Source organism: Quercus robur, chromosome 3, assembly GCF_932294415.1.
Source record: "Quercus robur chromosome 3, dhQueRobu3.1, whole genome shotgun sequence".
Classification (NCBI taxonomy): domain Eukaryota; kingdom Viridiplantae; phylum Streptophyta; class Magnoliopsida; order Fagales; family Fagaceae; genus Quercus; species Quercus robur.
This window is the reverse complement of record NC_065536.1, coordinates 39,336,000-39,408,088: the sequence shown is the minus strand read 5'-3', so window position 1 is coordinate 39,408,088 and position 72,089 is coordinate 39,336,000. Positions and strand designations below refer to the sequence as shown.

At 37.2% G+C, this 72,089-nt stretch overlaps 1 protein-coding gene and 1 long non-coding RNA gene across 2 annotated transcripts; one reads left to right on the top strand and one right to left on the bottom strand.

Annotated features, from left to right (window-relative positions):
- Window positions 1-27,539: 27,539 nt before the first annotated feature.
- LOC126717986 (uncharacterized) lies at window positions 27,540-29,050 on the bottom strand. Its single transcript, XR_007652797.1, has 2 exons — window positions 28,711-29,050; window positions 27,540-27,926 (listed from the first exon to the last, which is right to left on the bottom strand). It is a non-coding gene; the product is annotated as an uncharacterized LOC126717986 (long non-coding RNA).
- Window positions 29,051-31,039: 1,989 nt separating this feature from the next.
- Window positions 31,040-65,381, top strand: LOC126717985 (choline/ethanolaminephosphotransferase 1). The gene is made up of 20 exons (XM_050420006.1): window positions 31,040-31,298; window positions 32,089-32,280; window positions 33,123-33,132; window positions 33,239-33,289; window positions 41,985-42,062; window positions 44,532-44,607; window positions 44,707-44,729; window positions 44,809-44,909; window positions 45,339-45,433; window positions 45,701-45,769; window positions 46,739-46,808; window positions 50,607-50,670; window positions 50,754-50,794; window positions 50,884-50,968; window positions 59,653-59,715; window positions 63,769-63,827; window positions 63,934-63,986; window positions 64,253-64,325; window positions 64,863-64,918; window positions 65,070-65,381. The coding sequence occupies exons 2-19, from the start codon at window positions 32,144-32,146 to the stop codon at window positions 64,882-64,884; spliced, it is 1,170 nt and encodes a 389-aa protein (XP_050275963.1). The 5' UTR covers window positions 31,040-31,298; window positions 32,089-32,143; the 3' UTR covers window positions 64,885-64,918; window positions 65,070-65,381.
- The last annotated feature ends 6,708 nt before the right edge of the window (window positions 65,382-72,089 follow it).

Here is a 72,089-nt window from a genome sequence, read left to right as displayed (position 1 = left end):
TTGGGTATTAGTTAGAATTGTTTTCAAATTATTGTACCAATAAAAGTGAATGTGTATAAATTTTGTTTAACTATCTCGTGCATCGCACGGGTTAGCGACTAGTTTCAGATATAATTCTATGACATACTTTTATGTTATATTTTCTAGTGACATGAAACTTAAGCTATAAATTAGGAGTAAATTTAGATTTGTTTGCTCTAACGAAAACTTTAGCTTTAAATTGGAATAAATATAGGTTATTTTGCACTTTAGGGAACCTTTAGATGAGTTTGCCTCCAAAAGATAAGTGTAACCCCACCTTCCTATCTAGAGATAAATATAACGTCTTGATAGATGTAACCTCATAGGGACTACTAAATAAATTTCACCATACATAATCTAGTTTCATGTTATTTATTTATTTATTTATAAAAGGTCAGAAGTTAGAACACTCTTGTCATTTTAACTTTTTTATGGGGGGAGGGAGGAACTAGCAGGACTTTTTGTAAGCTAATAAATTAAGTATCGAGTATAGTTTTTACAACGTATCTCGAACGTATAAGTTACTTTTACTCAATTCACATCTTGGTTTCCAATTCCCATTTCCCATACTAGCAAAAAAGAGATAGAGAGACAAGTATAACATGAGAACATAAAAACTAATTGAATAATACAATGCTTTTAATTTTTTACAATAATTGAAATTCAATTTTTTTTTCATATCACAACAGTTCAAAGTTTAAATAAAATTCCTCCCTCATTAGAATTCAACTCAAAGTAGTGGATCACACCTTTTAAACTTAAAATAATTATTAAAAACAAAACAAAACAAAACACTAATCGATAATAATGCCTTAATCCCTCTACTAATATTTTCCCCCTCAATCCTTCGACCCTTTCAAAGTTTTAAAATCTAGGTTTTTTCACCCCCTAAACTCAAATTTTAAATATTAGAAAAAATATGGAAAAAAAAAAAAAAAAAAAAAAGGAATTTTATGTAATTTTTCTAAAAGCAATCAAGGTAGTGAAGTGGTATATAGAACTTTCAAGATGTATTGCTATTGTCTAGTCTTTAACACTTTTTACATAGATTAATTTTTTCAATTAATTTTGGTAATTAAAGTACATGTTTAAACTTAATGTACTTATATTAATCTCTCTTGAATTATTGCTTTCAATTTTATCATTTGATCTCCCCCCCCCCCCAACCAAACTCAAATCTTAACTTCGCCATTACTTGTGAAACCTTGATTTTGAATAATATTAGTTGAAAATTATTTAATTTTAATTAGCAATTTGATTTCTCAAATTTTTTTTTTTTAACTGATTTAAACTATTTATTTGACCTTGCGGTTTGATCAATGACCCAATGGCTTGGCCCTTTTTTTTTTATGACTTGGAATCTCACCAAAGTAGGGCCCTTAAACCCAATCATAGGGAGCAAACCACATATACATGACCCTAGCTGCTAAAATCATATATCAGGTAATTTAGGGAAACTCTTAGTAGGGGATTAAACTTGGGATATCTAGGACCTCTTCCCAAACTGTACAAGCTTCTTCCAAAGCATATGACTTTCTTTTTGTACCATTACGATCTACAAATATGAAAATAATGCAAAAAAAATTGGATTCAATTGTCAACCATTACCGCTTATTCCAAGTCTCCAACCGCTAAACTACACCCTAACAAGTGACCCAATGACCAAACTCTTAGTCCGAGTTAATTAATGTTCAATCGAAATTTAATATCTAAGGTTCTAATTACAAGTTCGCCCACAAGTCATATAACTCACTACTTTAATACCTGTATTCACATCATACTTTAAAATTTGTATTCCACTACAAAAAACGCGAGCTATAGCCGCATTTCAAAAACGCAGCTACAGACCCTAAAAACACAGCTATAGGCCATAGTTGCGTTTTCTATAGCTGTGTTTACAAACGCGGCTTATATTGCGCGACAATAGCCCCCTACAGGTCTATAGCCACGTTTTTTTAACCGCAACTACAGGTCTGAGCCTATAGCTACGTTTTTCCACCTTCAACTATAGGCTTAAACCTATAGCTGCGTTTTTTGAAACGCGGCTATAGACCATCTTTGGGCTGCATTTAGAAATGCGACTAAAGCCCCCTACATTAGGTTTGTCTATAGCTGTGTTTTTAAAAAACGCGGCTATAGGTGCTTTGCTTTTTTCTTTTTTTTTTCTTGCTAAATACAATTCCTGCCCAAATAAAACACTATGTTCCCAACCAATAATTTTGCAAGCACTCAACAAAAACCCAACAAGTTCCCAACCAATTGCCAACAAACAAAACAAAACAAGTTCATTGCCAAAAGATTTCATTGCCCAAATAATTTACATAAACAGATAATTTCATTGCCAAAACCAAACAAGTTCCCAGCAAAAGATTTTTACATCACAAAATGCATATCCCTCAAGGAATTTTTACTTCACAAAAAATGGTCAGCAAGCATCATGGTACTTGATCAACCAGTTTCCAACAAGCATCATGGCACTTGATCAATCAATCCAATGCCCATAGCTACAGCCAATTACCTGTGAGAATGAGAACACCGGAAATTGGGTTGAATTGGGCTCGCACAAATCCCTAAGGTTTGACTAGGACAAAAAGCAAGATTAAATATATTCATTCTTCATTATGTGGACCAAGCCTACACAACTGAGAATGAGTCAGCAAAGGAAAAATAGGAGCAGTAGATTGGAGTGCAAAGGGCCATATTTTGCATCAACTTGAGCCCACCCAAAACCGCACAAATAAGCTTGGAACATTTTTAAGACCATGTTTAATGTTAGGAATGTATACATACAGTGCAAACACTTGAAAACACTCATGCATCGTGGAGCTACACTCATTAGTAACAACTATTTAAATTTGTTTCCCCATGGAATCACCATTTAAAATTTGGTCATGTTTCATTTATAACTGAAGTTCTAAGATTTTTATGTATATATATATAATAAGTTCCGCTAACGAGTGTCTTAAGGGCACATGTTAAAGATTAATAAATAATCAATTGTGAACTATAATGCACACTTTTAAAAAAACACAATACACACTTTAAAAAGAATGTAATGCACATGTTAATGATTCCTTGGCTTACTTGCACAAATTTATTGTGGTTATTGTGATTTTTTGTATATATTTGTATAATTTTACTTTATTTTTTTTATAAAAAAAAATGTATTAAGATATTAAAATCTTAACCGCTACCTTTAGGGCATTAACAAAATCCACAAATTATAAATGAAGTTATAAAATTCTTATGTATATAATATTTGGTAATTTGGTCAAACTGCACCAAGAAGCCCTGTTAATTTTTCCGAGTCCGCATGATCAAAGTCTTTTCAAGTAGTTGTTATTCAGCAAAAAAAAAAGGGGGGGTGGTTGTTAGTCAAAGTCTTAGTTCTTAAGTAGTTGTTAGTCTAATGGTTCTAGTCATTGTCAACCTAAAAAATCTAGGACCACATGCTATTTTAGTATTTTTGTAATTTGGTACAACGTGAATGATGAAAATAATAATAATAATAATAATAATAATAATAATAGGTTTTTATATATTAGCGGAAAGAAAATTAAAGTTTTTTTTTTCTTTTTTGAGGAGAATTTTATATATCTATTTGTAAGTGATAAATAATTTATAGTTTATTATGTTAGAATTGTGAAAAAAAAATTCAAAAAAAAAAAACTGTGAAAGTGAAAAAAAAAAAAATTTTGAATCCATTTATAAGTGATGAAGCCAGTTTGATAAATCAGATAATAAAAAATAAAATATAAAAATTGCTTTGTAGTTTAATTATAACCACACATGTCAACGACAACGAGCACGAGATTCAATGGGTGAGTCACCTCACCTGAGATAAGAAGTAAGAACTAACAGTGATGAATTTAATAACACAGAGCATGTTACATGGTCAAGGCTGGCTTTTTTTAGGACCACTCACGAAAATAAATAGTAATTGGCAATGCTACTTCTCTCCGATTACTATTTTCATATGTGTTCTAATAAGTATTACTGTTTATTCAAAAAAATGGATGTTTATCCTACATTGGTTGCATGTGTCTAGCGTTCACTATTTATAACCTCAGTATACAACTACAAAGGTTAGACCTTTTTTGTAATTATAATCTAGGCTCTGATTATATAACCATACCTTGGTTATATAACCGTACCTATAGTTTCCTTTAGGGGCAAGACATTGAGAAAGTCCCCCCCCCCCCCCCCCCAACAAAAAACCAACTCATTAAAAAATTCCACCCAAAAACTCATTAAATTTTAGTATATTTTTGGACAAAATAGATACTTCATCAAATTAATACTGCACCCTTTTAAATAAGGGTAGGTTATTACACAAAAATTGATAATTTATGTGCAAATAACAAAATATATTTTTAGGGTTGCAACCAAACACAAGAACTAAATATATTATTTTAGAAAATGAATCATTTTGGAAAAGGAAAACAAAAAAGTTTTCCTCCAAAATAAATATTGTGTGCAACTTTCTATGGGAAAATTTTGTTTGTCATATTTCTTCCATTAAAAAAATTGTAACCATTCAAATAATTAACAATTTGCTCTTACTTAAAAATTTCATTGCCAAAAATTTTAAAAAGTTTGAAATACTGTTTACTCCATTAAATTTTTTACTTGTAATTAGTGCAAATTGATATTTATTTTTACTCTCTTTACAAAAGGTGTTATACATATGTGTGTATATATATATATATATATATTTTTTTTTTTTAATTAAAAAAATGACAATTAAGTAAAAGTGAAAAAAAAAAAAAAAAAAGTCAGCACCTCTTTATTACATTTACAGGGGAAAAATTCGAAGCAGGCATAAATCACCAACCAACTCTTTTGTCCTAAAGCATTCGTTTACCTATTCCACAAGAAGAATCATTTTTGGGATATACGCAGCTATTGTTGAGAAAAGATGCCATAGATTTGCCCACTTTTTTTTTTTTTTTTTATAAAGTCCAATACTTATTGAATGTAAATTGAAAGGTGATCGTAGGTTTTGTCTTCTTTAAAAAATCTGAATGCGGGATGCCTTGTGCTACAAGTGGTGCAAAAAGCAGAGAGCGAAGCCATGTAAAAAGTGCCCCTTTCTTAAAAAGTAGAGGACGAGAATCTAACACACGAATCTGTTACGCAATACAAGAGTTGAAATGCAAAATTTTTAAGAATGAAATTGCAGTCTTCATCAATTGTTTAGAGATTACAAAATTATAAAACAAAACATTGAGGTAAGGTTTGCACTTTGGAGCTTGGGTAGTTTAGAGTTTTTATTGGTAGTAACGTCACGTCTGAGTGTAGTAGCAAGTTGCAAAATGCAAAGTTTGCAAACAGAAAAGGTTAAAATGCAAAGCAATATAATATACCTAGAATGTGTGATGTATTTCGAAACTCAAAGAAATCAAGAAACCAATATCGTCACAAATCACCATCACCCCGCCGGTTCTCTTGCTCAGTCTGCACTGCAGCAGCATTGTTTAATACTGACGAAAGGCATGTCATTCTTTACCCCCCTCATTTCAGGAAATATCTTATGAGACAGTTTTATAAGACATTCCTCCTAATATATATATATATATATATATATATATATATTGATGAGCCGAAAATAACACAGGATCGTCATTCCGTATCTATGACGATCCAAACAAGCATTACGCATTTATTGCGTGCGTTGATGACAAAAAGTAACGGACGGAGCAACGATAACAAGTGAGTAGTGTACTTCAGAGCTTCTATTCATGACACACTAGTCGTTGCCGATAAATACCAGAATTCATTATCCATAAAGATAGGAAAACAACTATAAGAGAAGGGGACAACATAATCCAAAAGTACACACAAATACTCACCCAAAAACCACTTTGAGTCATTTTTTTCTCTAAACCATTTTTCTTCATTTCTAACTTAAGCATTGGAGTGTTTTTGGCAAAAACCACACCGGTGTATTACACTTCTTTCTCAAGTTTTCTTGCAGGCTTGGACCATAGACACGACGCACCGCGGGATCGTCCATCTGGTGAGACGGGGTCCTCAAATCGGTAAGTTTTTGCATCATTAGTTTGGTGCCGTCTGTGGGGAATGTTGATCATTCAAAGTTGTCTTCCCCAAGTGACAAAGAAAACCTCGTAGCATGAGATGGATGCTGAACAAGCTGCATAACAAATCTAAGCCCTGACAACCACCTTGGAAGAAGTGACTCACCAGAATGAAGAATTGAGGAGAGCCGCTGAATCCCAGAATGAGGAACGACAACGGATCCTGGAGAACCAGAATAAAGAAGAGCTTCAGAAGATTGAAGGAAACCACAATGAGGAAGGATTGGCTAGCCAAGCGAACAGAAGGACAAGAACGCCAAAAGAAAACTCGTTAAGGATGGAAAGCGAGCTTCACAACATGAGGTGGGAGATGGAAGAACTCTGGAATGCGGTAAAAGATAGAGCCATGGAGAACTTGGACAGAGTGAACCGGAGGACGAACTCACCATTCACCACAGAAGTGTTGAACCGTCCACTCCCACCAAAGTTTCATCTTCCCCAATTGGAGTCCTTTGATAGCTCAAGAGATCCCTTGGATCATATTGAGTTGTTCAAGACTCTGATGCTCTTACGGATGACCCCAGATGAAGTAATGTGAAGGGCCTTCCCAACAACACTAAAGGGCGTAGCTAGGGTATGGTTTGGCAAACTGTCTTCAAGCACCATTGCGAACTTCGATTAGCTCAGCAAGGGTTTTGTTCGTCACTTCATTGGTGAACAACGACATAAGAAGCCGGGGCATCTTCTCAACATACGCCAAGCAGAGGGAGAATTACTAAGATAATCTGTGACGTGCTTAAACAAAGAGTTACTATAGGTGGACGAAGCGGAAAACCAAGTAATCCTAAAAACCTTCCAAGCAGGATTGCTACCAGGAGATTTCTTCTTCTCAATCATCAAGAGTCCGCCAAAAACAATAGCAGAATTACTTCATAAGGCCTAGAAATATATGAATGGAGAAGATGCAGTAATAGCCAAAGGAGTGACGACTAAAAGGAAAAGAGACGAAGGAACGAGTCACAACCTTGATAGGAAGAAGGAAACACGGGGTACTGGGCATGCATTGGATAAAAAGAAGAACTTCCCTGATCGAAGACCTAAATTTACTAGTTTCACTCCTCTGGTGATGCCTATCGAGCAAGTATTGATGTAGATAAAGGACAAACCAGCTTTGCAATGGCCTAGACCCATTCATGCCCCAGTAGAAGTATGAAACAAAAGAAAGTACTGCAGATTCCACTAGGACCACGAGCATTGCACTGATGAATGCAGGCACCTAAAGGACCAAGTAGAAACATTAATCCGTCAGGGAAAATTGCAGAAGTTCGTACGAAGAATAGAGCTGTATAGAAGACAACAAAGGGATGAGAAGGAAAAGAAGCTAGAGACGGGCGACAATAAAGCCCCCATAGGAGAAATAAGGATGATCTTAGAAGGATTGGTTGTAGGAGGATCCTCCCGATCACTAAAGAAGGTGTATGCCAGAGAGGTAAATAGCGTACATTCACGGTTCCCACCTTAAAAAACGCCTAGATATAGCGAACCAGACATTGTCTTTTTTTAGAAGGACGCTTGTGGCGTTAGATAGCCCCATGACGATCCGCTAGTTATAATGCTCAAGATGGAAAAGTTCAACATGCATCAAGTACTGAGAGATAATGGAAGCTCAAATGACATCATCTATCTACCAATCTTCCAACAAATGAAGTTGAACAAGGAAAGGTTACGACCATTCACTTCCCCACTAGTGAGTTTCACCGAGGACAGGGTTATTCCTAAAGGTGTTGTTAAGCTAACCATAATTGCAAGCACTTATCCAGCACAAGTCTCCAAGGAGATTAACTTCCTCATGGTAGATTACCCATCGATATACAACGTCATCCTTAAATGACCAACGCTCAACAAGTTGAAAGCGGCAACATCAACCTACTACCTGAAGGTTAAATTCCCTACAACCCATGGCATAGGGGAAATCAAAGGAAACCAAGTCCTTGCAAGAGAATGCTATCAAGTTGCCCTAGCATCAGGGGAAAACCACACATGGATGATAGACGAACTTGAACCAGTACCCGAACCATCAAAAGTATCACAGGAAATTGAGGTCGTCTCTAGAGATCCATCCAAAGTCTTGAAAATAAGTTCAGCATTCTCAGCCTCAGAGAAGACGAAGATAACAAACTTCCTGTGAGAGAACCAAGACATTTTTGCTTGAAAGCATGAAGATGTGCCAGGAATCAATAGAGGAGTCATCCAACATTGTCTCAATGTTAATCCGAAGTGTAGACCAGTGCAGCAAAAACGAAGAATATTCACACCTGAACGCAATAAGGCTGTAGTTAAGGAGATTGAAAAACTCTTGGAGGCAGGCTTCATAAGGGAAGTGTTTTACCCTGAATGGCTAGCCAACGTAGTGATGGTAAAAAAGAACAAGGCAAGTGGAGAATGTATGTCGACTTCATAGATCTCAACAAAGCATGCCCAGAGGATAGCTTCTCCCTACCCAGGATCAACCAACTGGTGGACTCAATTGCTAGACACAAGCTTTTAAGCTTCATGGACGCCTTCTCCAGCTACAACCCGATCATGATGGACAAGGAAGATCAAGAGAAGACCTCATTCATCACTAGCCAAGGGTTATACTGCTACAAGGTGATGCCTTTCAGACTGAAGAATGGCGGGGCCACATACCAGAGGTGGGTGAATCGCATGTTCTCTCATCAAATAGGAAGAAATGCGGAAGTGTACGTATATGATATGTTGGTGAAGAGCAATGATGAAGTGGACCACCTAGATGACCTGAAGGAAACCTCTGACACATTGCATAAGTATAAGATGAAACGAAACCCTACAAAGTGCGTCTTTGTCGTCTCATCATGGAAATTTTTGGGATTCATGGTATCTCAACAAGGCATAGAGGCTAATTCAAACAAAATAAAAGCCGTAACGGAGGTAAAGTCCCCTAGAATAGTGAAGGAAGTACAGAGCTTAACAGGAAAAGTTGCAGCATTGAACAGATTCGTCTTTCAAGCGACAGACAAGTGCCTACTCTTCTTCAAGTTCTTGAAAAAGGCCTTTTAGTGGACAAACTAGTGTGAGGAAGCTTTGACGAAGCTAAAAGAATTCCTAACACAGCCACCATTGTTAAGCCCTTTAATAATAAGAGAGAAGCTGCAACTCTATTTGGCAATATCCAACTGTTGATACCGTATTTTGTTCGCCCTCGATTTGCATGCCGGACCCCGAAAAATCCAAAAAAATCATTTTCTCTTCATGGGGTCATGAGAACATATATAATGATGTAGCGTGACCCATTCAAACACTTGAGCGCTCAAAGTACCTTTTTCAACCAAAATGAACAAAATGCCCTTAGTCAACCTAGGGTTGACCAAAGGTCAAACAATGTTAAAATCCACACAAAATAACATCTTTCATAGTTTTTCATCAAACCTGAGCTTCTCGGAGATTTTTAGCCACTTTAACCAAGTTTGACCCAAAGTTGACTTCGAGTGGGCCCAAAAACCCTAATTTTGATCCATCCATCGGAATAGGTTGAAACTAATGTCATTGCGAAGATTATCAAATTCTCATTCCAATGACTATTCATGGGTCAAAATCAGAGTTAGAACGGCCGAGATGTCACAAAAACTGGGTTAACGCATCGATTACTGCACCGCAAACTTTCGAGAGTCATAACTTTTGATCTGACCGTTGGATTTTTGAGTTCCATACCTTTTTAGAAACTAAAAATGAAGATCTATTCAAAGGTGTCAAGATCATCCCGATTAGTGGGTTTTTGAGGTTGGCGGCCCTTGAATGGCTGTCGGCAGCCCTACAATGGCTGCTGCCTCGAAAAACGTGCCTAGGGCTATAAATAGCCCTAGGCACCCATTAGACTAGGGGGGACACACATTTTTCTGAAATTTGCTCTCTGCCTAGTTTCTCTCTACGTTTTTTCTCTATTCCAAACACCAAAAAAAGCCCAAAAACACACCAAAAAAACACATCAAAGTCTCTTGATTCTTCCCTCTTCACCAAGAACACAAGGTATTGCTTTTGCACCCAATCTTCTTTTCCTTGGTTCTACACTTAGGATTTGGGGTTTAGGGGTGTGGATATAGCCTTTTTAGCTATCATCCACACCCCTTAACCTTCTATAAGTGATGAAGCCAGTTTGATACATCAGATAATAAAAAATAAATTATAAAAATTGCTTTGTAGTTTAATTATAACCACACACGTCAACAACAGCGAGAACGAGATTCAATGGGTGAGTCACCTCACCTAAGCTAAGAAGTAAGAACTAGCAGTGATGAATTTAATAACACGGAGCGTGTTACACAGTCAAGGCTGGCTTTTTTTAGGACCACTCACGAAAATAAATAGTAATTGGCAGTGCTACTTCTCTCCGATTACTATTTTCTTATGTGTTCTAATAAGTATTACTATTTATTCAAAAAAATATATATGGATGTTTATCCTACATTGGTTGTATGTGTCTAGCGTTCGCTATTTATAACCTCAATGTACAACTACAAAGGTTAGATCCTATTGTAGTTTTACTCTAGGCTATGATTATGTAACCATACCTTGGTTATATAACCGTACCTATAGTTTCCTTTGGGGGCAAGACATTGAGAAAGTTCCCCCCCCCCCCCTCCCAACAAAAAACCAACTCATTAAAAAATTTCACCAAAAAACTCATTAAATTTTAGTAAATTTTTGGACAAAATAGAGACTTCATCAAATTAATACTGCACCCTTTTAAATAAGGGTAAGTTATTACACAAAAATTAATAATTTATGTGCAAATAACAAAATATATTTTTAGGGTTGCAACCAAACACAAGAACTAAATATATTATTTTAGAAAATGAATCATTTTGGAAAAGGAAAACAAAAAAGTTTTCCTCCAAAATAAATATTGTGTGCAACTTTCTATGGGAAAATTTTGTTTGTCATATTTCTTCCATTAAAAAAATTGTAACCATTCAAATAATTAACAATTTGCTCTTACTTAAAAATTTCATTGCCAAAAATTTTAAAAAGTTTGAAATACTGTTTACTCCATTAAATTTTTTACTTGTAATTAGTGCAAATTGATATTTATTTTTACTCTCTTTACAAAAGGTGTTATATATATGTGTGTATATATATATATATATATATATTATTTTTTTTTAATTAAAAAAATGACAATTAAGTAAAAGTGAAAAAAAAAAAAAAAAAGTCAGCACCTCTTTATTACATTTACAGGGGAAAAATTCGAAGCAGGCATAAATCACCAACCAACTCTTTTGTCCTAAAGCATTCGTTTACCTATTCCACAAGAAGAATCATTTTTGGGATATACGCAGCTATTGTTGAGAAAAGATGCCATAGATTTGCCCACTTTTTTTTTTTTTTTTATAAAGTCCAATACTTATTGAATGTAAATTGAAAGGTGATCGTAGGTTTTGTCTTCTTTAAAAAATCTGAATGCGGGATGCCTTGTGCTACAAGTGGTGCAAAAAGCAGAGAGCGAAGCCATGTAAAAAGTGCCCCTTTCTTAAAAAGTAGAGGACGAGAATCTAACACACGAATCTGTTACGCAATACAAGAGTTGAAATGCAAAATTTTTAAGAATGAAATTGCAGTCTTCATCAATTGTTTAGAGATTACAAAATTATAAAACAAAACATTGAGGTAAGGTTTGCACTTTGGAGCTTGGGTAGTATAGAGTTTTTATTGGTAGTAACATCACGTCTGAGTGTAGTAGCAAGTTGCAAAATGCAAAGTTTGCAAACAGAAAAGGTTAAAATGCAAAGCAATATAATATACCTAGCATGTGTGATGTATTTCGAAATTCGAAGAAATCAAGATACCAATATCGTCACAAATCACCATCACACGCCGGTTCTCTTGCTCAGTCTGCACTGCAGCAGCATTGTTTAATACTGACGAAAGGCATGTCATTCTTTACCCCTCATTTCAGGAAATTATCTTAGGAGATGGTTTTATAAGACATCCCTCCTAATATATATATATTGATGAGCCGAAAATAACACAGGATTGTCATAGATACAAAATGACAATCCAAACAAGCATTACACATTTATTGCATGCGTTGATGACAAAAAGTAACAAATGGAGCAACAATAACGAGTGAGCGATGTACTTCAGAGCTCCCATTCATGACACACTAGCCGTTGCCCATAAATGCCAAAATTCATTATCCATAAAGACAAGAAAACAACTATAAAAGAAGGGGACAACATAATCCAAAAGTACACACAAATACTCACCCAAAACCATTCTGAGTCATTTTTTTCTCTAAACCATTTTTCTTCCTTTCTGACTTAAGCATCGGAGTGTTTTTGGCAAAAACCACACCGGTGTATTACATTTCTTTCTCAAGTTTTCTTGCAGGCTTGGACCATAGACACGACACACCGCGGGATCGTCCATCTGGTGAGACGAGGTCCTCAACTCAATAAGTTTTTGCATCATCAGTTTGGCGCCATCTGTGGGGAACGCTGATCATTCAAAGTCGTCTTCCCTAAGTGACAAAGAGAACCTCGTAGCATGAGATGGATGCTGAACAAGCTGCGCAACAAATCTAAGCCCTGACAGCCACCTTAGAAGAAGTGACTCACCAGAATGAAGAATTGAGGAGAGCCGTTGAATCTTAGAATGAGGAACGACAGCAGATCCTGGAGAACCAGAATAAAGAAAAGCTTCGGAAGATTGAAGGAAACCACAATGAGGAAGGATTGGATAGCCAGGTGAACAGAAGGACAAGAACGCCAAAAGAAAACTCGTTAAGGATGGAAAGCGAGCTTCGCAACATGAGGTGGGAGATGGACGAACTCAAGAATGCAATAAAAGATTGAGCCGTGGAGAACTTGGCGGAGTGATCCGGAGGACGAACTCACCATTCACCACAGAAGTGTTGAACCATCCATTCCCACCAAAGTTTCATCTTCCCCAATTGGAGTCCTTTGATGGCTCAAAAGATCCCTTGGATCACATTGAGTCGTTCAAGACTTTGATGCTCTTACGGATGACCCAAATGAAGTAATGTGCAGGGCCTTCCCAACAACACTGAAGGGCGTAGCCAGGGTATGGTTTGGCAAACTACCTTCAAGCACTATTGCGAACTTCGATTAGCTCAGCATGGGTTTTGTTCATCACTTCATGGGCAAAAAACGACACAAGAAGCCAATTGGGCATCTTCTCAACATACGCCAAGCAGAGAGAGAATCACTGAGATAATATGTGACATGCTTAAACGAAAAGTTACTACAGGTGGATGAAGCGGAAGACCAAGTAATCTGAAAAACCTTCCAAGCGGGATTACTACCAGGAGATTTCTTCTTCTAATCATCAAGAGCCCGCTGAAAACAATAGCATAATTACTTCACAAGGCCTAGAAATTCATGAATGCAGAAAACGCAATAATAGCCAAAGGAGTGACGACTAAAAGGAAAAGAGACAAAGGAACTAGTCATAACCTTGATAGGAAGAAGGAAACACGGGGTACTGGGCATGCATTGGATAAAAAGAAGAACTTCCCTGATCGAAGACCTAAGTTTACTAGTTTCACTCCTCTGCTGATTCCTATCGAGCAAGTATTGATGCAAATAAAGGACGAACCAGCTTTGTAATGGCCTAGACCCATTCACACCCCAGCAGAAGTATAAGACAAAAGAAAATACTACAGATTCCACTAGGACCACGAGCATTGCACTGACGAATGCAGGCACCTAAAGGACCAAGTAGAAACATTAATCTGTCAGGGAAAATTGCAGAAGTTCGTACGAAGAACGGAGCTGTATAGAAGACAACAAAGGGACGAGAAGGACAAGGAGCCAAAGACGAGGGGTAATAAAGCCCCCATAGGAGAAATAAGGATGATCTCAGGAGTATTGGTTGTAGGAGGATCCTCCCGATCACTGAAGAAGGCGTATGCTAGAGAGGTAAATAGCATACACTCACGGTTCCCCCCTTAAAAAATGCCTAGATACTGCGAACCAGACATCGTCTTTTCTAAGAAGGACGCTTGTGGCATTAGACAGCCCCATGACGATTCACTAGCTATAATGCTCAAGATGGAGAAGTTCAACATGCATCGGGTATTGATAGATAATGGAAGCTCAAATGACATCATCTATCTACCAATCTTCCAACAAATGAAGCTGAACAAGGAAAGGTTACGACCATTCACTTCCCCACTGGTGAGTTTCACCGAGGACAGGGTTATTCCCAAAGGTGTTGTTAAGCTAACCATAATTGCAGGCACTTATCCAACACAAGTCTCCAAGGAGATTGACTTCCTCGTGGTAGATTGCCCATCGATATACAACGTCATCCTTAGATGACCAACGCTTAACAAGTTGAAAGCGACAACATCAACCTACTACCTGAAGGTTAAATTCCCTACAACCCATGGCATAGGGGAAATCAAAGGAGACCAAGTCCTAGCAAGAGAATGCTATTAAGTTGCCCTAGCATCAGGGGAAAACCACACATGGATGATAGACGAACCTGAGCCAATACTCGAACCATCAAAAGTACCATAGGAAATTGAGGTCGTCCTTAGAGATCCATCCAAAGTCTTGAAAATAAGTTCAACACTCTCAGCCTTAGAGAAGATGAAGATAACAAACTTCCTGAGAGAGAACCAAGACATTTTTGCTTGAAAGCACAAAGATGTGCCAGGAATCGACAGAGGAGTCATCCAGCATCGTCTCAATGTTAATCTAGAGTGTAGACCGGTGCAGCAAAAATGAAGAATATTCACCCCTGAACGCAATAAGGCAGTAGTAGAGGAGGTTGAAAAACTCTTGGAGGCAGGCTTCATAAGGGAAGTGTTTTACCCTGAATGGCTAGCCAACATAGTGATGGTAAAGAAAAACAACGGCAAGTGGAGAATGTATGTCGACTTCACAGATCTCAACAAAGCATGCCCAAAGAATAACTTCTCCCTACCTAGGATCAACTAACTGGTGGACTCAACTATTGGACACAAGCTTCTAAGCTTCATGGACGCCTTCTCCAGCTACAACCAGATCATGATGGACAAGGAAGATCAAGAGAAGACCTTATTCATCACTAGCCAAGCTTTATACTGCTACAAGGTCATGTCTTTCGGACTGAAGAATGCGGGGGCCACATACCAGAGGTGGGTTAATCACATATTCTCTCATCAGATAGGAAGAAATGCGGAAGTGTACGTAGATGATATGTTGGTGAAAAGCAATGATGAAGCAGACCACCTGGATGACCTGAAGGAAACCTTTGACACACTGCTTAAGTATAAGATGAAATGAAACCCTACAAAATGCGTCTTTATCGTGTCATCATGGAAATTTTTGGGATTCACGGTATCTCAACAGGGCATAGAGGCTAATCCAGACAAAATAAAGGTCGTAACGGAGGTAAAGTCCCTTGGAACAATGAAGGAAGTACAGAGCTTAACAGGAAAAGTTACAGCATTGAACAGATTTGTCTCTCAAGCGACAGACAAGTGCCTACTCTTCTTCAAGGTCTTGAAAAAGGCCTTTTAATGGACAAACGAGTGTGAGGAAGCTTTGAAAAAGCTAAAAGAATACCTAACACAGCCACCATTGTTAAGCCCTTTAATAACAGGAAAGAAGTTGCAACTCTATTTGGCAATATCCAACTGTTGATATCGTATTTTGTTCGCCCTCGATTTGCATGCCGGACCACGAAAAATCCAAAAAAATCATTTTCTCTCCATGGGGTCACAAGAACATATATAATGACGTGGTGTAACCCGTTTAGACACTAGAGCGCTCAAAGTACCTTTTTTAGCCAAAATGAACAAAATGCCCTTAGTCAACCTAGGTTGACCAAAGGTCAAACAATGTTAAAATCCACACAAAATAACACATTTCATAGTTTTTCATCAAACCTAAGCTTCTCGGAGATTTTAGCCACTTTAACCAAGTTTAACCCAAAGTTGACTTCTAATGGGCCCAAAAACTCTAATTTTGATCCGGCTGTCGGAACAGGTTGAAACTAATTTCATTGCGAAGATTATCAAATTCTCATTCCAACAACTATTCATGGGTCGAAATCGGAGTTAGAACGGCCGAAATATCATGAAAACTGGGTTAACGCACCAATTGCTGCACCGCAAACTTCCAGGAGTCATAACTTTTGATCCGACCATTGGATTTTTGAGTTCCATACCATTTTAGAACTAAAAATGAAGATCTATTCAATGGTGTCAAGATCATCCCGATTAGAGGTTTTTTGAGGTTGGCGGCCCTTAAATGGCTGTTGCCAGCCCTACAATGGCTGCTGCCTCGCAAAACGCACCTGGGGCTATAAATAGCCCTAGGCATCCATCAGATTAGGGGGGACACACATTTTTCTGAAATTTGCTCTCTGCCTAGTTTCTCTCTACGTTTTTTCTCTATTCCAAACACCAAAAACACTCCAAAAAACACATCAAAGTCTCTTGATTCTTCCCTCTTCACCAAGAACACAAGATATTGTTTTTACACCCAATCTTCTTTTCCTTGGTTCTACACTTGGGATTTGGGGTTTAGGGGTGTGGATGTAACCTTTTTAGCTATCATCCACACCTCTTAACCTTCTAGATCTCTTTTCTAGCATTTATCTTTCTTTTTACTAGAATAATATGTTTTATTGCTTTCTTTGACATGTTTCTTTCTTTATCTTGTTTCTAGCATGTTTTTAGCTTAGATTCGTGTTCTTTTATGCTTGTTCACATGTTTATTTGTCCCGATCTACATGTGTAGGGTTTTTATGCCATATTTTATGCTTAGATCTACATCCGTACATGGCTATATGCTTAGATCCATATTCTACCATGTCTACGTACTAGCTTTCTACATGTTTGCTCACATGTTGTTATGCTTATATGTCTAGATCTATGTTTCCACATGCTTATATGCTTGGATCTATGCTCTACTTGCTTTATGCCATCTTCCATGTACTTGTGCACTCCATGCCATGTTTGTGTGCTTAGACCTAGGTTATGTTTGTCTTGCCATGTGCTATTGTAGCCCTTTTGTCGCTTTACCTTTCTTTCTTGTGTTTTGGCCTATTGGTTCGAATTCGATCTAGACCCTATGGTCTTTATCATCGTCCATACACCTTGGCCCATATCAAAGGGTTTGGATCACCCCTATTTGCATGTCTGTGCTTGCTTGCTTCTATGCTTCATGCTTGTGTTAGCCTCTCTTGTTCTAGGCTTTGCCACGTTTGATGCCCTTAGTGGGTATGCGGTTGTGTGGTTGTATCCGACGCACAAGAGGCCATGTCTAGATGTAACCACTTGGGAGGCATCTCCAGATGTTGGGTTGTTCTGTGTCAACCCTTTCCTTTTCTGCTCTGCGTAATGATATGCTTGCCATGCTTGTTTGCGCCACCCGTTAGCTTTCTACGCATCTTTACATGCTTGCTTACATGTCCATGCATAAGTCTTGCTTCCTACTGTGTCGTCCATGCTTCAACATAATGAAGCTATGGACATCTGATCCAAACCTACATTTGTCCCTCGCGGACACCACCCTTGTTTATTTGCTATCTTGCTTTGTTTCCCTTTTTGCTCGTATCCTGGTTTCTATGTTTGCCATGTCTATCTATCATGTTTATCTGCTTTATGCCTTTTTATTGTGCCCTATGCATCTTTTCCTTCCATGGCTTATCTGATGGTTTCTTGTCTTTGCCTTTGCATGTACACACATGGAGCGAGGACGCATGGAGCTAGGGCACGATCTCCCGGGTGCAAGCATAAGGGGCGAGAATGTGAGCACGCAGATATGAGCCAAGTGGCTGCAGTCAGTAGGTTTAGGAGTTTAGCTTTTCCCTTCAGTTATGTACTCTTTTAAACCCCCTCATTCCTCCTCCCTTTCTCCCTTAGATGGTTTGTATTAGGTATATCATGTCTTGTACCATTCATCCTCATCTTTAGAGTATGGCTACCCCTGTTTATTTTCCTGCACTTGTATTTTGGGCCATGCTCTAAGGATGTCGGCATTTACTTTCCTGCTCTATGTGCTTGCATTGTGCATGATGTATATATATATACCTGCTCCCCCCTTCCGGTGTGATTGTCATAGTCCATGTCACCTAAGGCAAAGCAATGCCAAATTTCTACTATGAAAGTAAGGTGATGTGTTGCTGGATTTTTGTTGTGGAAATCTGGTACTTGGCTCGAATGCCATAGGAAAGCATAGATTGGGACCACACCCTTTCAAAAGCCAAACCTCAAAGCCCCCATGTATGCAAAGCCCCGAAAGCCAATGCCAAAATCATGTTTTTACTGCCAATCTCCAAAAATTAAGGTTTTATCAAGACAAAGGACTGTCCGTGTTGTAGGATGCCTAACACCTTCTCCACACGTAACCAAACTTCCGAACCTAAGAATTAAGAATTTTTTTGCCATCCATATTAGATTAGGAAAAATGACCTTTTTCTTAGCCTAGGATTGGTAATAAAATCAACTAGATACGGGTGACCAATCACACCTCAGAAAAACCCAATGATTGGTAGTGACTCCAATTACCTTTGGTAATCCCTTAACATTTGGCCCCAATTCCTGCTATAACGCCAAAGGTAGACCTATCTTCCTCCACCGAGAGAGAGAGCACCCGAAGCTCCACATGAAACACACATGCATACACATCGAGAGGGGCCCTCCAATGAGGGCCCGAGCGTGGGAGTTGTCACCATGGCAGGTCAAATGAAGGTGCAGCAGCGGCGGTTTTTCCGCTTGACTGGTCAAGGCCAAGCATCGACACCAACACAGCAATAAGCTCGACACTGATCAGAGAAGAGGAAGACATGCAAAGGCCAGTATACTACCCCAGCCAAGCATTTTAGGGAGCTGAAGCAAATTACCCAAGGTTAGAAAAGATCTCTTTCGCCTTAGTGGTCACTTCTAGAAAACTATGCCATTACTTTTAAGCACATCCCATCGTCATTATGACAAACCAACCGATAAGGAAGACGATGAACAAGATAGATGCAACAGGGTGCCTCGTCCAATGGGCTATAGAGCTTGGCCAGTTCGACATAGAATATCGGCCTCGAGTAACAATCAAAGCCCAGGTCTTTGCTAATTTTATTGTAGAATTCACTTATCCTCAAGAAGAAGAACAGCCCCAAAAGAAGACATGGATGGTCTAGACTGATGGGTCTGCCACCAAGAAAGCCAAAGGAGTAGGTGAGGTCCTCTTATCACCTGAAGGAGAAATTCTAAAGTACGCAGTCAAATTACAGTTCCCAACAACCAACAATGAAGCCGAGTATGAAGCACTCCTAACAAGATTAAGTCTTGCAAGAGTCCTCGAAGCCAAGACCCTCATCGTCCAAGCCGATTCTCAGCTTGTAGTTGGCCAAGTAAAAGGAGATTATGAAGCGAAGGAGGAAAGAATGCAGAAGTATCTGAAGATCATCAAATAACTCCTACAATACTTAGACAGTGTCGAGTTCTAACAAATCCCTCGTGCAAAAAATATTGAAGCTGATTTCTTAGCACGTCTAGCCTTATCAGACGAACATGGCATATCTCCAGAGTTGTGCATGGAAACAAAGGGGTAGCCCAACACAGAGGGAGAGCAGGTGATGAAGTCATGAAGATACAAGAATAGGATGAATGGATGACTCCCATTATTCATTACTTAAAAGGAAGGTCAACTCCCAGAAGACAGGAACGAAGCACGAAAGGTACAGATCAGCGCTGCTCACTTTGTCCTTATTAACAATGCCCTTTACAGAAGAGGATACTCTCTTCCCTATCTTTGTTGTGTCAACAAAGAAGAAGTCAACTACCTACCTTGAGAGATACACGAAGGCGTCTATGGTAGCCACACAAGAGCAAGATCTTTAGCAGGAAAAGCACTTAGAGTAGGGTATTACTAGCCAACGCTACAAAAGAATGCATATGATCTCATCAAAGCATGTGGCCAATGCCAACGCTTCACGAATGTCCAAACGAGACCAGGTGAGCCAATGATGCCGTAACCGTTCCATGGCCCTTCGCTCAATAGGGGATCAACATAATGGGACAACTCCCCATAGGAAAGAAGCAATACAATTTTCTCATCGTCACAATTGATTACTTCACGAAGTAGGTGGAAGCCGAGCCAACAACGACGATCACAGAAGCCAAGATCACCAACTTTGTATGGAAAAACATAGTCTATAGATTCGGCATTCCAAACATAATCATATCAGACAATGGAAAGCAGTTTGACAACCCTAAGTTTCAAAATTTTTGCCAAGAATAAAGCATAAAAAAACCATTACTCTTCTCCAAGACACCCTCAAGCTAATGATCAAACAAAAGTGACGAACAGAAACTTGCTCAAAATTATCAAAACTTGGCTTGAAGGGGCAAAGGGTGCATGCCCAGAAGAGCTGCCTAACATTCTATGGGCATACAGGACTACCATAAGAGTACCAACGAGAGAAACACCATTCAGACTAACATTTGGAACTAAAGCTGTCATACTAGTGGAAGTAGGACTGACGAACATCCGGGTCAAAGCGTACAAAGAGTAAAGGAACCACCAGGAACTCAACAATAATTTGGATCTGATTGATAAGGTGAGAGGCGAAGCTTCAAAGTGGATGGAAAAATACAGGGGAGCAATGGCCAAATACTACAACAAGAAGGTGAAGGTGAGAAGATTCAACATAGGTGATCTCATCCTTAGGAAAGTCTCATAGGCAACAAAGGACTCGTTCCAAGGGAAGCTAGGCCCAGCATAGGAAGGACCCTACCAAGTCATTCGCTACTCCAAAGAAGGATCATACTACTTGAAGACCTTGGACACAAGAACTACCTCGTCCATGGAACAAAGAACACTTAAAGAGATACTACTAGTAAGAACAATCCCCAAGTATTCCAAAATATTTACAATGTTTACTTTTATTTTCCTCTTTTTTATTATTATTTGCTTTACATAGACAAAGGAATGTTTTGCCTCCCTATCAATAAAACAAACTCAGAAGTACTATTCAAGAATTATGCGTAGTTGATTCTCCCATTACGAACTATTGGCCAAATCATCATTGATACATGACTTAAGAAAAAGTATTAATAAGTACAAAACACCATTCATGCAAGAGAAAAGTTATTGATACATAACTAAGTCGTCATTCATATATGACTTAAGAAAAGTTATTAATACATAATAAGATCGTCATGCATACATGACTTAAAATAAAGTTATTAATACATAGCGAAACCATCATTCATACATGACTTAATAAAAATTATTGATACATAACTAAGTCGTCATTCATACATGACTCAAGAAAAGTTATTAATACATAACAAGATCGTCATTCATACATGACTTAAAATAAAGTTATTAATGCATAACAAAACTGCCATTCATACATGACTTAAAATAATGTTATTAATACATAACAGAATCGTCATTCATACTTAACTTAAAGTAAAGTTATTAATACATAACAAGATTTTCATTCATACATGACTTAAAATAATGTTATTAATACATAACAAAATCATCATTCATACTTAACTTAAAGTAAAGTTATTAATACATAACAAGATCGTCATTCATACATGACTTAAAATAATGTTATTAATACATAACAAGATCATCATTCATCTGTGGCCAAAAATAATTTTATCAATACATAATAAAAAGCGTCATTCATACATGACCTACAAACAATATTGTTAAAACGTCATTCATACATGACTTAGAAGAATGTTGTTAGAACATAACAACATCATCACTCATACGTGACCTAAAAGAGAAGATGAAAATATATAACCTCTTCATGCGATTTGGAAATGGCTTCAGGAACATTCGACAAAATCGTCGCAAAAACAATTGCGAAACAAATTCATAAATTTATAAATTATGAGCTCAAAATAAACAAGCTCAAGAGGTTGTTCAAAAGAATGAAAAAGGCAAGTAGATGTGCTCAAAACAATGAGCGCCAAGAGAAGGGGGATATAATGTCTTTGCCTTGCAAAAATAAGGAAAATCCTTAAGGAAGACTAGGGAAGGAAGGATCTATAGGGATGCAACTACATCTGGTATAACCTCACCCTCCGTCGCCACTCCAAAAGGACGATCCTCTAGAAGTTCTTCCGTGGTAGCCTCAGAAGGACGATCCTCCAAAACTTCCTTCTCTATCTCTTCCATGTTGAGTTGAGATAAGTCCATCTCAAGATGATGCTTTGCCAGATACTTATGAAAGAGCTCAAAACCATCCACATAGTAGTCACAGAGCTTATCTGAAAACTCATCAGAAGCTTTAAACTTCTCCACTGCTTCAAAACCTGCCTTGTCGACCTTCATGAGGGCCTCGTCAATTTGTTTATCCTTCAATTTTGAAGATGCCTTCTCAGTGTCGATGTTCTCCTCCAAAGTCTTTAGATGATCCTTGCCCTTCTTGACCACGTCAGTAAGAGTGGATATTTGGATCGTCAGCGACTCGTGAAAGAGAAGCAATCCTAGATTGAGCCTCATTTAACTTCTTATCATAGTCCAAGTACTTTCCAGAGATGTGCAAGGACTCTCCTAACACTTGCAACGACAAACAGGTGACAGATGAAAAAAAAAATGCGCGTAAGAAGAACACATACATGCATGATCTTATGAACGTGTGATGACATCAACTCAAAAGAAGGCTTTCCCATCAAAGGCTCCAGATCCTCCATAGAGATCGCGTCATAAGCCTTTTACGTAGCAGTCCCTGCGTCTTCCCAAAAAGAAGTAATCGAGACCTTACTCATGGCTTTGGTCTTAAAGCCCCCCCCTAGGTGAGACGATTAGCTCCAAGGAAGAAGTAGGCGAGGCAGGGCGGCGATCTTGAAACTTAGCCATAGGGGAAGTCACCATAACATCGTCCTTGGATGGTTCGCTCTCTTTCTGGTGTTTCCTTGATAGAAGGCCACTAGACAAATCAGTCCTGGCCTTTTTCTCCTAAACCTCGATGAGTTTTGCTTTGCTGAATATGGTTGTCATTCCTACTTGAAAAATGGAAGAGATGTGTAAAAAATTAAAAATTAAAATAAAAATAAAGAAGAAGAAAAAGAAAAAAATTGGCGCACTTACTTTTCCAGACAGTCTCGATATCCTTTCGAACCTTGCTGAAGGGTTTCGAACCAAGGAAATGAAAAGATAAAGATTGGGGGGAGATAAGCTCGTCAAAATTCTTAACAGTCTCCAAATACTCCCTAACATTCTCTAGACGAGCGTGATATTGCCTCTTTAGCTTAGGATGAACTTTACCTACAAAAAGACACAGCGAATTCAGATAACAACACAAGCATAGAAACACACAAGCATGAGAATGAATAAAGGATACACCAGACACAAGGGTCCCCCAACTACAAAGCAGCTTGGGAGCTTCACTCAAATCCTCACCAGTAACAGTCTCCCAACCTTCACTAGAGACGAAGAAAAAGTTCGTCTTCTAATTTCGGAGGGAAGACGGGGATTCAAGAATCAGCCTTGAACTCTTATCTTAAGGTTTGAACTCCTAGTAACCAAGATACCTAAAGCGTCTCAGGCAATACAGGTTCAAAAATTCATCCATTCTAATGGTGTCTCTGTCATTAGCTGACATCCATACCACCATGCAGCAAATAACTATCCTCCACGAGTTGGGGACTAGTTGGGCGAGAGCAAGCGACAAATGGCTAAATAGCTCCCTAAGAAAGGGATGGATGGAAAAACGAAAACCACTGATGAAGTTAGCCTCATAGAAGCACACCTGGTCAGCATAAGAACGACAAGCCCTATCATCGCCACTAAGAATCCTAACCCTAACTGATGAAGGGAATTGAAACCTGCACCTAATCCTACCCTCATCTTTCCCCCTCAAAACACAATGGATGTCCTAAGCCTTATAGAAAGTCGAGAGAGAAGTGACCTTAAGAGCCTTACGATCCTCGAACGAGGACAAACCTGTTTCAAGTCCACTAGACCTAACCTCACCTTCCCCAAACATCATCAAAGTTCGGGCAATCCCCACGGAACAATGAACCAAAGGAAGGAGGAAACACAAGGCAAACCTAAAAGAACAATCCCTACCCACAAAAAGCTTGGCCTTGGGGCCTTGCTTACCTACAACCTTAAGCAAGCCGCACAAACGAGCAAAGAGAAAAGAGATTGAGGGACAATCCACAGAATAGTCTACCATTAAAAAATGAAAACAGAGAGAGGAACATGAAAGACTTACCAGAAGATGGGGAGGAAACGAAGGAGGCTCAATGAGAAAGAAGGCTCCAAGAGCAGCTGAAACGTCATAAAAAATTTAAAAAAAAAAAACGAAGCAAAAAATGGAAAAAGAGAAAAGGAGGGAAAAAGGCGAAATAAATGGACGAATGTGCGCGGGAAGGCTAAGATTCGCTAACATGCAAGAGACATCTTGACCGAACATGTGGCGTGTAGCAAATAAGACGTTGATTTGCAATAAATATGGAACACAAAGCAACGGATGAATATGGTCTTGCCTCGTCTCAAAGATGTAGAACATGAACAGGGGGGCAACTGATGAGTTGAAAATAATACGAGATCGTCATTCCATGTCTATGATGATCCAAACAAGCATTATGCATTTATTGCTTGCGTTGATGACAAAAAGTAACTAACAGGACAACGGTAACGAGTGAGCTGTGTACTTCAGAGCTCCTATTCATGACGCACTAGCCATTGCCCATAAATGCCAAAATTCATTATCCATAAAGACGGGAAAACAACTATAAAAGAAGGGGACAACATAATCCAAAGGTATACACAAATACTCACCCAAAAAACCACTCTGGGTCATTTTTTTCTCTAAACCATTTTTCTTCCTTTCTAACTTAAGCATCGAAGTGTTTTTGACAAACACCACACTGGTGTATTACACTTCTTTCTCAAGTTTTCTTGCAAGCTTGGACCATAGACATGACACACTGTGGGATTGTCCATCCGGTGAGACAAGGTCCTCAACTTGGTGATTTTTTGCATCATATATATATATATAGGGGTAATTACACTTTACTCACCTGTGATTTTATTTTTGACACTTTACCCACCCGTGGTTCAATTCATTACTACTCCATAACTCACCTTCCTATCTGTTGTTACTCTAACACGTTTTCTTTCAAAATTAAAACACAAAACAGATCAAACACTCCTCTACCCCAAAACACACTCTCATCCATGTTTGCTCACCCACCTGAGAGCTTAGATGCTACAATGCTACCCACCTGATCTATTAGACCGAAAATCATCTGGGTTTTGATCATGCAATTCCACCAAGGAAGAATGAGACCCACAGATTTTGGGTTTTAAGCGTTACAACCCGTTATTGTTGAGTTAGCAAATTGGGTATTGATCTGTTCATATTTCTCCCTATTGGGTGAGTTCCTGACTTTTTGAGCTTGAAATTTTGTTTTTCTTTTACTTTCATTTGCTCTTTTCCTCTTATTCTAGGTAGATTTAAATATTTGCATAAAGTGTTTCTAGGTAGATTTAATTTTTTTTTTCTTGAAGTTGGGTTTCTACAAAAGGGGTGTTTTGTTTGAAGTATTATGGATTTGATAGATCTATATGCAAAGTTTTTATGCTATCTGTAAGCTTTTGGATTGAAGTGTCATGGGCTTTTCTTTCATATGCTATTTGTAGGCTTAGGGGATTGTTTTATCTATAATTTGACATGCATATCTGAAAGCTGATATGCATGAGTAAATGAAAAGAAAGCATGATTAGTTATACACTTTATGCAGATTTTTGAAAGGCTTAGGGGTTTGTTTTAGGGGATTGAGTCATATCTTTTAAGACTAATTTTCAGCCCATTGTTAAGGAATATAGTAGATTACTTCAGCAGATAAAAAGAAAGCATGAATGGTGTAGAAACCCCACATGCTAATGTTAAATCTTCTGTACTTGAAAATTTATGACTTTTTCTCCCCTTATTTGTGATTGGTATTCTTATTAACATTTTTACAATTTTTTTGTTGTTACAATTTATGATTTTCTCATGAAAGTAGAGTTTGATAAGGTGCAGTACTTATTGCATCTTATCAAACTTTAATTTCTTGTTTTTTCTTTTTTTCTTTTTTTTTTCTCTTACTTGATATTGTTGGAGCATCATGCTAACTATTGCATTTCATTATGTAGCCAACAAGTCCCTCTGGGAGCACTACTGGTGATCCTAGTCAAAGAAGTGGTGGTGGTGTTACTATGGGGTTCAAAGGCAGAAAGTTTGGTATATCAAGGCCACCAAAGTTTCAATTACTTGGTGGAAAGGGCAAGAAGGCCAGCAAGGGCACCAAAAGCAGTAAATGAAGTTGGACATCAATTTTTTATTTTTTATTTTTTTGTCCTGGTTCCCACACTTAATGTAACTAGTCAAGTGCCAAAAACAATATTGGTTGTTTTAGTTGGAAGATGTGTATATTTGATGTGTAGTGGACTAGTAGAGAGGTTTTGGTTATAAACCTATATGCATATGGCTTAAAGACAAAATGACTTGTGCTTGTATTTGCTTTTGGTGGATATTGTTGTTTAATTAACGTGTATTGGCAGATTTTGTATGACTGAGTTTTGCTGTCAAAGTAGCAAGAGAAAATATGCTTGACCCAAAAGATGACTGCCTTTTCACTATTTTTTTTTTATAGAAACTTTCATTCTTTGATACTTGTGTTAATTAGGGAAAATAGCAGGTTTTCATTTGGACAAATACTACTTGTTGTTTAATTAATGTATATTGGCAAATTTTATATTACTCAGTTTTGTTGTCAAAGCAGCAAGAGAAAGTATGTAAACTAGTACTAAGTGAGCTACTCCAAAAATTTGGTGCTTGACCCAACATATTTTGTGTTCTTATTAAATTTTGTATTCTAATGTTTGGTAGACCAGTAGTTAGATTTTGTATGCTTGACCTAACATGCTCCTTTTTTCATTTGGTGCTTGACCCAACAGATTTTGTTTTCTTACCTATTGTTTCAAAAATTGAAATTTGTAGATTTACTATTCTTCTAATTTAGTAATATTACCTTGTAGATTTACAAGGCTTGGTAATATTGTTCCTACCTTGTTAAGGAGTGACTTGTTGCATTTAATCAAACTTTTACGATTGTAAGAAAGAGGGAAGTTTAAAGTGTTTTGCTGAATTTCATTCCTTCTTCCCTCATTTTTCTGATATTTGATTTAGCATATTCTGTCATGAATGATTTCTCTGCATTAAGCTTTTCTACTGGGTTCTCATGCTTATTTTGTTTCACAAATACAAGCAAAGTAACTAACAGAAGCTAAACATAAACTTCAGTAAAATATGGTAGTTTTGACCATCAGTTCCATGTTATATTGAGGACTTATAAATGACACATGTTCATGGTTTGGTAAATAATGCAATGATTTCATCTTTGAATTGTTTTCAAGAGCCACTAACAACAGTAAGGAAAATTGGTTTTCAAACATAAGTTTGGAGCATAAATTTGCAAGAAGATTCCAAGAATTCAAAACTTGGCAACTTTTCTAGCATTCTTTGTATTATTCTTTTATGCAAAGGTTCACAGCATTCCTTGAGGCAAAACACAACAACAACATTGAGGCAAAAATGAAAAATAACCATGACACAATTAGTGCCAGCTTGTACAATTTCTCACTCTCTCTAACCTATATAACTTTCTCCCTAATTTCACAATTCACAAATAATCACAACTAATAATTTGATCTTCTCAGATGGTGGACCATAGCCTGAATTGGAAAGCTCATTGATCCACAAAAACAACATTTGTTGTTAAGCAAAGGTAGTTTTTTTCTATTTGGCAAGCTGCAGAGACACCAACTACAGACTTTCCAGCACCACAAGGTAGCAGTATAATGCCAGATCTTGCTCTACCTACAATTATATAATTTCTTAATGTCAACTGAAATTATATACCATTATTCAAAAAGTTAAAACAAGAATAATATATTTGTTCTTGCCAAAGCCATCAGAGAGCTTGAGAAAATCTAACAACGAAAAAATTGTAAAAATGTTAATAAGAATACCAGTCACAAATAAGGAGAGAAAAAATCATAAATTTTCAAGTACAAAAGATTTAAGATTAGCATGTGGGTTTTCTACTCCATTCAAAAATCTGCATAAAGTGGATAACTAATCATGCTTTCTTTTTATCTGCTGAAGTAATCTACTATGTTCCTTAACAATGGGCTGAAAATCAGTCTTAAAAGATGTGACTCAATCCCCTAAAACAAACCCCTAAGCCATTCAAAAATTTGCATAAAGTGTATAACTAATCATGCTTTCTTTTTATCTGCTCATGCATATCAGCTTTCAAATATGCATGTTAAATTATAGATAAAACAAACCCCTAAGCCTACAAATAGCATATCAAACAAAAGACCATGATACTTCAATCCAAAAGCTTAAAGATAGCATAAAAACTTTGCATATAGATCTATCAAATCCATAATACTTCAAACGAAACACCACTTTGCAGAAACCCAATTTCAAAAATAAATAAATAAATCTACCTAGAAACAATTTAACCAGATTTTTAAACCCAACTTCAACCGAAACACTTTGTGCAGATTTTTAAATCTACCTAGAATAAGCGAAAAAGAGCAAATGAAAGAAAAATAAAAAATAAAACTTCAAGCTCAGAAAGTCAGGTTCTCACCCAATAAAGAGAAACATGAACAGATCAAGATCCAATTTGTTAACAAAAAATCACGAGTTGGTAACGATCAAAACCCTAAATCAATAGATCAGTAACTCCACGGTTCCTTGCTTGAAATCATCCCGAGGATCCCAAGCATAAACGGGTCTAAGAACTTAGGTGGGTAGCATCCTCAGTGGGTAAGCAAGCATGAGAGAGAGAGAGAGAGAGAGAGAGAAAGAGTGTGTGTTTTGGGGAAGAGGAGTTTTTGATTTGTTTTATGTTTTGATTTTGAAAGAAAACATGTTAGAGTAACGACAGATACGGAGTTGGGTTACGGAGCAGTAACAGACTGAACTACGGGGGGTAAAGTGTCAAAAATAAAATCACAGGTGATTAAGTTAAATTTAAGGCAAACCACATGTGAGTAAAGTGTAATTATATGAGTTTTACACTTATAAATCATATATGTTGAGAAAGAGAGGCCTTGTAAGACCATCTTATAATATACGTTTTCCACCACCCTTAATAATTAGCATATCCCTATTTAGAACTAAAATACTAGTTGATGATGCATAAATTCATCTACAACTCAAAGACCTTCTACCCTATAAGACAACCTGAGGTGGGAAAATAAGCGTTGATAAGGATATTTTCGTCAAAGGAAATTTCGTTACTTATCTATCCTAAGCAATCCTGATGGACCTAAGACCCTTTCTCCATCCGTCTAGCCAAGTAATCTTAGGAGCCGATGGTCCCATCCACACTGTCCCCTAACCATGCATCCTTCACCACGCGGTGTCCCTCGGATTTGTCATGGTAATGGACGGGAGAAGGCCCGACGAATGGATGAGTCCTTGTCTCCTCATCTGCATAACTGACGAACGGATGGCTAAGCCGATGAACAGAGGTAATGGGCCCTACCATTCTTTACGTATTCTCCACGCACAGTCCCCCATATGGAAATATCTTGCGCATCATGTCCAAAGACCTAACTACATGCCCATATCTTCATCGTATGGAAAGACACTTTAAAATTTCAGAAACCCTAATTCCATATCTTCCCTACAAGGAAAGAGCCCTACATCCAAGGGATCTTGATTCATTACTTACCACTATATAAGCATCAGATCTCCTCTTCTCCCAGTTACGCAGAAACTCCCTAGTTCTCTCACTTTAGAGTTCCTAGAGATTTCTCACTCATTGACTTAACCTTTTAGAGGGTCTTTGGGTGGCACCCCACTAGTGCTCTTTGTTAGGTTCTTAGTTTATTATTCTTCAAGTACCCTTTGGAGCGATCGAGGACAATCAGTCATTGACGATTTTTATGCACCATCAAGCACCAATATCTAATTCAATTTTTAAATGGTTAACCACATAAAGAAAGAGCATATCTCCCATGAGGAGATCATGCAAATCTATCACTACCCTAAAATGAATATGATTAGTTATAATCAAGGGCAAAAATCTCCAAGGTCAAAACTCATCTAGCCCCATAATTTGAGGATCCAACCATATTTGATCTCTAGGTATGAGAAAAACCTTAAATCTCCATACACTAAAGATTAAGAGGTTGAATCTTTGACTTAAGTGTTGGATGATCCTTAGGCCAGCATGGTTGAGTTCGTTCAGATCCTCTTGACCTTGCAACAACTAATCCTTCACTAGTAATGAAAGAAAGGCATGCTTTCGAAATCTAGATGGTGAGTTTAATAGATTTGAAAGACGTGTTGTAAATCTTGGTGTCAAGTTCTATCTACCATACTATTGGTTCATAGGGTTTTTGAGCTATTTTATTCTCCATTATAGGGAGCGGAATAGTCTAGCGAAAGGCAAGACACACCACTTTCTTATATACCATAATAAAGTCATTATAAGAAAATGACACTTTCATAACATTTCCAAATTAGAGTCATTCGAAGGACAATAATTTCACAATATTTTCAAATTAGCATACCACTGCTTTTACAATTATGTTGTATCTTGTAACTTTATTATTAATAATATATTTCTAACATTCTACGTATAACAAAGAAACAATTCCACCTCGTTTACAATTTATTAAAAAAATTTAGTAACATTGTTGCATACAACTAGTTATAAAGTGCTGTATACATAGCTTGTGAAGTTGTGTTTTTAAAATACGGTTTCATATAACGATGAGTTTATGACATGATGAAATTTTACAATTTCAAATGAAATCGTGTCTCTAATACACGGTATAATTATCACCACTCTGATTTTTATTCTCCCCCTAACTTTATTTAAAAAAGGAAAGAAAGAAAAAAAGGAGAAGGAAAGAGAATGAAACAGAGTAGTAGGCAGTAATAATAGTTTTTTTTTTTTTTTTTTTTTCATTAGGGCGGGAGACCAAAAAGATCTGGAGTTTCCAGTATTACTTAACGCCTCCCCCCTCCCCATCTTTCCGTACAAAAACTTCTCTTTCTCTTTCCTTACTGAAAAAAAAAAAAAAAAATTCTGCAGTTTCCGTGGTGTTTGGGAAAGTGGTGGAATTTGGAGAAGTAAACCCTTCGTTTCAGTAAAGTATTTTCCGGTAATTCAAAATTTCTGACATTCCATACCATTCTCCACTGCTCTGATTTGGTCAGGTTTGAAAATATTTAAGAGATTTGAAAAAAACTTTGTTTTTATCAACTGGATGCGATTTTTCTTATTATCTCGTTAGTTGAACAAAATCTTTTGTACTAACATTTCAGATCAGATGCTTTTAATTCTGCTTAAATGTATAGTTGTACAGAACTTAATTTGTGAGGAAAGTCAAGGCTATGTTTGTTCTTGTGTTGTTTTGCACTGCCATTTATAAATATTAGTTTATGCTGCACTTATGTTGTAAACTTTAACAGCAAGTGTTAGTATTTTTTTTTTTAACTACTAGAGAGATCACTTCTTAAAGTTTGAATTCTACTGTGTGCTGTTTTGTAAGTATATATTGTATTATCTCAAGCAAAGATAAATAAAATGAACTTGTATTAATGAATGCACTTGTCACTGGAATATTCCAATCGGAAACTACTTTTATAGTGAAGGATTTCACAAATTCTAATTATGTCCAAACTTCAAAATTTACAAATATTACAGCCAAACTTGTAAATTTATAAATGATGGGGGATTGTAAATTTCTGTGTATTTAACTAATATTTCAGTGATTCCAATTTCCAAAAGGCCAAGTTTCTTTTTTTCTTTTTTTCCCTTTTCTCACTTTTCCAATGTTCTCTCTTCTTTGTTTGTCTGATCTACTCTTATCTCCTCGTTTTTCTCTAGATCCGTTCCGTGCGTGATCTGTACCTTTGTTTTCTTGGATTTTCTTTGACATAATCGGCATCATCTTCATCTTCATCTTCATCTTCATCTAAATCCAAATGCTCATGCTTATTGCAGTGATTAATTTGAAATCCATTGTTTAGCGGGTTTTTTCTTAGACAAATTTGGAAGAATGGGGTATATAGGGGCACATGGTGTAGCGGCTCTTCATAGGTACAAGTACAGTGGTGTGGATCACTCCTACCTTGCCAAATATGTGCTCCAGCCCTTTTGGACTCGCTTTGTTAAGATCTTTCCTCTTTGGATGCCGTAAGTGCTTCACTCATGCCTATTTTTGCTTTAATTTTAATGTATCTAATCTGATTGTATGCCAAATTGTGAAAGGCATAGATGGAGGAGTTGTAGAATTACATGAATATCATAATCTTATTATTGGTGTTGGAGTATGTACCTTTAGTTTCATATGTGCAGTGGTGTCAGTTTCTCCAATTCTTTATCTTTTTATACTTGAAAGTTCATTTTTGCTTCCTAATCTTTTTGGGTGTCTAATAAAAAATATCAAAAATCATGAATTTCAAATGTTTCAGGTTGGAATTTTCTGATTTTAGGACAAAGTTCTTACAGATCAGAAGGCTCAAATTTGCACTGAAACTGGTCTTTTGTCTTTAAATGCTTTCTTAGTAACTTGAGAATTTGTTTGATAGCATAGAATTCTTGCAACTAAATCTTAAACAGATTTTGAACACGAATTTTAAATAATTGCGTACTAGTTTGAGAATTATGGATTTTGTGTGTGATGGAAGATATATAGTTTCTTAAGATATTCTTTCATTGGACCCGCACTTATTTTAAATAATTGCGCACTAGATCTGTAGTTGTAGATTTTTGGATGAGTCACTTATTTTATTACTGTTGGCATATCAACTATCTATTTATATGGATGGGTTACCTTCAATTATGTCATGTCCTATATGATATCCCTGGCTTTAATATTTTAAAGTTTCACCTTATTGGGAACTTCTATCAGTCTGACTATGTACGTTTGTTAATGATTTTTCTCCAAGCAAGTTTTAGTATTTTATTTTACTGAGATATGCTGACTTTTATCTTTTTCTTTGATTTCTGGTGTTGCATTCGGGATCTTTTATCAGTCCAAACATGGTATTGTAATCTTGGCTCCTTTGTATCGTTGCATTCATTTGTAACTTTTGCTTTGATGTAATATACTCATGCCTATTCACTGACAGTAATCTTTATATTTTGTCAGATAACACTTATGGGATTCATGTTCTTAGTCGTTTCAGCACTGCTTAGCTATGTGAGTGGGAGTTCCTCAATTATCATGTTTTTTAATTTCATATTTGTTAGGCTCTTCTGTTTATGATACTAGTTTTTTGAGAAGAAAAAGCTATTATTATTTTTGTAATTAGTGCTGTATACTTCCTTTAAATATTTCATGTTTGATAGCATGAGAAGTTAAAAATTTGTGCAAATTAAAATTCACCTCCCTGAGGTTAGGTCTATTACACTTTACTTTACTCTTAGATAAACAAAGCAAACCTCCTTACAATTTGGATTAAATTGGTACGTTTTGATGAACCCTCAAGTGATATCACATCAACATCCTCTAATTGACATCCTAGTTGTGAACAACCTTTTTCCCATTATTTTCCTCAATTATCATGGTGTTCTTGTGGAGTGGATTCATTAATACTTCACCAAAATATATAGTTTAATCCAAACCAGTTAATATTTAAAAGTGAGGGACGCAGAGTAAATAATAAATTGTAATTTTCCCTAAAATTTTTGCGGGAAAACATATGCTAGAATTTCTGTTTAGTTGTGTCTACATCTTTGGTATTGTTGGTCATAAATTTGTAGTGTCCTCCTATGAGCTTTTTGGACAACTTAGCTATCAAGCCCAACTTTCTTGCACTCCTTTCCTAGTACCTTTTTTCTCTCTCTTGAGTGGGTAAATATATTGTTAGGAATTTGTAGTGTTGGCTAATTCTGTGACAAAGTCTGTGTAAATTGTAAGTTTTTCCATGTATTAAATTTCATTTGAGTTGTATTTGCATTTGAGACAAGGATCAGAAGCTGAAGTTGGAACTGCAGAAGCCAGAATTTTGCTCAAATGAAATTTCGTTGTCCAGCAAATTTTGAGTGAAATGACAATTTTTAGAAAATCATTTTGGCAAAGAGTTGCGCCTGAAATCAGCATGAATTTTGGTTGAGCGAGTTTGCACCTAAGAGGAATTCGTTACCTTTCTGTCCTATCCAACCACCCCTCTTTAGTGTCTCGTAAATCCACGAAATCACACCCTAACTCAATGAAGTGAGAAGGAGAGTCTACCCATTCCCTTAGAGAAAAAACCTATTATAGCCTCTAGAACTTCACCCTCTCCAAATTGCCATACACTTTGAGAGGAGATCAAATCCAACACTCCCATTTATCCTTTTGGACTATGGATTGAGTGTTTGGTGTTGGAAATCATAGAGATCATCCCAAAACATTCAAGTGGCCTTGGACCATCCATTAGCTTAAGGTTCCGTTTGGTTGGGGAGATGGAAAAGTGGGAGGATGGAAGAGATTTTATTTTATTTTTTTTATGTGCTTGGTTGGGGTGTGGAAAAATGGAGGGATGGAAAACTCTTTTGTTTGGTTGAGAAGAAAAATGAGAGGATAGAAAATATAGTTTGTAAAATTTATCATCATGTCTCTATAAGATAAAAAGAAGTAACACATTATATTTTATTAAAATATTGTGTATGAATGGACATTTTATTTATTTAGTTATTTTTTTTTTAAAAAGCACAAAAAATTCAAGAATCCAAGACTGTTATATAAAAAATAAAAAATAAACAGAAAAACAAACCTGATAGGAGAAGAAACAGATGAACACCCAAAAAATAAAAAAAGAGAGAGAATGAGACAGCATCAGAAAAAGATAAAAAAGAAAGATAAGTACAAAGAATTGAACGTTGGTGCCGGGGTATTTTGTCCCAAAAAGCAAGCCTTGTTTTCCTTCCTATTTTCTCCCCAATTTGGGGAGATTGGGTTTTGGTGGGCTTGGAGAGAAAATTTCTGGGCCCCACCATTTTCTCCTTCCATTTCCACTCTCAACCAAACACACTTCTCCCCCATTTTCTCTTCCATTTTCTATCCTTCTTGTTTTCTACCCAACCAAACAGACCCTCAACTTGTGGAATTGGTACTACTGAAAGAGAAAGGGCTGGTACTGCTGGTTGCTAAAAGGAGCAGGGAGCTTGGATACAAGTACATCTATAGAGTAGGAGGGTTTGTAAGTGTATTATATAGCAACTTTTTTATTTTTTTTTTGGTCGAGGGTTTTTTCCTTAGTAATCACTCTTGTGTTTGGGTTTTATTGTGATTTGTGTTTATTCATATAATATGTAATTATTTGTTTTAGAATCTTTCACAAGGTTATAAGTATCTTAAACCCATGAAGCTTGAATGTTATGTGGGATATGGACAAGATATAATGTACATTCAAGTTTTAGTGTGCTCTGTGCCTTAAATGCACGGGTTTTGTAACAATTTCTATAATAATTGAAGCTCTATGTTACTTGGTATGAATTTCTTGTTGAAATACTGATGTAGGTGGCTTGGAGAGAAATCAGTCCCAATGGTTTGGTGTTGACTCCAGCCAACCCTAGATGATGTAGGTCAACATATGAGGTTTTACTTTTATCATATGTTAATTTTTTTTTGATAGGTAATAAAACTTTTATTCAAAAATGTTGAGCATCATGTTCATGATGGTGAACATTTTGATCAAGAAAAAATACAGTAGGTTCAAAAAATTAATCTAATAGAGTGTAAGAATTCAGAAATGGAAATACAATTTGTAAAACCCCAAACATGCGCCCACTTAAACAAAGTACCGAAGAGAAGAGCTTTTAAAAGATCTAAGGTTCTCTCATTTTCTTCAAAGGTGCATGTATTACGTTCTGTCCAAACCAGCCACATTAAACATGCCGGGACCATATTCCATATGGTTGACAAATATTTTCCAAACCAATTTCTCCAAGCAAAGAGGAGAGAGCTAACTGTCTTCGGCAATACCCAATGGATCCCGAATACCTCAAAAATTGCACTCCATAATGCATGAGAAAACTTACAGTGGAGTAGAAGATGATCCACAGTTTCCCCATCACAACAACATAAACAACACCTGTTAATCAAGGATTGACCTCTCTTAACTAGATTATCAGATTGACCTCTCTTAACTAGATTATCAATAGTGAGTATCCCATCCCTAGCGATTGTCCATAAAAAGAAAGACACCTATTTAGGCACCTTTGCACACCAAATACACTTCAAGGAAAACCTCATTGAGAGGACCAAACAACAACTTATAGTAAAAGCGCACATCAAACACCAACTTCTTAGTCAACTTCCAAGTCAAAGTATCATCCCCCTCACCCCTTGGCATAGAGGAATACAAAAACTCAATGAAAGAACAAACATTTTCCTGCTCCCAATCCTTTGGAGCTCGATGGAATTGAAAATTCTAGCTCCTACTTCCCCCTTCTAAGGCAAATACAATGAGGTTAGAAATCCAAGCCTATTAAAACAGAGAATAGGTAAATAGATCAGGAAAAAGGCCCTTTAAAGGAGTAATCCCACACCAAGGATCATGCCAGAAACTAATACGGTGACCCTCCCCACATTATACACTACTTGTCCAAAGAACTTCTTTGCTCCTTCTCTAATGCTCTTCCACATCCTACACCCATGAGTACCTCTTACAATTCTAGTGCACTAGCCTCCTCTAGCCTCACCGTACTTGGTTGCAATAACTTGATGCCATAACCACTTACCAAGCAAAGCTTGGTTAAACAACCCAACCCTCCGGATCCCCAAACCACCATCCTAAACAAGCAAACAAACCTTCTCCCAAGCAATCAATGAATATTTAAAAACATACTCGGAGGCTTCCCAAAGGAAATTCCTCTAAACCCTTTCCTTTCTAGTCTAGTTGCCATCGCTTGGGGAATAGTAAACAAGGATAAAAAATAGGTGGGAAGACTAGAGATGGTACTCTTTAATAAAGTAAGCTTGCCACCTTTCAATAGATATAGGCGTTTCCAGCCAGAGAGCCGCCTCTCCATCTTTTCTATAATAGGGTTCCATATCGATGAGTCCTTATAATGAGTCCCAAGTGGCATGCCCAAATAAATCATGGGCAAACTACTCACCTTGCAACATAAAACACGGGCCAAGACATTCAAATTCCCAACATCACCCACTGACACAATCTCACTCTTACCACCATTGACTCAAGCCCGTAATAGCTTCAAAAAAATTCAATACCATCCGAATGTATAATAACTGTTCTTTGGAAGCATAATAAAACAAAATAGTGTCATCCACAAAAAGAAGATGACAAATTTTCAAACCTCCTTGTCTATGAGATCCTGCCTAAAAACCACAAAAAAAACCATCTTCCATTCTCTTCAACAACCTGATCAACATCTCCATAATCAAGAGAAATAACAGTGGAGACAGGGGATCCCCTTGGCGGATACCACGAGAACTACCCAAAAAACCCACAGGAGACTTGTTCACTAGAACTGAGAATTTAATTGTAGAAATACAGGCCTTAATACATCTCTCCCACCTCGCCCCAAAACCCATCCTCTCTATAAGATAAAATAAGGCATTCCAATTCACATGGTCATATGTTTTCTCAATGTCTATCTAAACAATAACCCTAGAGATGCCACTCTTCAATCTGCTATTCAAGCATTCATTAGCAATTAGAACCAAATCTAGGATTTGTCTCCCTCCAACAAAAGAATTTTGAGAAGTAGATATCAACTCATCCAAAACCCCACGAAGTCTATGTGCCAACACCTTAGCCAAAAGTTTATAAAGGTTACCCACAAGACTTATAGGACAAAAGTCTTTTATATTGATTGCATTGACTTTCTTGGGGATCAAACATAGAAAAGTGGCATTGAGAGACTTCTCAAAAATACACTGACTATAAAAATCCGTGAAAAAAGCCATAACATCTTGTTCTAGTACACTCCAACATTTTTGGAAAAATGCCATAGTAAAACCATCTGGCCCAGGTGCCTTATCATCTTCCGCCTCCGTAAGAGTCTCTAGAACCTCCTCCTTCTCAAACTCTCTCTCCAAAGAGTACCTCTCAACTTTGTCTAGACGTGCAAAGTCTAAACCATCAATAGTAGGCCTCTAAGATTCCGGCTCCTTATATAATTTCTTATAAAAATTCGTAACTTTAGACTCATCCTCATATGGAACCCCCTCAACCTCCACCCCCCTAATCTGATTGGTTCGCCTATGAGAGTTAGCAAGTCTATGAAAAAAGCAAGTGTTATTATCACCTTCTTTGATAAACAGCGCCTTAGATTTTTGCCTGCAGGAAATCTCTTCCAAAGAAGCCAAAAAATCTATATCAAATTTAACCACCACTCGTCTCTGTCCACTTGGGTTAGAACTTGCATCCCCTCTTTCATATCAATGTCTAAGAGCTCAGTCATCAAACATTTTTTCCTGAAAGAAACATCCCCAAAAACATGCTTGTTCTAGTGTTTCAAGTCCCCTTTGAGAGCCTTCAATTTACATGCTAGAATATAATTAGGAGGTCCCAAAAGATGATAACTACTCCACCATTGACGCACCATATCCACAAAGCCCTCTACCTTTAATCACATATTTTCAAATTTGAAAGAACTCCTCCCCGTAGACATCCCTCCTGCCTCCAAGAGTAGATGACAATGATCAGACACCACCTTAGGAAGAATTCTTTGGGTCATCTAAGAAATGATCCTCCCAATCCGCAAACACCAACATTTTATCAATTCTGGACATGGAGGGTCTGTCAGAGTCATGAAACCACGTGCACTCACCTCCCTCCAAAGGAAAATCAACCAAAGAGTGTTTCGCAATAAAATCCGAGAATTTAAACATGACTGGACTGAACAAAGAACATCCAAGTCTCTTAGATGGATATCTAATAATATTGAAATCTTCAAACAAACACCAAGCCAAAAGCTACCGTCATCTCACAATGTCTAGCTTTGCCCATAATACATCCCTAAGGCTTCCATTGGTCGGTCCATAAATCCCCGAACAGATCCATTCAAAACCATCTGCCACACCCTTCAAAATGACTGAAACTGAAAGCCTTCTAGCCATAAAATCAACTTTCTTAAATACCCTCTTATCCCACATCAGAAGTATACCCCTAGCTATACAGATGGCCTCTAAAGCCACCCAGTCTATAAAGGGGCTGCCCCAAATACTTTTTACCATGTTAGAGCTAGTACTGTCTAGTTTAGTTTCTTGAAGGCAACAAACAATATCACATTTCCACTTCTTTAGAAGATTTGTCACAACTAGTCTTTTATGAGGATTATTCAATCCCCTCACATTCCAAGATAGAAGCTTCAAATTCATGGATAAACAGACAAACCCAACCCAGAGGCTTTCAATCTGCCTCTCATAATTGATAGTGGAAATCAAATTTTTTAACTCCCTCATACCTTTTTGGCTTGAGATACCTGCCCGACGAGTGTTGACAACAGTAGCTTGTTTCTCCCACACTTTCTCCAATTTTTTAAAGAAATCAGTACACTGCCTCTCACAACAAGCAATCGGGAATTCCACAAAAGTAGCCAAACCTTTGATCATCATGCTCACCCATTCTGAAGGCTCCAGTTCATCCTTTGAAAAAAACCCATTTGTTTCACAATCCTTTTGTGGCAAGATTGAGGCCACCATTAGGATCCCACAGTGCTAGAGGAGCAACATCCGTAAAATTGTAGTCCTCCCCACCCTTACCCTAGGCCAAAGAAACATCCCATATCAGCCTAGGAGTCACACTCTCGTTCATATCAAGACCCATCTCGGATAAAGGGGAAAAGTGGTTGTAACCCAGCAAATGGTGCTGTTGAAACAACTCGGAGTCTTCGGAGAGTGAAAAAGCTAAAGGAGTACCATCCCTTGGTGGAACAACCTTCGAGACAATATCAGTAAGGTCACTGACTTGCTCAAAAGCATCGGAAGAGTGATATTTTGGTTTTATGTAATTTTTGTTTTTTGGGGAGAGTTTTATTTAATGTTGGTAAAAGCAAGGGCTGCGCTTAAGCGCAAAGGCATCTTGGAGCCTAGGCGCAAAGTGCAAAGCTCAAGTGCACGCCTGATTGAAGTGAAGCACACATTTTTAAAAGATAATTATTAATGATAAATGCAACAATCAAATGATCAAATTATCATATAAATTGAAATAAGTTTTTTTATATAATTCATCTAACATTTAGATAAGCCCTACTTTTGCAATTTTAACACAAAATTACAAGTCATTTTATTTTTTTGGATCAACTAGATATAAGTACTTCCATGTAATATCCTTTCTTAAATCTCAAATATCCATAATGCCCTATGACTAATTAGTAATATTAGTTAATAATTTAATCACATAATGACTATAACTCTATAAGAATTAGTTTGCTATGTTCAACATCAACCACTAAAGTAACTAAACAATTACCACAAATTTATTATATCATATCTTTGTTTTTTTTTCATGGATGAGCTAAGAATATGAGGACATGGCAATATGGTAATTGGTACCAAGAAGTAATCCAAAAGGGACAAAATAGAATAAGAAGAAGCTGGGTGGGTTATTGTTTCAAGGAGAAAAAATCAAGAAAAAATAAAAATAAAAGTAGAGAAGAACTGGGAGGTTATGGGTTTCATGACAAGTTACACTTAAAATATTTTTTTTTTGATAAGTATGTTACACTAAAAATATGCCAAATCAATGGTTTATATCGATAATGTCAAGATCCTTTAGTTTTAATTCAGTTTTGGTTTTTTTTTTTTTTTTTTTTTGAAAAATATAAAAAGTGCCAAAAAGCGCACTTTGAGCTTTTGGAAAAAGCGTGCCTGAATGAGCCTAGCTTTTGAGGTAACAAGTGCTAGAGTCTTGGGGCTTCCTGTCATGGGGCTTCCTGCTTTGAGCTTAAGTGCACTTTTACCATCATAGTTTTTATTTCCTTGATTTTAGGTGTTTTTAAGGATTTCTTAGTCAAAGTATAGTCATATTATGGTACTCTATCAATTAGGATATGTTTAGGAATATTTTTTACTTGTGAAATAATGTTTTTTTGGGCCTTAAAATAGGCTTGCATTGTGTAAAACGAAAATAGGAATTTGTTTTCAATAAAATTGAGGTTTTCTTTAGTTCTGGTGGATTCTAGAGTTTTTCCTTGTGGATTCAAGTCCTTATGGATGCAAGGATTTGTGTCTAACTAGCTAGAATGATATCTAGCCCTTTCATGCTTTCTGTTCTACTTTAATTGGTACAATGTAGGACAACATATGGAGTTTATTTTTATCATTTGTTAGTTCTTAGATAGATTTTTTTTTCCTTGTAAAATAAGTTTTTTTGAGACTTTAAATAAGCTTGCAACTTATAAAACAGAATTAACAATCTACTTACTATAAAATTGAGGTTTTCTTTATTTATGGTGGATTCTAGAGTTCTTTCTTGTGGATTCAAGGAGACCCTTATGAATTTAAAGGTTTGTGTCTAGCTAGAATGAGATCTAGTCCTTTCACAATTTCCATTCTGTGTCACTAGATGCTGACTCCTATAGGTTTTCCCATGCATGTTGCTGACTCCAAGCAGGCCTAGGTGCTGGCTCCTATGTCCCCTATTTTTATTTTTCATACTCTTTGATTTACTGTTACATTCTTTTGGTTTGTCCTGCACCAAATACTTTGTAAAGCATTCATTGCCCAATTGTCTTAAATAGTCATGTGGCAGCCTCCATTTGTGTGCTCTGTGCCCTAGATTGATTGTTTTGTAATTGGACAGAAAAATTGGTATATAATTTGTTACATAATGAGTTGCATGAAACATTCTTTCACATGCTTCCAAATTTATAAAGAGAAGTGATGCTGTTCTGTGTGCCTTCTGACTTCTCTGAATCCTTCATAATTTTTGTTTCAGATATATTCACCTCGCTTGGATTCGTCTCCTCCAAGATGGGTTCATTTTGCCCACGGATTGCTTCTTTTTCTCTATCAGGTTTGTTTGGATTTTATTCAAGCTTTTTGTAATGTTGTTTTGTCCAATCATGTTATTGTATTTTATGTATATTAGGCATGCTTTGTGACAGCTGATAGATTAATAAAGTTAAGTTACTTATACAATATTTCCTGATTCCTATTTCTTTCGCTTTCATGTATAATTTTAGTTTTATAGTTTGCTATTTTGCCTTTGCAATTTATATTGATTGTTATGCTGTTCTTATTTTGGTGAGGCACTTCAGAATCTAAAGGCTTTTGATTAAGTTGGACTAAAAAAGAGTACATCGAATGTAAGTTGAATCAACTTACATTAAGGAGTACTAGAGAGTTTGACTTCGGATAGAATGGAATGGCAGAAAAGAATATTTGTGGCCGACCTTGACTCATCTGTTAAGATCCATAGCTGATCCCAAAAATTTGGGATGAAGGCTTGTTTATTGTTATGTTGTTCTTATTTTCTTTATTGAAGTCAAGAGAATTGGGGTTTTGAACATCCCTAGTTTTTTAAACAAGTTGAATGATGGGGATTGTGTTGTAAGGCTTTAGTCTCCACTAGATTTAATCATATATTGAATGGTTTGGAATGCATAGTAGTTGTGGAAACTTTAGTATGCTGCTGCTAACCTTAATATGGACAAGAATGACAGGTAATTCTTGAAACACAAGGATATGATACAGTGGAGAGATGGCAATTAATTAATTAATTAGTATAATTTTAAAGTATATTTGATGTTAGTTTTAGATTTTAAAAAAACAACTAATAATTTTGAGAAATTATTTTCAATCTGTTTTGGGCTTCTAAAATACAGATATTTTCAAGCTGTATGTGGCTTCTAACATTGCTGTGATACACCTATTTTCAAGTATTTTGGCTTGAATTAATAAATTATTTAAGTTGGTGTATTTTATAATGATTGCGAAGGCCCACTGCAGTCTTAAGAGCTGGTGTAGGAGCAAACTGTTAATAGAAGCAACATCTGAGAAAAGAATAGAGAGAAGAGAGGTATCAAAGACTAGGACGATGCATAAGTGAAAGATGACAATGAGAGAGAGAGAGAGAGAGAGAGAGGTGGAATTTCCTAAGGTTTCACTAGATAAAGTTCTCCCCCCACCCCCCAAATTTTATAACCTCCTGTGTTCAGATTGTCCCTGGTATGTCTGTCCTGTCTTTGAAATCATTAAATTTTTTCCCCCTGAAATGTCATGGACATGCATGCAACTGTACCCCTGGAGTTACTGTGTCCAATAAGTGTCAGATCCTAGAAAGCACGGGTGCAGCTCCAGGGCTGCTGCACCCGCACCCGACGTGCACCGACGTGGCATGCGGTGTGTGATGCTGCTGACCGCGCGTCCGTGCTGTGTCAGTTTTTTTTTTTTTTTTTTTTTCGGTGCCAATTCAGGCCGATACGGCCTGATTCTGGCTGAAACGGACACCGAAACGGTCTGCCACCATGTCACCGGCCTCCATTCTTCTGCTTCATATGGCCTTGTGAGAGAAGAAAAAAAAAAAAAAGAGAGAGAGAGAGAGAGAGAAAAGGAAGAAGAGATAAGGACGCCATTGAGATAAGGAAGAAGAGATAAATTGAGCTCTTGAAACTGTTACAGAGAGAGCAAGGGAGAAAGTTGTGGACTGTGGATAGATTTTTGAATAGGTGTATTGGTATAAGAGATAAGGACTTGAAAAGTCAAAAAGATAGAAAATGTTGGAACTTGTGAAAGCAGTAAAAATACAGGTTTTGATTCTTTGATTTTATCACCTTTACACATCAATTTTTATTATTCTTTAATACTTGATTTTATCACCTCATTACTTTTTTTTTTTGAAGGAAAATAATTTAATATTATAAATATGTTATTGGGCTAAAATTGGAGTTGTGTAAACATTTTAATAATATATATAAATATGCTTTTAAATTTATTAATATATATTTACCATTACTCTTAAATTGGTATATTTTTATCATTATATAAAAAAATATGCTTAGCAATATATAGAAAATATAAATAAAAATATTTTTAATAATTTTTTAATTGCCGCACCTTGTCGCACCTGCACCCTACTTTTTAAAAAATTGTTGAGTCCCGCACCTACACCCACACCCGCACCCGCACCCGCATCCGCATCCGCATCCGCACCCAAACCCAAACCCAAACCCGAATCCAAATTCGCACCTGTGCTTCATAGGACAAAATTCAGATCTGGACATGATGGGGAGTTTGCCATATCCACACTTCCTTGGTCTCTATAAATTGAAATTTTTATTGCATTTTAATTTTTTTCCTTATTCTAAATCTCATTCCCTGATTCGTAGATAGAATTTCTGCAGTGCCCTCTGCAATGTATTTCATACTTGATTATTCATCAATATTCTCGTATTGGCATGCCCTTCTCTTTCCCTTTCTTTCCTTTTTAATTAATTATTCTTTTTACCACTTTTCTTTCTAACCTTTCACTAGTTCCATTTAGACCTTTGATGCTGTTGATGGGAAGCAAGCTAGACGGACAAATTCCTCAAGTCCATTAGGGGAGCTTTTTGACCATGGTAATATACCCTTGTCATGTATATTGTATTTCCTTTTCTTCCATAGGTTAAGTGTTAATATTGATAAATAATATTCTTGCCTTTCCCAATATATTGTAGGATGCGATGCTCTTGCTTGTGCGGTATGTATCATCAGATTTGGTTGTCATTTTGTAGCCCTTGGAAATTCATCACCTTTATCATTTTCTTTCTTAAATATAGTTAGAAGCATTGGCTTTTGGGAACACTGCTTTGTGTGCAAGAAGTACTTTCTGGTTCTGGGTAATTTCAGCTATTCCATTTTATGGTGCAACATGGGAACAGTAAGTTTAATTGATGCCCATATTATTTATGCATTTTATTCATTGCATTATTTCCTACCTTTATGGATCTGTAAACTATAATAATATTTTATTTATACTTTCCATCAATAAGAAAAAGGGATTGCTGTATACATTTGAATATTATAAATGAAAAATTTTCTTTGATTCTCCCGTCTACTGGGGGTCATAGCTGGGGGTTTCTGGTTTTTGTGGGGGATATATTAAAACCCTTGTTGTTTGCTGTTTGATCCTGGATGATGATTACAGATCTGTTTGTGCGTTTTGACTTCAATGTATCCTTGCACTATTTTAATTATTGTTTAAAACTATGCTTTTCAGAACTGGTTTTGTCATTGTTGATATATGTAAATTCCATTGACTGTTGGATTTTTTTATTAGCATTATTGATATTTGATTTTCTTGGTACAGCTATTTCACCAATACCCTTATTCTTCCAGCTATCAACGGGCCTACTGAGGGTCTTATGTTGATATATGTGGCTCATTTCTTCACAGCTATTGTAGGTATGCTCCTGCTATCAATGTGCCTTCAACCCCTCCACACCCTTTTCCTTACCCCTCTTTTAAGTAATGTGCTTTTGTGCACTTTCAATCAGTATTCTAAAACTTAATTTAAAATCCAAGACACTGTAATTTTCTTGGGTTGCCTTTATTTTGTTCTACACTAAGCTTTTGAGCTCCATGAAATTTTGGAAGAATTCACATTTCTTTGCTAAGAAATATACCCTGTGAATCATTTGATTCTCATACTCAAATTCTTAACTTCTCCAGGTGCTGAGTGGTGGGCTCAACAATTAGGAAAGTCTTTGCCCTTCTTAAATTGGGTTCCTTTTCTTCATGGTAAGATTATTCTTTATAAAGCCAACGACCTACAACACATCATTTTTGGATCTGGAAAAACCTTATGGAATCTCTGCTTAATATCTTGCATATTATACTTTAATAGTTTAACAAGATTCAGACCCACCATAATGTTTTTATTATGAGATGTGTTATTTGGGGGTTTTTCTCAGTATGTTGTCCATTTGATTGTTTGTCCTCCTTTGGCTGTCTCATTTTTATAGATTCTGTTCTAAATGATCTGCAACAGTTTTAGATTACAGCAGTGTTCTTAAAATTTTTGGTGAGGTCATAGAGAATGTGATTCAGTGGTATTATTTGAAGTTTTTGTGTGGAGTTACCCTATTTATGTAAGCCAATGTCATTTAGGTAGTTTTATCTTGTTAAGTGTTGTATTCAGTGAATGTTGGCCTAAAGGTTTTTATTTTATTTCTTCTCATGTGGCCTTCACTGGAAATTGTAGTGAAAATGCATTACATTCCATTTTTTCCTCTTCTGCTGACATTGGTTCTGTGTAGTTAAGTGTCATCTTTGTTGGCATGGCACATTCTACCTTTTCATTAAGGCATTTATTTCAATGCTTTTAGGATTTGAGCATTTCTTCTATGGATCCTAATTTGGTAATATATACACATGAATTCTACATTTTTTTTTTTTTTTTCATTTCATTCCTTTTCTTGTTGTCCTTACCAATTGTGCACTGTTTCCATCCTGCATTTTCTTTCATATATTCCTTCTTTGATATGGCTGCTGTTTGCTGCTAAGTCACAATTTCTTTTCTCTGTTTAAGATGCCAGAAAATAAGTTGTACTTCTGCAGGAAGAGTTTGTACTAGGCATTTCATAATTTCAGTTGATAATTCATCTCCATTTTTTCTTACCTGCTTGATGTTTGTCAATAAACTCCTGAAATCCTTTTGCAATTTTTTGAAATGTAATGATTTCATTTTTATTTATTTATTTTCTTCAGAAATTCCTACAAACAGAGCAGTGTTGTTTCTGATGATTGCTTTTGCTGTAATACCAACAATCATTTTCAAGTATGTTCTTCTCCATACCCTAAATTATTGGGTTTTAAAGCCTTTTCTGTTCTGGCATGTGACTTTTGTCATCATACGTGATTTTCTGACCATGATGCATCTGTTATGACTTCTTCAATGTATTGTAAACTGTTTTAGATGGACTCTTTCACATGCAACCTTCAGGTGCTTTCCCCATTCTATGATATGATAGGAATAACAAAGAAACAAGAAGGCACATCATTTTAATTTGATCTTGACTTATATTTTTTGGAAAAAAAGAGAGAAATTAATAGAAATGAAGACAAGGGAAAATTATGTTTAAATGGGGTAAGTTGAACATAAAAAGAAATATTTTAGAGATCACGGCAAGTGTGTAATTCCATGGTAAGGAGAGTGGTCCATAGTTCCACTGCTAAAAAAGAGGGCAGAAATGGAAATAGTGTGGATCTTAAGTCAGCAAATGACTAAAGGTTAAAGTTCCAGGGACGAACTGATTAGATGTGCAATGGCAGAGATCATTATTTTTACCATCTAAACAGCTACACACACTGCTCGTCATACTATCGGAGCTAGCCATGCCGGAAGTTGTTACCTTAACCACAAGGCTGGGGTGTCAAAGGCAGGGCTAGTGACTTGAGTGAAGTCAATATTACTTGGTAAACCTATTTGAGCCTAAATGAGATTTTGTTCAAAATATGCCCAAGCTTTTGACTTAGTGGTCAGAACTCGGATGGGAAGCTTAAATAGATTGAAGTTTCAGCACTATTTATTTGTTTGTTTTGTTTTTGTTTCCTGTAATGTTGACCTTTGGACATTGGAATGGCATTTCCATGATATCACATTGCTGTGGTATTGTTGCACAATGGGGTGTGTATGCATATGTGTTTCTGTGTAAGGCCTTCTAGACATGTTTTGTGACCAAGTGTGAATTTACACAAATATTTAAATAAATTAATTGTGTGTATCAATTAGTGTTGATGGCATAGAGTTAAAAGGATTTGTCTCTTACTATGACTTGTGTTGGTGTGCTTAGGCGTGCTTAGTGCTTAAAGCTCTAAGCCCTGAGGTTTAAGTGCTTCGCTTGGCTGAAGCAATGCTCCTTTAATGAAGTGTGACTTAGAAGCACTTTTCTTGTGCTTTTTGAAGAAGCTTAAAGCATGTTTAGGTGCACTTTTGTTTTTGGCTAAAAAAGATATGAATCATTAATAGTAACTGCTTGATCTTGAAGAAAATGACGTGGAGCATTGATTTATTATACAAACACTATTCTTAAGGTCTTGTACTACAAAATAATTTTTTGTTTACGTATCAAAAAGTTAAAAAAACAAAATTAACATGAATATATATACACACACACACAAAAACAAAGAATTTATTATTCTTATGCTTTTTGGTCTTTGTTTTTTGGATATATTTTTATTGAATTATATACTAATAACTATCAAAGTTATATACATTTATAAAGCATAAGAGAATTGCAAAAAAATGCTATGTTTAAACTTTATCTGAATAGATTATTATCATGGACCAAAATACCTTGTTTTGGTATTTGAAGTTACAATCTGAAGTTTACCAAGCGAGCACTATTGGTCCTTGAAGTTTAAAAAATCAGCGCTTAATCTGTTAACGGAGCAATGCAGTGGCATCTTTTAAATGATGTGGCAATGTTTATAATATTAAAAAATTACAATCATTATTGACACGTTAGAAACCCAAATCAAACCCATTTTCCCCAAATCAAACCAAACCAAATTGAGCCCTAACCCATCCCCCACCTCCAGTGGCAGCTCCTCCCCTGCTCGGAAATAGAACAAAGCAGAGTAGTTGATGGCCTTGGGGAAACTAGAGTCATCTGGTCCAAAGAGCTTTCTCACTTTTCTCTGTATTTACTGAACAAAGTTGTGTGGTTGGGGTTAGTTGCATAGTGTTTTCTGTAAAACTGTAAATGGTATACTGTGACTAAAAGTGAGCGAGAGTTTAAAGCCTTCATTCATTCCTTACCAACAAATGGATTTCAGTTCTTCAGATTTTGGAGAGATTTGGCATTCAATTATTTCTGTGACAGTAAATTGTATTGTGAGTTTGCATTTTGCAATGCTCATTTTTTTATTTTTGATAAGTAAGAAGAGAATATTATTAATAAAAGAATATCAAGAAAAATACAAAGAGTTCACAGTAGTGAACAAAGGAAAAAAAAGGAACAAAAAGACAGAAGTAGCCCCTAATCTATCCTAATAGACGAAAGAAAATCCATAAGGGTAGAACAAATCCATAAGGGTAGAACAATTCGAGAAACCCCAACAACGAGACCAATTAAAGAGGGTCCGTTGGCAAAACTCTAATAATTGAACCACAGTTTTCCCCTCATCCTCAAAAGACCGCCGATTCTGTTCAGTCCAAATGGTCCACATTAAACAGCCTGGAACCAAATTCCAAATATCAGAACTATGCTTCCCAAGCCAATGATACCAACAAAATAATAAGTCCACAACTAAACCTGGCATGACCCAATCGATCTCAAACAACCGAAGCATATACATCCATAAAGAATTAGCTATTGGACAAAAAAGTAACAGGTGATCCATAGATTCTGCATTACAACAGTACATACAACAATGTTTCGTCAAAGGGCGACCACGAAGCATAAGGTTATCCAAGGTTAGAATCTGACCATGAGCTGTTGTCCACATGAAAAAAGCCACCCTTTTAGGAATCTTAACTTTCCAAATGTCCTTCCAAGGGAAAGTGGAAGGAGCTGCATTTTGAATCTTATGATAAAAGACTGAATATCAAACTTCCCACTTCCATTAAGATCCCAACAAAGCCTGTCACATCCTCCACCCCTAGGAATTCGGGTTTGGATGAAATGAAGTAGGGACTAGGAAGCCGCTCACTCAAAAGCCACCCTCCCTATCTCAAGTTCTCTCCTCAAACTCCACCGCCTCAAGTCTGCCATGGTCTCTGGCCAGTAATTCCTCTGGCTTCATTGCCAGCACCGAGGTGTGGTGGGTTTTAGTTCCCTAGTTGAGTCAAAACTCAGTTTGGCCGAGATGGACAATGACAAGGACAACAATTACATTGCTGAGTTATCTCACCAGATGGCTCATGACGATGACAAACACAAAAACAAAATCTTCCACCAAACTTTGAAAAAAGTGGAAAAGGTGTTTAATTTTTACTAAAATGACTTCCAGAAAACGATTTCTTTTTGGAATTATGTTTAAAAGTGCTCGTTTGAAACTGTAGGGATAAAAAACGCTCACTTGGTAAATTTCAAGGACCAACAATGTATTTTTGCCTATTGGTAAACTTCAAGGGACCAATTCTCATATACTTATGTAAAGAAAAATGCTGTGTAAACTTTATATGAATAGATTATAGATTATTTCAGTATTATCTATTGATAATTGTTTTTGAATTTACTATATTAAAATTTTAAGAATTTGAATTTACTTATTTAAAATTTGAACTTACAATCTTTGTGCAAATGCACTATCCTAGTGAGCTTATTGGCAAACTATATTATTATTTTGAGTTTATTAACTTTTATTTATTTATTTATTATTTATTATATGTTATAAATCTTTCTACTAGAGGTTATTATACATTATATTTGAAAAACCTGTGCTGTACTTAAGTAAAGCAGTTGGCAATTGTATGTGCTTTGCGCCAGGCTCTAGGAAGTATATGGCTCTATGCTTTTTAATTGCATTTGATGTGTTTGCCTACACTATTACAGCCAGCCTACATGTCTGACTTAATGTTGTTGTTTGATAAAGGCAGCTTAGATCTCCCTTGTTTTGTGTTTATTTGCAGTGTACAGAATGTTTATAAGGTAGTTCAGGCAAGAAATGGAAGCATGCTGCTGGCATTAGCAATGGTACTACTGCTACCTTTTGGATACTTATCACTTTTCATTGCTTATAGGATATGTAATAATGTTTTCTTCTTGTTTCTTGTCAGCTTTACCCTTTTGCTGTACTCTTGGGAGGAGTGGTAGTTTGGTATGACCCAAATCTGTTATATGTTTTTTTACATGTTTTTCTTTAAAATTTGTAGATGGGTTTACATACTGTTATTTTTTCAAATGTAGGGACTATTTGTCTCCATCTGACTTAATTGGGAACTATCCTTATTTAGTTATATTGGGAACTGGACTTGCGTTTGGATTTCTTGTGGTAAGATATTTGTGTTTTAGTGTGACTACTCCATTCAGTGGATTTTTCTATTTTTCTTTCTTTGAAATTATTCACTTTTAAAATTGTTGTTACTATGTATTCTTTTAATTTTCTTGATTTTCTGCTTTTACTGTTCTGTGGTCACTAACAAATATATTTTACTTATTTGTGACAGTTTGATGAATTGGATTTTTTTTTTAATAATTAGATGATTAGTTTATTGAGACTAGAACATTAATGCATGAAGTATACTAGAGAAACACCTAAAAAGCCAAGAGCCTTATAGCTTAACTGGTTGGCACCTCTTGATGTTTTCAATAGAGACATCTAAGGTTCAAATCCACCCACCCCCAACTATTCAATTATCAAAAAAAGAAACACCTAAAAAATGCAATAGCTTTCCAGATTTCACTCTTAGTACCCATATTGCATTTCCTTTGCCAACAAACCAGCAAATTTATAACTGTCTTCGGCATCACCCATCTAGCCCCATACAAAAAGCAAGTGCCCATAGTTCAATTGCGACCAATTAGTGAAGCAAAAGATGTCTCACTATTTCTCCATTTTCCTTGCAAATATAGCATCAATCTTTCACAATAATTATCCTCTTGAGAAGATTTTCCACTATCAGAATCTACCTCAATGCAACTGTTCAAACAAAAACTGCAACCGTACATGGAACCCTTGTCCTCTATATATTTTCCATGGGAACCCAAGCTCCCAATTTTCTAATGAAGCTTTATAGTGGGATTGAAATGCAACCTCATGTGGAACCCTTGTCCTCCATATAATCTTCGATGGGAACCCAAGCTTCCAAGTTCCTCTAAAGCTTCATAGTAGGATTGAATGTTGAAGTTTTCAATACCACCAACATACCTTATCCTCCCTCATCTGATGGAAAATTAGAATAGAAGTTCATAAAACTCTTCTGTCGACTCTTAACTCTCAATCCTAAAAATATTATATGAAAGTATGATTCTGACAATGCACCCCTCCCTCCAATCTACTCAAACATGAAGCAATAGGGGCTTCCTTATCTCTAGCTAAGGCAAACAAAACCAAAAACTAATCTTGTAAAGAAGCTCCACATATGCATCATACCGTAATCAAACGTATGACCCATCAAGCTCCATAATTCCTTAAGAAAAAAACCTTGACAGGCACATCCCTCTTTAACAACACTAGAGACATCTAATAACCTCAGGTTTCTCCATATTTGCACCTATAATATGTCTTCACACTCGAATCACCTTCTACACCATTCCTTTAAAGCCATGTTCCTAGTGGAACTTGATTAAAAGTACTTGGTATTACTAGCTTACTAATACCCAAACCACTAGTCATCATAAAATAAAATAAAAATAAAAAAAATATTATTTTATTCCACCAAATGAAATTTGAATGCTTCCCATAACCCTCCCCAAAGAAAATTCCTCTGCGACCTTTCTAGCTGGGAAGCACAAGTGCAGCTACATGGTAGCCGCACTTGTGTTGAACACGATTGACGCAGTTGCACGCACGTCCCACACGATTTTTTTATTTTTTATTTTATTTTCGATACAAGTTTTTAAGCTTCGACTCTTCAAGCTTTCGACTCAGCTCAGCTTGCTTTTCAAGGTGACACCCACACAGTGACAAAGAATGAAAGAAATGAGACTGAGAGAGAGAGGGGAATAGCCGAATAAATGAGAATAGATGAATGAATTTGAAACTAGATCCAAAATCTCAAGTTATCACGTGAAGTGATGTATTGATGTGGTGGGTGGGAAACGTGTAGCATAGTCAAGTACATTTTTCTTTTTGATTTATTTTTTTAAACTTTGTAGTGGATGCCAACTTTACATGCTTTTTTTCCTTTTTATTTATTTTATTAAGTGATATCCACTAACTTAAGGATATGTGATCCACTCTCCTCCACTTCCGTCATTTATTTGGTATATATTTTAAGAGTGATATATAAAATAATTATTGATTGATTTTATAATAATAATTATTAATTGATATATATTTACCATTATGTGAAAAAAAATGCTTAGCAATATATAGAAAAAAAAAAAAAATTAATGATTAATTAATAAATGCATCCCGTTGCACCCGTGTCCTTTTTTTTTTTCAAAATTTGCTATGTCGCCATATTCCACCCGCACCCTTATCCATGCAGGTGCTTCCTAGCTTTCTAGTGTGTTAGCTATGTGAATGGGCATGGTAAATAAAGGCAGAAAATAGGTTGATAGATTGGATAGCTTTTACTAATGGTCTGTTTTGATTGAGGGGGAGGGAGGGGGAGTAGAGTAGAGTTGGCCCAAAATTAGCCTATTTTCAGCTAAGTTTACTTTACTCCTCTCCACTTCCTCTCCCTCCCCCCTCAATCCAAACGGGCTGTAAGAGTCAATCTTCCTCCCTTTGACTAATACAATTTTCTTTAACTTGTCAAACTTTTCTCAATTATAGAATTCCAAAATCATCCTAGCGTTGAAAGAAGATCCAATGGCAAACCTATATAACATGGACCCAATGTTACAGCCAACTCAGAAAGTCCTCCCACCTCTCCCAGTGGGCAGGTAGTAGTTTACTTTTACCTAAATTCACCTTCATTCTGAACGCAACTTCAAAGCAAAGTTGAACACATCTGATAGCTCTCAATATTTCAGAAGATTCTCCACATAAAAGAATGGTTTCATTTGCAAATAAGAGATGAGGAATCTCCATATCCTCCCCATGATCTCCAACTTGGAACCCTGTTAGAAATCTGCTGCCTTCCACTGCTATGTATAGCACATTCTTTTGACAATGTAGATAACTAGAAGAAGAAAATAATGGAGATAAAAAGAATCTCCTTGCCTCAATACTTTAAAACTAGCAAAGAAACTAGGTGGATCACCATTCACCAATATTAAAAACTAACAGTTGAGATAAAATAGAAGATCATTTCCTCCACTTATCACAAAAACTAAGCCTTTCTTAGATATAAAATTAATAAATCAAGCAATCTTAAATCACATGATCATAAACCTTCTTCATATCTAGCTTATAAATCATGCCTGGCTACCACTTTCTTCCACTTCCAGCAAGAAGTGCACTTTGAATATCTTATACAAAATCTCCTATCACAAGTTTCAATTTATTAGCTAAGACTAGCTAATAATTCATATGCACTGCTCACCAAACTAATAGACTGAAAGTCTTTCACAGTTAAAGTTCCTGCCTTTTTGGCCCTAGAGTTATAAACTAGCATTAAGAGGCTTTCAAACATACCAGACTAGTGAAATTCATGGAAAATTGTTTTAACAATCCCCTCCATGATCCTCCAATAGTGTTAAAAGCAAGCCATTATAAAATCATCTAGACCTAAGCCTTAATCTTCATTCAAATCCTTTAGAGCATTTAACACATCCGCCTTTTTGAAGGGTCTTTGTAGCCAATTCTTTGGTTTAGCAATCTAAAATTTAAACCATTTACCATAGGGCGTAGGCCTCCAATCAAAGAAGTGGCAGATTTGAGCTTTTTGTAAATTTAACAATTCTTGTTGATTGCCTTTTGAAAGCTCAGTGGATCTAAGATAATCCTGCTTTGATATATGGTGGTTGAGGTTTTGTGGTTATGGTAGTAGCTAAATCATGGTGCAACTTGATTTCTGTATTTGCCATGTTAATCATATTTGTGTAGGTAGCTATGGGTGGCACATGATCATATGAAAGCAGCAATTTAGATTCCAAAACAACTAAGAATTGATGCTGCATCAAGAACATGTTCCATCTTGTGCAGTATTTTGCTAGAAATATAATGATTTAAGTTTCTTAGTAGGGCAATAGGTAATTTTGTTAGCCTTTACATGCCAATATTAGTTTTTAGTTTTAGTGCAACTTTCTAGATTAATTTTTTCCAGGCTGGCTGCTGATACTGCTTAATTTGCAAATTGATAGTTTGTTGTCCATGTAATTGCATGTATTTCTTTAGTTGCTTTGGTTCAATAATCAGTTGTATAGATCCCCAAAGGTCTACGGGTTGACTTGCTCAAGATATATGGTGTTTTATTATTGGTGTGAAATAAATTCCTTACAGAACTGCTCTGGTAGCATGATATGTGACGGTTAACCTTTTACCTATTTCATGCTAAATTTTTGGTAATAAACTGTAGAAAGAGCTTGTCTTTTGTCAAAAAATTTGTAGAACCCTAATGGTGCATAAATAACTCTGCAGGGTGCCGTAATTAGTTTCAGTTTACAGTTGTTAAAGATGAGAATAAAAACAATATAGAGAAGCGGAAGCAAAAAAGAGAGAAGAACACAAGGAATAATGTGGTTCAACTAAAGCCCAAGCGGCTACATTTTTATTGTATAATCAAGTCAAATGTTACCATGAACCCTTAACAGGTTATATATAGAGACTAGAAGTTTGGGTTAGCCCTACATGGGCTTACAACATAACTAGGGCCTCTTGGGCCATTTCCTTAACATAAACTCAATACCTGGGATGCACGGACGCGGCATCCAGCCCAGCGCACCCGCGTCCGACGCGGCGGGACGCGGCGACGCGGGAGGGATGCCGCAGACCGCGCGTCCGTGCCGCGTCCCGCCATGTGGCAGCCCCGAATCGGGCCGACGCGGCCCAAATCGGGCCGACTCGGTCTGTATTGGCCGTATCGGCCATATCGGTCAATATCGGCCGGCGACCGATACGGCCGAAACAGGCCGGAATCGGCCGAAACAGGCCGAAATCGGTCGTGAAAATCGCCGGAGAGGCCGAAATTCTAACCTCAGATGCGTTTCTTGCCTTATTCTTTCTTTGTTTTGTGAATCAAGTATATTAATGTGTTTTTTAAGAATATTTTAATAGTAAAAATATATAGAAAATATAAATAAAAATATTTTTAATAATTTTTTAATCGCCGAGTCCCGCCGCACCCGCACCCTACTTTTTCAAAAATTGCCGAGTCCCGCACCCGCACCCGCACCCGAGTCCCGAAACGCACCCGTGCTTCAAAGCTCAATACCTTTAACGCTCCTCCTCAAGCTAGAGCATATAGTCATATAGTTCCAGCTTGTAACACATAAACTCTAAACAACTTCAAAATAGTGCCAACTTGCTTGAAAAGGCTGAAAAATGATATGAACCAGCCAAAACTTGAGGGAACCGGCCGAAATTGAAGCTGAACCAACCAAGATACTTGCATGAGCCAGTGGAAGTTCTTCAATACCAAATGGGTAACCAAACAGAGGTTTATAGGTTGTTAGGTTATCCTTATCATGGATAAAGGACAACCAAAATCTATACCTAAACAATCAAAATTAATCAAATAGGCAAACATGGGACTTCCTTGTCTACTTTAACCAACAACCAACACTAGAGGCTCTAGAACATGCTGGTGACCACTGCGTTAGTAACCAACAACTCTGGCGATAACAACCAAGAACCATTGAGAAAAAAATACCCTAGGACCACTGGAAACTACCAAGAGATCGAGGAGAAGCCATTGCAAGCTTTGGCAAGCAACCTCCATGATCTGAAAACCACCGGGGTAAGCCGAAACCGACTGAGAAGTACTAGATCTGACAAGACTCGCCAGAATATTCTGAAAACCACCCAACAACAAAAAGCCACCGATAAATGCCAAGAACAACAAAAACAAACAATAATTGGTGGATGATGGTTAGAAACCACCATTGATCTTCCACTGAGAACAACAAAAAATAAAGGCCAACTGTTGAGATTTGGCAAGATAGGTTGTGGGTTAGATATGGATCTTGGGTTGAATATGAATTCAGGTTGGATCCGCAACGACAATGACTAGGGGTGTCCACAGGTCGGTCCGGGTTGGGTTTGTGCCTAACCCATGACCTACCCAACCAAATCGGGTGGAGGACTTTTAGACTCGCCACTGACTGTTAAGGAGTAGGATTAGAGTGGTTGGATACGCGTTGGGTGGTGGTCGGTTCGGTCAAATTGCCCAAAACATTCCAGATTTGGCAAAATCTTGCCAGATCTGTTGGAGATCTCATTTGATTCGGTGAGATCTTGCTAGATCCGGCGGAAATCTAGGTGGATCTAATGAATTTTCACCAAATAATCACCAGAAAATTATTGGAGTTGCCGGATTTTTCTGGGTTTTATAGTCGGGTTGGGTGAATCGATTAGAGAAGAGAACTTGGCAGCCTACCTGCTGGAGTTGGTTTATGAAGTCTAAAACCCGCTGTCAACCATCGAAGCTCTCTGATCAGTTGCGGGTGGGTCGGGTCGGGTCTGGCGTGTGGGTGGACACCCCTAACAATGACAGCCACTGTGACAACCACCAAAACAACAATGAGACAACAAGACAACAACAACAACAACAACAGCCATTGAGAACAACCAATAACAATAGCATCCACTGTGAACAACCTACAAAGTTAGATTTGAAGGTTGCACAAGCAAACCACTAACAATTGAGAACAAAAACAATGAGATAGGTGTTGTGTCGATCTGTTTGGTGGGTGAAACAAGATGATAGAAATTGTGAAAGAGGAAAAGCAATCAGCCACAGGAAAATGGCTCTAATACCATGTTCAAGACAAGAATAAAATAATATAGAGAAGCGGAAGTAAGAAAGAGAGAAGAACAATAGGAATTACATGGTTTAGCCTAACGGCCTATGTCCACAAGATAAAGTCCTAGTGGCTATATCTTTTCTGTATAATCAAGTCAATTATTACCGTGAACGCTTAAATAGGTATATATAGAGACTAGAAGCTAGGGTTAACCGTACATGGGCTTACAACATAACCAAGCCTCTTAGGTATTTACATCTAGGAAGCACATGCACAAATACGGGTACGGGTATGGATACGGTACGACAACACAGAAATTTTTTAAAAAGTAGGACACGAATAGTGGCTGAGCTTATGAGGTCCACTAATGGTGTCCTCTTTTGGGATGTGAGATTCATTAGGAGTGTGCATGCTCGGGATCTAGAGGCTATGTCCGACTTCATGGTAACTATTTATGGTTCGCATATAAGGGGGCGAGGTGAGGATAAAATGTGTTGGATTCCTAGCAAAGTTAAGGGTTTCTTGCTTAGTGATTATTATAGAATTTTAGCTGGCATCGCTTTCTTTGGGTTTCCTTGGAAAAGTATTTGGAAGCAGAAGATTCCCTCTAGAGTAGCTTTCTTTGTTTGGACTGCTGCTTTAGGGAAATGCTTGACGATTGATAATTTACGTAAAAGGAAGGTGTGGATTTTGGATTGGTGCTACATGTGTAAGAGAAATGGTGAATCGGTTGACCATCTATTTCTTCATTGTCCTTTTGCTTCGGATCTATGGTCTATGGTTTTGGGCCTTTTTGGAGTTTCTTGGGTTATGCCGCACACTGTTCTGGGGCTGTTATGGTGTTGGCAAGGCAGCTTTGGTCGTCATCGAAATGGTTATATTTGGTCCATCATTCCTCATTGCTTATTGTGGTGTCTTTGGACGGAGAGGAATAGTAGATGTTTTGAAGATACTGAGAAATCTATTCCAGACCTCAAGCTTCTCTTTTTTAGAACTTTAAGGGATTGGTTGTTTGCTTTGCAAGATAAATCTTTCCCCTCTTTTATTGATTTCCTAGACTCTTGCAATTTTTGTATTTGATTTCTTTTCCCTTGTTCACTCCCTGTGCACTAGGGTGTCCCCTTTTTATCAATATATCTTATTACTTATCAAAAAAAAATATTTTCTATATATTGTTAAGCATTTTTTTTTCATATAATAGTAAACATTTATCAATTTATGAGTAATAGTAGACAATAAAGTGAAATACAGTAACCAACCTTCCAACTTTTTTTTTTTTTTTTTCCAATTGTGATCGAGCATCAACTAAATTAGCCAAAGAGAGAGCGACAGAAAGAGAGAGTGAGCCAGAGAGAGAGATTGGATCGAGCAATAAAATTAGAAAGAGGGGTAGAGAGAGCGATGGAAATGAGAAAAGTACCGTGACTACTGTCGGCCGTCGCAGTGGGGCTTCACTGCTGTTGCCTTTGCTTTCGTCGTGGGGCTTCTATTCTTCTGCCACTCTAGCCGTTGGACAGAGAGTGAGAAAAGTCCAACGGCAAAAGTAAAGGCAATGGCATTGAAGCCCCATGACGAAAGCACAGGAGAGGGATCGAGAGAGAGATTTTAGGTTTTGTTTTTAAGTTATGCGGTTCTGCCTTCAAAACGAACAGTTTCAGGCATGAATTTTTTTTTTCTTCTCATTTTTTGCTAGCCCGTGTCCCGACTATATCCCAAACGTATCTGAGCCGTGTCCCTGCCATATCCGAATATTTTTTTTAAAAACGGCTGGGACACACGTGCAGCTGTGTCCCAGGAGTATTCCTTATCCCGTACCCGACTACCCATATGACACAGACACGGTAGGCATTTTTTCGTGTCTATGCTTCCCAGCTTTACATCAACATAAACTTAATACCTTTAACAAAGATCATGGTTGTTAACCTAGTAAGATGTTTCTCTGGCTTGTGTTTTGGGCTGTTTTGTAGATTTTCCTCTAGAAGTCCCAGCATGCGATGTCTTGTAAAAAAAAATAGTATAAATAAATAATTCACACACAAACATATTCATTTATTTTCTAACATTGTTCTAATGTCTGCCTAGTGTTTGCTTTATCCTTCTTTATAGCTACTTTTTGCTGGATAAGATTTCTTATTTTTTGAATTACATCTGTTTTGGCAGGGAAGGATGATCCTCGCTCACTTGTGCGATGAACCAAAGGGCTTGAAAACCAATATGTGCATGGTATGTTGCTATCTCATACCAAACGACTTTGAATTTAGTTGGTAATTTAGAATTTGGTTATCGTTATGGCTTATTTTTTTGGCTGTGTTGTTTGTATATCTTGCCTATCTGTTTCTTTCCACCATAACTGGTTTGAGAACCACTCAAAATTTGAGAGTAAGCCTAAAATGAAAACAATTAAAAGCAATTGAGTCTGGTCACTTGAAAAAGAGTACATGGAAAATTGGAAGGGTTATTAAATAATAATAATAATGTGTAAATGCACTTTTAGTCCCTACATTTTGCACTTTTTCCATTTTGGTTCCTACATTTTATTTTTACCACTTTTAGTCCCTAAACCAATTAACACTTGATATTTAGGTCATTTCCGTCACTCAACTAACTACAAAAGCTGACGTGGCAAACGGAGTGCACTGTTGGCATAGTAAATGCTGACGTGTCCATTAAAATAATATTAAAAAATGCTACATCAGCATCTACGTCAGCTTCCACATCAGCAGCTAACCTTAAAAAATAAATTTATCAATTTTAAAAATTATAAAAAACATAATTAAGAACAAAAAAATGGTGGAACTTAGATCTGTTATGTTTGTGCCTAATTTCTTTTTCTTCTTCTTCCCTAGATCTTTCTCTCAGTTTCTCCGCCTTCCTTTCCTTCTTTAGTCTTCTTTCTTTCTTCCTCTTTTTCCTCTTTCTCCCTCTATCTTGGTGCTTAGCTTTCTTGAACTCTTTAAGCAAGTTCCTCCACTTCTCTCATCTCCAAGGAAATCTACTCCCACAAGTGCTTGTTTGACTTTGGCTTGAACCCACGTCTCAGCTCTCGTCTTGGACCCATATCTCGGCTTGCCTTGACTTCAACTTCGACTTCATGGTCCTCATCCCCGACACTGTTATCGCCGAGAATCATTTACTAGTGTTGGTGGTGAGAGTGGGCGTGAGTGTGAGGGTGAGATTGAGGAGTGTGGTGAGGTGGTAGGTCGCCGACGCTGGCGCCATTGCATGGCTTTCCAGTTAGATCGGAAACCCCTTTCCCTCCTCACTTTCTCATCTCTCTCTCTTTATTTGGGTTGAGTTTGCTGTATTTGTTTTGGATTTTTGATAAATTTGAAAAGGGATAATATGGGTTTGTGAAAGGAAGTTTTTGGGTTTGTGATAGAGAATTTGTTGGGTTTGTGTATAAGGGGATTTGATGGGTTTGTGAAAAATGTTTAGATCTTAGGATTGACATCAAAAATTTGGTTGGTTGTCAGATCTGGAATTTTTTTTTTGGTGAAACTGAAAAATTTGTTTGGTTGCCAAGAAAATGTATTAGAGTATCTTAATTTTCCTTAAAACCAATCTAAGTTCAAGGATGGAGTTCTTCACTACCTTGAGTCCATTGGTTGCCACGGTTTGTGTGTGTTTTTGTGTTTGGTTGACAAGAAATGGCAAGAAAATGCTAGAAAATTTGGGTGTGTTGTTATATTTAAATCTGGATTTGTGTTCATTGTGTTATTGTTGAAGATGAACTCATATCTAAATTTATATATTTTTTGAATTTTAATTCTGCTGTTGTTTTTTTTAAATTGATAAATTAATTTTTTTATTTATTTTAATGTTTTTTTAATTTAATTAATTAATGTGTGTGATTATATTATTTTTTTATTCCACCTTCAGCCACGTCAGCTTTTGCCATTAGTTGAGTGACGGAAAGAACCTAAATGTCAGGTGTTAATTAGTTTAGGGACTAAAAGTGGTAAAAATAAAATGTAGGGACTAAAAGTGCATTTACGCCTAATAATAATAATAATAAAATGTCATACACAGTGCACAAAACTCTCACTTTTGTGTTTAGGAGAGGTGATTGGTAGGAAACTTTAGATTTTTATTGAAGAGGTTGATTTTTGTACTTAAACCCGTGATCTAAAACTTTCACTTATGATGGAAGGAACTTGGCATTGCACCATATTTATTAAAAAATGAAAAATAATTTATTTGACTGGTCATTCAATGCATTGAAAGCAAAAAGGTCTTCATGAAATTCGGTGGAGGGGGCTTTGGGTAAACGAAACAAACAACAAGATCTCAGGGGAGTACTATGGACAGAATGGGACTGCAAGTGATTTTGGTGATATGTTTGAATACTTAAGTGAGAATACCTGTGCGTTCAGGTAGTAATTAATAGATTAATTTCTAATTGATTTTATTGACGGCTTCACCAACTCCAAAGGGTTGGCCTACCAGTTTCTAAGGTCTCATGAGATCCATGAGATCGTGTTTGAAACCTCTACCTAGCAATTTGGGGCCACCTTAATAGACTTATCCTTGTAATTATGTGGTGTGTGATAGGGGGGCTATATACACTGTGGGAATAGTAGTGTTTAAAGAGCTCTGGATACCCTTATTAGCCACACCAAAAAAAAAAAAAAGGCTTCACCATAATGTTTGCTTGTTTGCTAGCCCATTAAGTGAAAACCTGATTTTCTTGGTCTATGGTTTACCTTGTTTGCTAGAGCTGTATTATTCTGTGTACAGGAGTAATTCCCTCTTAATAACATGATGCTTATCAAAATAGTTTGCTTGTTTGCTAGATATTTGATTCAAAGCTAAGTTGGGATTACCTTTACATTTCAGTGTTTACACATAAGGTCCCATTTTTATGGAAAATCAAAACAAGGAAATTTGTACGGCTCTACTAGTTATTAAATTTGCGTAATTGTTATTCTATCAGTCAGCTTTATTGCTTGAGAACTTGACATGAGATAAATGTGGCTTCTTAGAATGCTCCTGGATACCTGACAATTGGTTCTAGCGAGAGGGGTTAGTTCCCATAAGTTTTATTAGCTAACGGCGAGTCCAAAGGTCTCTTATGTAGAAAGGTTCCTCGGTAATAAAAAAAAGAAGTGTGGCTACTTTGTCCAGTGTGAACTGCTGGAAACTAGAAATTTGAGAAATTAAAGGGGCTTGTCAGTTTCTGTCATGTTATTTGAAGTTTCTTTTGAACTAGTTAATGATGTTGCGATTTATATAGCCACTGAGTTATATGCCAGTGGCATGGGGCATCTCCCATGAGTATGGGGTTAGGAAGCACGGACACAGCAAAAAGGGCTGCATGTACATAGGCACACCTCAAATATTGCTGCATGCATGTCTGTGGGGCAACCAGCCCAAAAAGTTATTATTATTATTTGTTTAGTTCACGGAGGGGACACAATCACGACACGGCTGAACCTAAAAGAATTTAAAAAAAGAAAAAGAAAAAAGTCATTGATTTGCTTTCTTGGCACAATAACGACAGTAGATTCATAGAGTCATAGACTACATGACTTTGAAACAAATTTCTCTCTCTCACTATGCGTTGCACCATTGGCCATCGATATGCTTTCTCATGATCAGCTCGGCAACCAAACAGCCCGTTTGCACCTCTTCAATAATCCTCACTATCAGATTGGCAATGCATCTGGCACATCGATCTGATTTCTATAAGCTTTGCCGCAACAGTCAGCTGCTCTTTAAAAAAAAAGAAAATCTAGAGTTGTATTGCAATGGCAATGGGTTTTGAACACTTTTCTTTTTTTAATGTTTATAAAAATTTAAATTTTTGGTGGTTATTATTTTTTTGATAGGTAAAATTTTTGGTTATTAGTTAGATGTTTATTGTATACATTTGCTGTTTAGTGGCTATAAACTTATATAGTTATGTGATTATCATTTATTATTAAGACTATTGTTTAAGGTTAGTTAGTCGTATCATTTGTTAGCATTTTAATGGTTGTTATATATTTTAAAACCTATAATAAACGTAATATATGCCCAAAAGTATATAAAATATAAATAATTAATTAATTGTTGTTTCCCTTCAAGTTGTGTCCTAATTTTTTAAGAATTGCTGTTGCTGTGTCTCATGTCATGCTGTTGCTATTTCCCTTCTTAGGTATGGGATGGTGGGTGATGTGTGTCTAAACTCCATTGTGAATTACTACCACCACTCAACCCCGCCCCCACCCCCCACCCCCCCAAAAAAAGAAAAAGAAAAAAAAGAAAGTAATTCACAATCTTTATTATTTTGTGCAGTCACTACTGTATCTACCTTTTGCCATTGCAAATGCACTCACAGCCAGACTGAATGATGGGTATGTTGTAATTTGATTTTTGTGTGCTAAAAATGGACTTACCATTCTATTCTCAATGCTTCTGGTTCTATTTCACTCATGAACCTCTTTTGATCTTTTGTAGCAGAGTTCCTTTAGTTGATGAGAGGTTGGTCCTTCTTCTTTACTGTGCATTCTCAGGTATGGTGACTCTCACCTTTTTGTTTTGTTTTGTTTTTGTTTTTTTTTTTTTTTTTGAAATAGGCCTTCTTGTTGAGCTTAGTTTTTTTTTTTTTTTTTGGGGGGGGGGGGGGGGGGGGTGGTGGTGTGGGGGCATATTTAGGCATTTGCTGCTGCCGTGTCTACTTTGCAAAATATTGGTCTAGCTTTTACTATTGATTAGAGATGTAATACTGTGATTTTGTGATCTTTCTCCTGTGCCTGACATCCTCTTTTACTGAACTCAGTGGTACTGTATTTGCACTTCGCAACATCTGTCGTTCATGAAATCACAACTGCGTTGGGAATTTATTGCTTCAGGTGAGACTGTCATTCAAAAATCTGTAAAATTTCACATCTTGGTTCAAATCAGGTTTAGATTGGATGCAGGTTTTTTGGTTTTAAAGTCAGTTCTGACTTTACCAAATTGAGCATATTTAAACCTACTTGTTCAAATTATATTGAAATTTATGTAACCTTTACTACTGTGATATGAAATGTTTGTATAATTTTTGTTGTCTACATTTTTATTTGGTGGCTGACACATCTATTAGTCCAAAAAAAGGTTTTAGTGAACTCCAGCTGCCTATTTTATTTAGGATGTAATATACTAACGCAGACCCTAGTATTTGTTATCTCCAATATTCCTTTGGTTTCTTGTAAATGAACCCAAAGTATGTTCAACTACGTTGAATCTTTATTTTCATAAAAACAAACATTTACACGTAATTAGCAATTTAACTGTAATTTATTGTAGTGCAATTTAATGTATACTGCAGTATTAAAATTTCGGATTTTTCCCTGTAGTTTCTTTACATGAGTATGACCTTTGTATATGTTTTTCTTTGTCAATTACAGGATAACTAGGAAAGAAGCTTGAACTTTGCGAGTGTTTTTGGGCTTATTCTTCCCAGGTTCACCCATCATTCTTGAGACTTTTTTTCCCTATGCTTTCTTGTATCTTTACCAAAGATTTTGTAGCTGATTATGTTTGCTGGTTTTGTACCTGCATGTTCTCTTCTGATCGTTTTGACCTTCCTCTTGCCTTCAAGCTGTCAATTCCAGAATGATGCAGCTATGCCAAGATTTTGGTTGTTCTTTTTAAAGACATTTATGACATAATTGTCACTGACTCACTGGGTTCAGTGCTTGAGGTCCATTTTGGTTATCCATACCTTTGCATTAGAATTTTCTTTTTCAGCATAGAGTAGGTCAATATAGATTTGTAAACTCATTTTGTGTAATACAAGCATTAGAAATTTAACACTAGTTAGTAACCTGTGCAATACACAGGAGAGTTCAATATATGATATTCTAAATATGTAATTTTAATTATGATAATTATTAATAGGTATTTATTAAGTATCTGTTTGGCAAGATTATTTTTGTCAACTTATTTTACTATTTAGTTTATTTTTGTTACTATTCATGGATTCCATTGCATTTTTTGGTACTATTCATGGGTTTCATTATACTATTTTAACTAACTTTTACCTTTATCTACAGTACTTTCAGCAAAAAAGTTTTCAATTTCAGCAAAATAAGTGTATCCCAAGCAGACCCTAAGATTATGTTTGATAAAATTCTAACAAATGATGTAGATATGAGGTTTTATAAGGAATCTTTATATAATTTAAACTTAATTAGATACATGAAATAAATGAAATGGAAAATTGTGAGGTCTTAGTTAATGTGACAAAAATTTATGAGGTCAATCGTAAGTCATGCGCCTTTCATTTTTATATATAGTTTAGTAACCTATGTGGTGCATGAAAAAACTTAATATAATATAATGGGCAAAATTTAGGTATAGTATTTAGGTGTTTCTTAGGCTCCCCTTTAAAAATTTAAAGAGGGGAATTTAAAGAATAACATCTATAGGGATGTTAGGTTTAGTAGAATATGTTAGGCCTAAGGCTCAATTCGAGGATATGAAGTAGTTCGAGGAAGGGTGAACATTATAAGAGGAGTCCGTGCTAGTAAGTGAGTAAGTTAATTTTGATTATAAGGGTCCATAAGAACGGTTTGAGGATGAATGCCTCCTCGACTAATCAGAGCCGAGATCCGAGGTGGTGGTCTACCATCTAGGGCAGCATTCCAGAAGATTCTATTGATATGGATAAGCATCACAGAAGTACAGAATAGAGGGAAGTCCTAAAATATCTAAAGAGAAAGTTGCTACCATCGCTTTTAATGCTCTGTACCTAACCAACTAGCCGCATTAATGTGGAGGTGATACCTGAACAATAATTTTCAATCTTACAGTTACTACCAGAAACTTCAGGAAGGTGCTGATGGAACAAGGGTCAATACCAGCAATCTGCTCTACACGTGGAGGGTAAAGAGGAAAGAAGGAAGAAAGTATAAAACAGAAAGAACACCCTAAAGAGAGGAGATTGAGAAATTGAGAGAGAAACACTATAGCAATTAAGAATTGAACTTGTAATCAAACTTGAGAAGAAATATATAAGAATTGATCTCCTCGGATTGTGTCGAGGACGATTTCCTTTAGTTTAAACCAGTTTATCTTTATTTTTTTGTCATCTAGATCTACTTTAATTGTTGACCGACTCATTAAAGTCTAGTTTTTCAATTCACTCTCTACAAATTTATTGTATTAGGTTCTTTGGGCCTAAGTTCATCCATCCTTTGGGCTTGGGAGCCAAATTGTGACCTTACAACATCCAAGTATTATACTTAAGTTTTGTCTTAATATTTATAATCCTCTTTTATTATTTTTACTATATATATATATATATATATATAATTAATAGGTATTTATTATGATTGTATTTGTATATTGAACTAAAAAATTCTAGGATTATGCATTTATATAATTATGTCTGTAAATAGAACTTTGTATTCTACTATATAAAGAAAATATGATGTACCTAGATTTTAATAGAGGGTTTAAATATAAAATAAAATTTAAATTTAATAAAATTTTTATATTAAAATATGACATTGAAATATTGTAAGACCTTAAATCCTTACGTGACATAGTGTTTTAAGGTTTTAAAGTAAATAAAAAGTAAAATTGTTGCCAAAAAGTCTTATAGCTCAAATGGTTGATATTTTTAATGAAAACATTTAAGGTTTGAATCCTCTCCCCCTTGTAAATATTTGTAGGGGCTTTTTTTGCGTATTGTGCGTTGGGCTGGGCTGCCTCCTACGGTATTGGGTCCGAATGTTTCTGAGTAAGGGAGTTGGGACCGGTCCAATTATAACTCAACTTGGGTCGGTTTATGCACAAACTATGCCTTGTCTGCCAAGAGTAGGCTTACAGCAAGCAGAACTGTTTCAGATGAGTTACAGCAGGCAGATATAATAATAATAGCAAAATAGAGTACTCTGACTATTTAATAAAAATGGCGAAGTAATCCCTACTTATGAAACATGATTACAGTCGTGATAATGTCATTTATAGAGAAAGTAAAGAAGAAAGAAAATAATATGAACTAATCAAGAATGGGCATAGAATCAAGTTTTAAGTTTGGTCCGCTGAAACAAAACCAAAGAGGGGAGAACGCCTCCTCTCAATGCAAATAATCTCCTAGGAAAAGATCCTGCCATGGGGATTAATGGCTTTAAGGGAGTCGGACCTGAATGGTTATTGCCCAAAAGGAATCCTTGTTACGTTTTGGAAGAGAGCAGGATTTGAAAGGGGAGAGAGGGAAATCGACCTACTGGTACATGCCCATTGTATTATCTCTTTTTTTTTTTTTTCTCAATTTCCTCTCTTTTTTCCTCTGTTTTCTCTCTTATCTTTTTCTTTTCTTTCTCTTGTTTTCTTTTACTCTATTTTTCTTGTACTCTGTGAATACCCTCTGTTTTTCGATCTTGAATTCAGGGCACGGCAAGTGTCCTTTTATAGTGCCTGCCGTGGCCAGTTTTTTACCACTTTACCCCTTAACCACCTTTGTCTGGTCTGGGCGTACTTGCCGACCACCAAGTCTGTGTGACACTTACCCTTACCAGACAGAGGCTGGTTTGTTTCATTCCTCAGTCCACCGTAGCACTCTTTCTTGCTACGGCATAAATGCTCTCTCTTTCCCTCAAGGCATGCACCTAACGATTCCCATTTCAACCTTGCCTCTTTTGGACGGTCTGTCATCCTAGCAGGACGTACCTCCCAAAAGGGTTTGGGCAAGAGCCGCAAAATAGGTCTTTTCCCCTCTCCCCACCACCAAACCATACCCCCTTTACCTCTTACCTCTGGCCCATGGCCCCACCATGTCCTATATTGGTTGGGTACAGGCTGGTGGTGCCTGGGCCTTGCGCGTGTTTTCCTTTTAGATATGTCCAAAAGTCTGCTTGCTGCTCATGCGTTTGCAGTGATCTGGAGACTCTCCGTCCGTATTTTTTGACCTCTTATGTGGGCTTTTCTTTGGTTTCCCGCTCCATTTAAGAGATGGATTTTGTCTGATGATGGGCCTTACATTTCTTTGGCCTATTTTCGGTTTTCTTTATTTCTTGCAACGTTATACTGTTATTCCTGCCGTAATAACTTAATTCTACTGGGCCTCTTTTGGGCCAGCCGTTTATTCCTTCTCTCAGTAGCTTGTCATGGCCACTGTTTTGCTTTTACTTATGAGCTCCTATGTCCCTTTGGGCTTTCTTTTGGGTATCCACGGCCCGTTTACTTTCTTTGGGCTTCCTCGGCCCATTTGCTAATTCCACACTCTCATGAGCTTTTTACTAACTTCATTGGGCTTTCCTGACCCATTAACCTTATTCTCATTCTTGGGGTTTATGGGCCTGCCATAAACCCTTTACTTTCTTAGTTTGCATTGCCTTGGGCCTGCGGCAGCCCTTTCTCGCTTTTTTACCTCATACACTGTCCATGGGATGCCATTTCTTTTTTTTTCTGGGCTTCTTTGAGCCCAGTTGCCTCTTCAAGATTCATTTGTTTATTTGTTGGGCCTGTGATCCATTATTCCTGCCGCTTGTGCCTAATGGTTTTTTTGCTATCTATTTTGTCAATTCCTTGTTGCCCTTATTATTGGGCTTTCTTTCTATCTGCTTAGGCTCTCACAAATGGCCCTCAACATTTAGCCCCCTGAACATATGAAACGTTCCTGCAATTCATATGTGAATGAAAAGGCATTTCTGCCCTTCTCTCATCTTTTTTTCTTCTTCTCTTTTTCGCGAGTCTTTTTTAAGCTGTGGACCCCTTCTTATATATATATATATATATTTTCCTTCCTGCTGCGAACAGGGTTGTTTCTTCGAATTTTCCAGTTTGGCAGTTATTTTCGAAACAGAGCCACCGCTTCATTAATTTCATCCAATTCTGATGGCTGACCCGTCACCTTCTTTCGTGCTGTTATTAATGACCTGGGTATTTAAGGAGGAATCCTTCTGCACTTTAAACACAAACTCTTTCTTTTCCCAGAACGTACACCCTTCGTCTCTTACTCTTCTTTTTTCTTTTCAAACACCCATATCCATCTTCTCCGACTGAGTCTTCTCACCATGTCGCCGGTGAAAAGCCAAGGCTTTTCCCGCCGCAAAGGGAAGGCAATTGCTTCCGATTCTCCCGCCGTTCTTGATGTAGGCGAGGAGATGGAGCATTCTGATTCGGAGCGGTCCATTGAGGAAGAGACGCAGCGCGACCCCAACAGTGAATGCGCTCCTTTAATCGACCCGTAGTATGAAGTCCATCCTCACTTTCCAAAAGTTCCTGGTGACTATGTGTCGCCGCCGCCGAGTCGTGTATGGATTGCCCTTGTCTGGCGAAACCCTGACGTCTCTTGGGCTACTTTAGCGTCTTCGATCCCCGATCTAGCCATTCGCCAAGGTATCTCGCTTCTCATACCCCTTCATTTTGAATTTGGGTCCAGCACAGCCTCGGGTTGGGGGGAATGGGTTAACAGTGAGTTTCCAATACGGGCTTTATGGGTTTGTTGCAACGAGCCGGCGTCTTGAAGGCTATAGTCTCATCTCGCTGCCTGTCGAACTTCCGGGACCTCTATAACCTCCGTTATTTGGCCCGACGGTGGTGTACCACCACCTACACCTTCTTTTCCTCGTGCGGCGAACTCACTGTGACCCTTGAAGATGTGGCTAATCAGTTGCTTCTGCCCATTCTTGGCGATACTGATCCTGCCACCCTAGAGTTTTCTTCGGAGGAAGAAGCCATTGAGGCTGAATTGAGGAAAAGGATGGCTGGAAATGCCAAGTTGTCATACTGGGTGAGTTCTTCCTCTAAGTTTTCTGTTGCTACTCACCGTGCGGCTTTTATTGCATTTTGGCTTTGCAAATTTGTTTTTGGGTCTCACCCCCACTACGCCATAAAGCCTTTGTACTTTCATTTGGCTATTAAAATATCTGCTGAGGTAAGCCTGCCGCTGGCCCCTATGTTCCTGGGACATTTGTATGTTCAATTAGACATTCTTCGTAGTGATGAGAGTCAGGCTGGGTCTTGCCACATTGTTACCTCTTCCGTTCACTGTACCATACTTCAGCAGTTGTTGTTTGAGCGTTGTGCTTAGTACTTGACAAAGTGTAGATCTGCTCGGTTTGTTAGAGAGAAGTACCAGACATGTTCGAGAGTAATTACTGACTTTTGTGGTAGGTTTGAGTTCGATTTTCCGCTTGCTTTTCGTTGGTATGGTTTGAAGCCGATTGGCTATTCTGTGGTTGAATCTTTTGATGAGGGCGTCGGTTTTTCTTGGAGAGCCTATAGAAACTTGGGGGTGCAGATTACACTTGTATGGATTCTGCCATGGGTTCGTTTGTTGACACCATTGGGATCACTACCCCATTGGTTAGTTTTGATGAAACAGGGATCACCTATCTTGCTGTTACTAATGCTGGATGGCTACCTTACCAAGCCGATGAAGGCATTAGGTTTGTTCACTATCCTGCCAACCGGGTGAGAAGGCAGTTTAGGTTGGATCAAGATATCCCCAATGACATTTCTTTCCTCATGGAATCTCCTAATTCAGTCCGTCCTTTCTTGCGGCACACTGCCTTTGAGTTTTGGAGGCAGCGTTTCAACGTCGTTACAGTCCTCGATTCACTAAGGGAGGGTCTCTGTACTTCTCCCATGCACGGTTATTGGCACGCAGTGATGACTACATTTGTGGATGAGCTAGCGGGTAGCCGTGACTTCTCTTTTATTCCTCCTGATGGGCTAAGTATGGTTGTCTCAGTTAACCCTCGCTTACTTCTTCCTTCTAAGTCTGTTTTGGCGTATGCTAGAAAACAAAGCCGGTCAGCCATCTTTGAGTGGGACGCAAAGAAGAAAGGATGGTACTGGCACGCTGGTGATTATCCTCCCGATTGGGAGAAAAAAGTTAAAGTAACAAACATTTCTGTACCGAGCAAGAAAGCTCCTGCCAAACTTAGGTTTGCCGGCAAAACCAAGCCTACCACCCCACTACCTCCTACAGGTGCTCCTTTGGCTAGCAGAACTCGTGGTAGCAAAAGGAAGACTACTCCTCACTCCGTATCTGTTGTTGAACAGAGGGTAAGTTATCTCTCCCATTTTTTTTTCTTTGACAAAACTTCTTAACTTTCTTGCGGCTAACTTGCTAATTTCCTCTGCCTTTTTTCTTTTAGTCCAAGCATAAGGAAGACTCGTCAGTTACCCGCCCTATTTTGCTTGATGAGCCTGAATCTGAGGTAAGTCCCTTTTCTTCACTTCTCTTTTTTCTTCTTTTTCGCATGCGCTCCCTCTGCCACGTGTCTTTTGTTTTTTGCTTAATTATTATTATTTTTTTTTAGGAGGAGCTTGAACCTCTATCTATATATCGCCCTACTGCCGAGGAGATTTCTGCCTCCATGGGTGTACCCATGGAAGGCTTTTTTGATGGGGCCGATGCAGTATTCGCAACGCCCGCTCCATCTACTGCTGTACATAAGGCTCCTGCCAAAACTCCCACCCCTTCTGCCGAGCCGGTACCTAGAGAGGGTACTCATGTCGAAGGGATTGGTGAAACTACACCTTTGTCTACCGAGAGACCCACTCTTCCAGAGGGGGCCATTCCTCCTACCGTTGTTCAAACCAAAATCGTTCCTTCCGTTCTACCGCTTGTTATTTCGACTAGTGACCCTTTTGCAGCTATCTCCTAGGCTGCA

Excerpts from the sequence above, each read along its gene's own strand:
- LOC126717985 (XM_050420006.1), top strand. The coding sequence starts at position 32,144 with ATGGGGTATATAGGGGCACATGGTGTAGCGGCTCTTCATAGGTACAAG. Across the intron at positions 44,910-45,338 it reads TATGGTGCAACATGGGAACA|CTATTTCACCAATACCCTTA; the intron begins GTAAGTTTAATT and ends TTCTTGGTACAG. Across the intron at positions 45,770-46,738 it reads TTGGGTTCCTTTTCTTCATG|AAATTCCTACAAACAGAGCA; the intron begins GTAAGATTATTC and ends TATTTTCTTCAG.